The sequence below is a fragment of the Hypanus sabinus genome, unplaced genomic scaffold (genome assembly GCF_030144855.1).
Source record: "Hypanus sabinus isolate sHypSab1 unplaced genomic scaffold, sHypSab1.hap1 scaffold_1280, whole genome shotgun sequence".
NCBI classification, from domain to species: domain Eukaryota; kingdom Metazoa; phylum Chordata; class Chondrichthyes; order Myliobatiformes; family Dasyatidae; genus Hypanus; species Hypanus sabinus.
The window spans coordinates 45,422-116,183 of NW_026779346.1; the positions used below are offsets into that span (position 1 = coordinate 45,422).

The 70,762-nt window shown below is 45.9% G+C and overlaps 2 protein-coding genes across 5 annotated transcripts; one reads left to right on the forward strand and one right to left on the reverse strand.

The window, feature by feature from the left end:
• Positions 1–25,448: 25,448 nt before the first annotated feature.
• On the reverse strand, positions 25,449–33,773 carry LOC132386728 (zinc finger protein 229-like). The gene is made up of 2 exons (XM_059959078.1): positions 33,630–33,773; positions 25,449–28,756 (listed from the first exon to the last, which is right to left on the reverse strand). Exon 2 carries the CDS (start codon positions 28,398–28,400, stop codon positions 27,195–27,197), a length of 1,206 nt encoding a protein of 401 aa, XP_059815061.1. The 5' UTR covers positions 28,401–28,756; positions 33,630–33,773; the 3' UTR covers positions 25,449–27,194.
• Positions 33,774–45,064: 11,291 nt separating this feature from the next.
• On the forward strand, positions 45,065–59,324 carry LOC132386730 (zinc finger protein 239-like). 4 transcript variants are annotated; one of them, XM_059959081.1, is made up of 4 exons: positions 45,065–45,236; positions 45,386–45,499; positions 46,202–46,369; positions 52,247–59,324. In XM_059959081.1, the coding sequence occupies exon 4, from the start codon at positions 52,649–52,651 to the stop codon at positions 53,669–53,671; it is 1,023 nt and encodes a 340-aa protein (XP_059815064.1). In that variant the 5' UTR covers positions 45,065–45,236; positions 45,386–45,499; positions 46,202–46,369; positions 52,247–52,648; the 3' UTR covers positions 53,672–59,324. The 4 variants fall into 4 exon arrangements, with proteins under 4 accessions (XP_059815064.1, XP_059815063.1, XP_059815062.1 ...); XM_059959080.1 differs by having other exon boundaries at positions 45,065–45,499; XM_059959079.1 differs by lacking the exon at positions 45,386–45,499.
• The last annotated feature ends 11,438 nt before the right edge of the window (positions 59,325–70,762 follow it).

Genomic DNA, 70,762 nt, shown 5'->3' on the forward strand with positions numbered 1-70,762 from the left:
AAGAAGCGCTATATACTGAAATATAAACATCATAAAGATATTTAGACACTTTTATGAACACGAATGGGATTGATAACGTATTGTGTTCATCCACATTAGAACTGTAGCGAATCGCTTTTAAATGAATTAATAATTCCCTTCATCTAATTGAATGCATTGACTTGCTGTGGGGGGAGGCGATGTAAGGAGTTGATGGTTCCATTATATAGTCGGTTGCTGAGAACTGTTGTGGATCACCGCCTGCAGTGTTGTTTCGCTTCTGTCAGAAGTCAGTGGCGAGGTGGGAAATCAAAGGAAGGTTTACCAGACAGATATTTGCCCCTGCGAGTTTTTGTATGAGGAATCTGTTGTGATCTTGACTTGTGGTGTGACATAAAACAGGGGCTTGTATACATTACAGTTTTTCTTTAAACAACATTATGCGATTGTATCCGCGGTAATTTGGTATAATGAGTGGGAAACGGCTCCGGTATCTGTAAATGTGAGGGCGGGGAAGCGCACCAGCGGGAGGAAAGTAAACAGACACATTCGTCATATTTTTATCTGATTAATAATTTTATCTATTTCCAGTAAGTGAACACTGATCTGTGGAAATATATTCTTATCTTGCTGTACACTTTAGGGCGTGGTTATCTCCAGACCGTTGCTGCCTTGCCCATTATTATAGAGGCCCCATTGTGGACAAATATTGAAGGTTGCTTTATAAACGGTCCGACTCTGATGTCAGTGCAGCTGCAGCAGATGTGGTACCGTCACACCTGGCGAAAGCGACTGTCCACTGTTCACAAGGAAGAGTATTCCCAACCAGAGTTGACAGAGTCCGTCCTGCTGGTGTCTCTCTCTAATAAACCCATATTGAACTTTGCCCTCAGCTGTCACTGGGCTTTTCAGTCTGAGAATAAACTGGTCCAGAACTAAACAATAAACTAATTCGATCAGACCAACCGAAAGGAAACAGGATCCCTGGAGCAGACTGAATTGGAAAGAGATTCTGGATGTAATCTTTGTCACTGTGCACCGAAGTACAATCGGAAGCCGGTACCGAACGACACAATACAACCATTTGCCTGACTGAGGTTTGGTGTCCTTCAGTTCAAGCACTGGGGAGCGGGGTGTGGAGTTACATCCCGATCAGTGTGAGGTCCGGGTTGCTGAGCGTGATCTCAACTGAACGTTCCGCAGGGTGTACTCACTCACTGTTTGGGCCCAGGGAATTCACTGGGAACGGAATCAAGAGCTCGGCACTTGTTTATTTGTTTCTCTCTGTATGTTTTTTTGTGCTACCTTGCGCAAAGATAGAGTCTATCTTAAGACTATCTGAAATAAAACTTTCTGAAGTACATCTCACGGTCACCTCCTGTACCTAATAGTGTGGCCGCTGAGTGTATGTCCGTGGTCTTCTACAGCTGTAAGCCGCCCAGTTCAGTCTTCGACATGTTACACGTTCAGTGATGCCTCTCTGCACGCTATTGTTGCAGCGTGGTTATTTGAGATACTGTCGTCTTCCTGACATATAGAATCAGTCTGGCCTTTTCCCTTCGATCTCTCTCATTCATAAGGAGTCTTTGCTCACGGACCTGCCGCAGCCTTACTTCTTTTCTGTGCTGTTCTCCGCAAACTGAAACTGTTGTAGGCGACAATCCCAGGAAATCCGCAGTTTCTGCGACATTATAAACTGCGCCGTCTGGCATTAACAACCATTCCACGTTCTAAGTCACTGAGATCACATTTCATCCCCATCCTGATGTTTTTGAGAGACCGAAAGTACCCTGTTCCAAGGACTAGGAGAAGGAGAGACCCGCTGATGAAGCTCTGAGTTTAGTTAATGATTATCAACAGGAGTAGACTGAACATTAACCTGGGTGTGTCCATTACTTACAGAACCCGTAACACAGCCTCACTGGGACAGGGTGGTAACAGAACCTGGAGCCGCGGTACACGGTAAGAAGCTCTGTATACTGAAATATAAACATCATAAAGCCCGTTAACCACTTCTGTGAACACTTAAATGAGACTGAGAACGTATTGGTGGATTGAACAGTAGAACTGTAGGTGAATCGCTTTTGAAAGAAATAATAATTCCCTTCGACTAATTAGATCAACTTCCTGTGCATGCCCGGCGGGAAACTGGTGTAGTTGGAAGTGTTAATGGAAACGTCGCACTTTCAATGCAGTTGCGAATGAACAGCAAAGGCTAGGAAGGAGCTAGCTTCCAGATGTTGGGAACTGTCCCCGGGCTACAGTTTCCAGCAGGAGGCCGGCCTCTCCACACCCGGGGCTTTACTGATCGCTGACTGACGGAACCGAGGATTCGCTTTGTTTATTCCTTCGCTGGCGGGATCGACACTGTTACGAATGCGCCACAACTCTGAGGGGCCGAAGGGTACAAAGTCGCCCCCTCCTTTTTGAGAATCGCAAGATCGCTATTAATTCGGGTCTGGGACACAGGAAATGAAAGAGAATCCTCAAGGTTTTGGAATGTGTCCTGGCCTCAGCGAGACAAAGCCACGGATAACGGCCATTGTCTCTGGGAGACGGAATTGTGTATTGAGTACTGTACTATTCATTGAATCCCTCAGGGAATGACCAGAGTGGGCTGGCTGAGGGATTGCATCATCCCAACCTGATTGACATCTGAGACCCCGTGAGTAAGGATAAAAGAGGGTCTGGGGAACAACCTCTTCAGACGCACCAGGAGAAACGCTAGGAATCCCGTGACAGCGTTTAATAGCGACAGCCGGTGGGGGGTTCGTGTGCGTCCTTTCCCTTGCCTGGGGTTGGCGGCCTCCCCACGGAAGAACGGCTTAGCTAAAGGAGAAGCCACAAGTGAACGGCCACCCCAACGAGACTCTGACGGATCGAAATCATAAAAGGAAGTGGCAAGGTTCTCCAAATCTCTCTCTCTCTCTCTCTCCAACCAAAGGCTGCAGCCTGCGTGAACAGAGTGACTTTTATATTTCCATCGGACAATACATTTATCCCCTAGACAACGATACAGCTATTTCTTATTGATTATTATTGTACCCGCACTTTTAGATTTAGTATTGACGACGTATATTATCTGTAAGTTTGCATTGATATTATTTTTGTGTATTTTTACTAATAAATACTGTTAAAAATCCTATCATCAGACTTCAAAGGACCTCTCTGTCTTTGCTGGTAAGTGACCCAGTTATGAGGTTCGTAACAACACTATCTGTCCATCCTAGGCGTCATTTCGGTCGGTAGCCGCAGGGAGAGGGTGAATTTATGAGAACTACCCACATGGCAGATTATAGCAAGGGGAGGGGGGATTTAAAGAGCTGATGGTTCCATTATATAATCGGTTGTAGAGACCTGTAGTGGATCACCGCCGGCAGTGTTGATGCCCTTCTGTCAGAAGTGTGTGGGTAGGTGAGAGATCTAAAGAAGTTTTAACAGAGAGTTATCTGCATCTTGTGAGTTGTCCTGTGATGAAGCCTTTGTGATCTTGGCTTTTTTCAGTGATTGAGAAGAATTCGACATGACCTAAGTTTACAGGGTGGTCTATACATCGCAGTCTTTTTTTTAAAAAAAAACAAGGTACTTGATTGCATCCGTAGCAGTTTGGTAAAATCAGTGGGGTCTTTGATGAGACATAAAGTATCCCGCGGCGTCTTGACAGGGACGTGAACAAAATAGTCTCTGTTGTGGGAGAACTGAAACTGGCTATCGCCAGTTGTAGACAGTTGAGTTGTTTTTTTTCTCTCTGGGTCTAGTGTCTCATTGGAATGACCTCCTCAATATTCAGGAGAAGCAGATTATTGCAAATAATTCTGTAATCTCTGCAGTGTAATGGTCCTTGAAGGACATGTGAGTGACATGTTACAGGTGAGAGGCAGGATTAAGGCGCTGAGATCCCAAATTGAACTAGGTCGGTCACAGTAAATTCAGCATGTGAATTTTATTAAATCTCGCTTCAACATCCTCTGGCTGACAAAAACACATCCAGTGAATTTAATGTTAAAGGGCTTTTCATCATTCAGTAAACATAGCACCCCCCCATAACCGCCCCCCCCCATCCCCGTGAGGCAACTTTCAGGGATCTGAACGGGAGGAACGCAAATAGACCCATTAGTGATAATTTTATCTGCTTGATCAGGTCACTTATCTCCAGCAAGTGAATGCTCATCTGAAGGTGAAATATATTTTTATCTTCTTGTACTTTTTAGGGCGTGGTTATCTCCAGATTGTAATCTCGACACAGTTGCCGCCTTGCCCATTATTTTACTGGCCCCATTGTTGACAATTGTTGAAATTTGCTTTATAAAAGGGCTGACTCTGAGATCAGTGGAGCTCCAGGCAGTGGAAGCACAGTTAAATCTGGTGAAATTGAAGGACCAGAGTTCAAAAGAAAATATTATTCCAAAAGCATAACTTTTCACCCGACTTCACATTGCCCGTCCTGATGTTGTGTCTTTACAATAATTCCACAACGATCTTTGCCTTTAGCTGTCACTACCGTTTTCAGTCTGAAAATAAATTGATCCCCAAGTATACAATAAATTAATGCCAAGAGAAAGTCTGCAGAAGCTGGAAATCCAAACGACAAACACGAAATGCTGGAGGAACTCAGCAGGCCAAGAAGCATCTACAGAAAGGAGAACAGTCGAAGTTTCGGGCCCAAACCCTTCAGCAGGACTGGAGAAAAGAGAAAAGAAAGATGTTGGGTCACAGCTAGACGGAGAGAGATGGGGGTTGGAGGAAGAAGCAGAAAGTGATAGGTGAAACATGGAGGGGGAAGGTATGACATAAAGTGCTGGGAAATTGATTGGTGAAAGTGATACACGGCCGGAGAAGTGGGAATCTGATAGGAGAGGACAGAATGCCAGGGAAAAAGAAAAGTGCACCGGAGAGAGGCAATAGGCAGGTAAATAGTTAAGGCCAGAGAGGGAAAGGGGAATGGGGAATGATGAAGTGGGGGGAGCTATTTCCTGAAGTTTGAGAAAAAAAATGATCATGCTATCAGGTGAGAGGCTACCCAGACGTAATATAAGGTGTTGCTCCTCCAGTCTGAATGTCACCTCACCACAACAGTGGAGGAGACCAGGGATTGACATGTCGGAATATGCATGGGAAGTGGAATTTAAATGGCTGGCCACTGGGAGCTTCTGCTTTTTCCGGCAGACAAAGTGCAGGTGTTCCGCAAAGTGGTGCTGCCGAAGGGTCTCGGCCCAAAATGTCGACTGTCCTGTTTTCCATAGATGCTGCCTGGCCCGCTGAGTTCCTCCAGCATTCTGAGCGTGTTGCAATGAATTAGTGTGTTGACACCAACTGAACGGAGCCGGGATGCGGGTCGCGGTTGCTCCCTGGCGCAGATCGAGTTGTGGACAGATACTGGAGGTAATCTGTGTCACCGTGCATTGAGGTACAATAGGAAGCCTGGACCGAACAGAACAATGGAATCATTTGCTTGAATCAGCTTTTGTGTCATATACTTAATGCGCTCTGGAGCAGGGTGTGGAATTACATGCTGAATGATGTGAAGCCCAGGTTTATATGTGTGTTATCAACTGAATATTGCTCACTGTGTGCTCACTTACTGTTTGCACCCACTAAGTTCAGGGACTCGGATTCGCTGGAACAGAAAGAGAAGCTCAGCACCAAGTACACACAGAGACCGTACTGGGTGGGGAACGTTGTGGTGTTTCAATATGTCCCTCGTCAGGAGAGGATTTCCATGTTTATCCTGTTCGATATCTTCTTCAAAACTGTGTGGCATTACGGACGTGGATGCTTTTTACTGTGTGTGTGTGTGTTTTAAGGAAAACAGACATGCACATGGCAGTGATATTTACAATGCAGAGATTACAGAATTAATGGTAATAATCTGCTTCTGCTGAATATTGAGGAGGCCATTCCAGAGACGGGAGGAGAGAGAGGGGGAGAAGGGGGAAGGGGGGAAGGAGAAATGGGGAGAGTGGGGCAGAGGGGAGAGAGGGGGAGAAGGGGGAGAGATGGGGAGAGGCGGGGAGATGGGGAGAGAGGAGGGGAGATGGGGAGAGAGAAGGGGAGGGGGGAAAGAGCGTAGAGTGGGAGAGAGGGGGGAGAGTGGAGGAGAGTTGGGGAGAGAGTGGGGTGTGAGAAAGGGGGTGAGGGCGGAGAGAGGGGGTGAGAAGGGTGGACGGAGAAGAGGAGGGAGACTGTCTTCAACTGCTTTCAGTTCCTGCCAGAACAGGAACTATTCTGTCTACGTCCCTGTCAAGACGCCGCAGGATACTTTATTTCTCATCAAATACCCCACTGATTTTACCAAACTACTACGGATATAATCAAACACATTGTTATTTTAAAAAGACTGCAACGTATACACCACCCTATAAACTTAGGTCATGTCGAATTCTTCTCAATCACTGAAAAAAGCCAAGATCACAGAGGTTTCCTCACAGGACAACTCACACGGTGCAGATGTCTCTGTTAAACCTTCTTTTGATCCACACACTTCTGAAAGAAGGGAATCAAGACCGCAGGCAGTGATCCACAACAGGTCCCACCAACCGACTAGACAATGGAACCACCACCTCTTTACACTCCTCCCCGCCGACTCTTCCCCCGCTATAAACTGCCGTGTGAGTAGTTCTAATAATTTCTTGTTCTTTAGCACAGGATACGTTCTGTCTCAAACAAACATCGCAATGGAGGGGACATGCGATCTCAATGATTTTGAGAGTGGAATGTTTGTTCACGCCGGACGGTACAGTTTTATAGACGATAGGTGTAGGAGTAGGTCGTTCGGCCCTTCGAGCCATCACTGCCATTCAATGTGATCATGGCTGATCATCCGCAATCAGTACCCCGTTCCTGCCCTCTCCCCATATCCCTTGACTTCGCTGTCTTTAAAATCTCTATCCAATTCTTAGTTGAAAGCATCCAGAGAACTGGCCTCCACTGCTTTCTGAGGCAGATCATTCCGTAGATCCACAAGTCTCTGGGTGAAAAAGATTTTCCTCAACTCTGTTCTAAATGGCCTACCGCCCTACCCCTTATTCTTAATCTGTGGCCTCTGATTTGGACTTCCCCAACATCGGGAACATTTTTCCTGCCTCCAGCGTGTCCAATCCCTTCATAATCTTATATGTTTCAATCAGATCCCCTCTCAGCCTCCTAAATTCCAGTGTTCCAGTGAAAACACTGTCATTCAAGCGTGAACAAAGTTTAACTCTTTGTCGTACAGAGAAGAGTGATAGAACCAATGACGCGATGTAAAATCCATTAGCTGGGGTCTCGAAGGTCGACTGTTCTTTTCTCCATAGACGCTGCCTGGCCTGCAGAGTTCCTTCAGCATTTTGTTTGTCTTGCTCAGATTTCCAGCATCTGCTGATATACCTTGTTTCAGAGAGATCGGTGACGGGTGACTGCTCCGTTGGATATTTCATATGTCACTACCGGGGTGAAAAATGCTTTCTGCTCACATTCACTAGAAATCAGCCAGGAGAGTAATTCTGGTTGACGGCAAATACGTCGTTTCTCTTAATCCATTTGGACAGCAATTGCCTCGTTAACATTAACGTGTCAGAACTCCCTTCTCCCACTAAATTCACTCCCGGTTTTGACCAAATCCGAGCCTCGCTCTAAATCCTGAATAGCTGTGCAGAATCATAGACAACACTTACCTCTGATGCTGTAACCGGCCGGCGTTCAGTGTGGTCCCAGCAAATCACAGTCCGACTTCCCCGGTGACCAACAATGGTCCTGAACCGGTGTGCTCACTCTGTACGGAGAGTTGGGTCTGAGCTGCTGCTCCCGAGGCACTCGGCTGTGATGCGTCCGCCGCTCATTACAGATGGACAGGGCCGGATGAGCCGGGGTAGAGCGGGACTGCCGCAGTCCGGGTCACACTAACTCTCACCGGCTCAGGACGGGTCTGACAGCGGGAGGAGGCGGAAGTGGGGTCAATGTCGCAACCCTGAAGAGGAAAACAAACAGGCTGCGTTAACCTTTCTGTCCGGGTTTCCGTGTGGATCTCTCCTTTTTCTTTCATCGCAACCAGTGGGAAGGTCTGAACTCCGCCCTCTGTGTAAGAAAGTCTGCCTGACATGGATAGAGTTTCAGCTCAAACCTCCCTCGCCTGTTCAGGTACAGGGGGCTGCATTTCTGCTGAAGTTAAAGCAAACACGTTCGACTATATATTTCTACGAACTGGAAAAAAAAACTGGTAGAGATGTTTGCATTTCCATCTGGACAACTATTGTCACAAGAACTCTCCTCGCCCACGGTTTCATTCCACACCGCGCTGGAAATACTTGCCGAATTTAATTCTCTTAAAAGTCATTTATTCCAAATGGCCAGAGGTTTTACCGAGGGAGGGAGTGACGCACTCACTGAAAATCGTCACATACGTTAAAATAGTCGACAGGAAGGACGCACTGATTGAAATGAGCATCGGGGAGGGGGGGGGGAGCTGTTTGCCGATTAAAAATGGGAGCCTCACTCCCCTCTGTCCCCTGACCTAACTCTCACTAGCCTCATCCCTCAACCCCATCTACCCTGTCTATACCCCTCATGATTTTGTAGACTTCCATAAAATCTCCCCCAAATCGTCCGCGTTCCAAGGAACAAAGTCGTAACATATCCAATCTTCCCTTATAACTCAGGTCCCCCAATCGCAGCAACATCCTTGTAAATTTTCCTTGTATTCTGTCAACCTTATTTACATCTTTCCTGTGGGTAGGTGACATAAACTGCAAACATACTCCAAATTAGGCCTCATAACTGTCTTATGCTATGCAGTCACCTGTACTGAATACTTTAATTTATGAAGGCGAATGTGCCATAGATTTCTTTACTAACTTATCTAGGTGTGCTGCCACTTTTAGTGAGTTATGGATCCGTATTCCCGGATGCCTTTGTCCTACCGCACCCCTCAGTGCCGAACCCTTCATTGTGTAAGACCCACCCTGGTTGATCCTACTGAAGCGTAACAGCTCACAAGCCTGCATTAAACTCCATCTGCCATTGTCAGACATTTTTACTCCTGGCGCAGATCTCGCTGTCAGCTCTGTTAGTTTTCCTCGCTGTCAAATACACCCCGAACCTTGGTTTCATCTGCCAATTTGCTGATCCGGATAATCTAATTATCATCGAGATCATTGATAAAGTTGACAAACAACAACGGATATCAGCACCGATCCCTCTGGAAATCCACAAGTCACGGGTCTCCAGTCAGAGAGGCAACCATCTGCTATCACTATCTGCCTTCCTCCTCTATGCTAATGTCTACTCCCATTTAATAAATCAACTTGAATGCCAAGAGAATGAAATTTATAGGTCAACACCCTATGCGGGACCTTGTCAAATGCCTTGCTAAAGTCCATGTAGACAATATCAAGAGCCTTGCCTTCATCAACTTTCCTGGTAACATTCCTTGTAACCTCTTTGAAAAACTCAATAGATTGTCTAGAACACACAAAGTCATGTTGGATGTCCCTAATCAGTCTGATGACAGATGCTGCCCGACCTGCTGAGTTCATCCAGCTTGGTTGTACGTTTTGTTTTCTTTACCAGGGCCTCAATACCACGGAGCAGAGCTGTCGTTCGCCATACTTCCTTTGAATCTGATGGCATTGTGATCACCAGATGCAAACAGTTTCCCTACACAGACTTCTATTACCTCTGTCCTGTCTCAGTCCCCAATGGGAGATCAAGTATCACACTTGAGTCTTTGGGACCTCAATGTACTGATTAATGAAACTTCTGTTAGACATTTGTCAACTACATGAGTACATCTACAGTATGAGAGTTCCAGTCTGTATGTGGAGGGTTAAAATCATATTATAACAAATTATGGTTCTTGCAATATTCTCTGACGTCTACTAATTTGATCCTCTAAATCCCACAGACTCTTGGGTGGTCTATAAGATAGACCCATTAACATGTTCAAACAAATTTTATTTCTTCGATCTACCCATAAAACCTCACTAGATGAGTTCTCCCATCTGCCCTTTCTGCACACTGCCGTGACAGTTTCCCTGAGTGAAACCACCCCTACCCCTTTAATCCCTCACGCTCTGTCCTGTCCAAAACAACAGAACCCCAGAATATTGATCTGCCAGTTCTCTGCAAGCCAGGCTTATTGATGGTGACAATATCATAATGTCATGTGTTAATCCATGACCTAAGCTCATCTGCCTTTCCTTCAATAAAATACATCGTGGGAATTTTTTGGTGTTTCCGCCAATTTCAGGAGAGTGAGGAAATGGTGGGTGCTGTCGTCACACAGATTTACAAGGGATTTCAGCCACCCCAGAGAAACAGGAGTTGTATTCTGTGAATGCTTCAGAGATGGGGTCATTTTTGCTGCAGTTGGAAGTTTGAACATCCCTTAGAAGGCTAACAATTATACCAGTGCCCAGGAAGAGCAACTTCATGTCCCTGTGTGTCAGCATCTCTGAGGATCTCCAGGGCCCAGCATACCGATGCAGTTACAAAGAATGCACGGCAGCTATTACAAAACAGTGGCATCAATCATTAGGGATCTGCTTCACCAAGGAGATGCCCTCTTCTCGTTGGTATCAGCAGGAAGGTGGTACAGGAGATTGAGGGCACACACTCAACTACTCAGGAACCGCTTCCTTCCCTCTGCCATCCCATTTCGGAATTGACATGGAACCCACGAACGTACTTCACTGAATTTATTTTTGCAATACTTATTTAATTTAACTTTTAGTAACAGATACTTATTGTAACGCGGTTCTGTTTTCTATTATTAGAAGCCGTGTTGGCTAAATAACTTTTCCCACGCTTGCTTTCGAATCGTAACCCCTGATTCGGGAACTGTTTTTAACCTTGACATAAACAGTGGAGAATCTCAACCGTGCAGACAGGATAATGCAAGAACACAAATACCACGACCGACAGAGGAGACTTGAAATAGAGCGAATAACTTCTTGCAAAACACACTAAATGCCGGAGGAAATCAGCAGGCCAGGCAACATCTCGGAAAGGAGTCATATCGAAGGATTTTGGCCCAAAACGTCGTCCGTTCACTCTTTTCATAGATGCTGTCTGGCCTGCTGAGTTTCTCCAACATTTCGTGTGTGTTGCTCCGGAATCTGTAAATTTTCGCTTGTTTGCAAGTAACTTCTTGATCACTAATCCAAAACGCAGGTAACGTGTCGGTTGGAAATAAAGATCGGAAATAAATATCAGAAGCTGAATTATTCTCACCTTAAGAATGTTCAGTTTCCGTGTGGGTAGATTCTAACTTTACAGCAGACAGTCAGGCGAGGGTCATTTAGTAGCTTCGGGGGAGGAGGGGAAGGGGGGGTGCTAATCTGTGAAAACTCACAGCACGATTCTCTGTGGTGTCCACAGGGCGAATTCCAACACACAGACATCCCTCAGAGCGGGGAACGGCTTCTCTGCTGAAACCATACAAACCAGTTCGACTTTCCGCACTCACCTTCAACTGTGAACAAAGCTAATTTAACACTGCGTTTAAATATTTCTGTTACAGGGGGAAAATAAATAAAAACACCGATGATATAGAAAAGAAAGTTCACCAGTGTCTGCAATCTGAATTTCGACTTGTTTGAATTCCGATCGGACTTTAAGAGTTTTTACATATCTATTAAAAATACACAATTTAATTAAATAAATATATCTGCAGCATTGTCCACTGCGACGATCCGAACGGCAACATCTTAGAGTAGTTCTGTATTCCGAATAGTTTTTCGTGTGTATGTGAGTGAGTGAGTGAGTGAGTAAGAGGGGTGAGAGGGAGGAGAGGGACAGAGACTATTTCCCTGCCCCGTGGGGACATTGCGCATATCATTGTCGGTGCGAAAGGCTTTTCGGCAGCGACGAGAACAACTGGAGAAGGTTTGCAATTGAAGGTAATCGTTTCTTTTAATCCATTTGGTCAATAATTAATTCGTTAATTTGAAGATTTCAGATTCCCCTTCTCCCACTGAATTCCCTCCCGGTCCCGACAGAAGCCGAATCCCGTTGAAAACGTTCCCTGATTCTGGAGAATCGGAGACAACACTTACTGTGATGTTGAAACCGGACCGAGTTCAGTGCGGTCCCGGGTGAACGGTGCTCACCGTGCACGCAGATTTCAGTCTGAGCCGCTACACCCGAGATCATTTGGTTATACAGTGTCAGTCGCTCATTACAAAAACACTTGCTCTCCTCCCACCCACCCCTGCCCGTTGTGCTCTCCTCCCAATCCCACCCCCGTCTTCTTTTCCTCCCGCTCTCTCATCCCCACCTACCCCTCGTTCTCTCCTCCCCCTCCCGCTCTCTCCTCATCCCATGCTCTCTCCTCCCCGCTAGACGCTCCTTCCTCTTTCGCTACTCTCCCTTTCCTTCTTTCCCTACACCCTACCCCGCTCTCTCGCGCCTTCACCCCTCGTCTTCTCTTTCCTCTCCAGGTACGGACTGTCTATCCCCTTCGCACCCCTCTTCTCTTTCCCCACTTTATATACGCCCCTCCGGGTGAGGGGGGGGGGTGTGAGAGGGAGGGGAAGAGTAGGGAGTGGGACGGCAGGGGTAAATAGTAGAGCAACTTTTGCAGGACGATGCTGCGTAGCAGAGGGAGATGGAGGTAGGGAGGGTGGTGTTGAGGGAAAGGAAGTGTTGAGAGAGGGGGATGAGTTGAGAGAGGGGGTGTGTGCTGAGACAGGGGAGTGCGGAGAGAGGGGATGCGCAGGGAAGGGGGTGTGCGCGGGTAGAGAGGGTGGAGGGAGGGGTGGGGTGTTGAGGGAGAGGGTGTGTGCTGAGAGAGGCGGTGTGCTTAGGGAAGGAGGTGCTAAGACGGGGTGGAGGGAGAGGTGGGGAGTTGAGGGAGGGGGTGTGTGCTGAGAGGAGTTGTGCGTGGGGAGGGAGGTGCTGAGAGGGGGGTGTTGAGAAAGGGTGGATGGAGAGGGTGTGTTGAGAGAGGGGGATATGTTGAGAGAGGGGGTGCTTGGGGAGGGAGGTGCTGAGAGGGGTGTGTAGAGAAAGTGTGGAGGGAGGGGTTGTGTTGAGAGAGGGGTGTGCTTGGGGAAAGGGGTGCTGAGGGGTGGTGTGTGCTGAGAGAGGGGGTGCTTGGGGAGAGGGGTGTTGAGAAGGGGGTGTTGAGATTTATTCCCAGGGTGAGGATTTTCACTTCAGGACATCACAGATGTTCTTCTTCAAAGAATGTCGTTTCCCGTCCTTTTCCACTGATGCTGCTCTCACCCGAATCTCCTCCATTTCCTTCTGCCTTAACAGTGATGGTCTTCCTCTTGTCATAAACTACCACCCAGTCAGGTTCTGCATCAACACAACATTCTCCACAACTTCAGTCATCTCAAAAAAGGATCCTAACACTAACGCTAACTCACCTACACTTCCACAGTGATCCGTCCCCACTAATCTGCCTCCTGGCACTTATCTCTGTAGGCGGCCAGAATGCTACACCTACCAGTCCTTCCAAGAGAGGCAACACTTCACCTGCAGATATGTTGGACTGAAAGATTGTAAATGTCACTCCGCTCTTTAAGATGCGAGGACCGTAAAAAAAAAGGAAATTATAGGCCAGTTATCCTTATGTTAGTGGTTGGGGAGCAGTTGGAGTCTATTATTAAGAATGAGGTTTCGGGGTACTTGGAGACTAATGATAAAATAAGTCAAAGTCATCATGGTTTTTGTGGAGAGAAATCTTGCCCGATAAGCCTACTAGAGTTCTTTGAGGAAGTAACCAGCAGGGTGGTCAAAGGGAAGACAGTGGATATACTTTGCTTACATTTTCAGAAGACATTTGGTAAGGTGCCACACATGAGGCTGCTTAAAAAGCTAAAATCCTGTGGCATTACTGGAATAGGGGAATGGTTGACAGGCAGAAGGCTGTCAGTGGGAATAAAAGGAGGCTTTTCTCGTTGGCTGCCGGTGACTAGTGGTGATCCTCAGGGGTCAGTATTGGGACCACAGTTCTTCACATTATTTATCAGTGATTTAGATAATGGAATGTGGATGGCTTTGTGGCAAAGTTTGTGGATGATACGAAGATAGGTGGAGCAATAGGTAGTGCGGATGAAGCAACGACTCAGACAAATTGAACGAATGGACAAAAAGTGTCAAAGGGAATACAGTGTTGGGAAAAGTATGATAACACATTCTGGTAGAAGGAACAATAGTGCAGACTATCATCTAAATGGGGAGAAGGTTCAAACATCACAAGTGCAGAAAGGATCATGAGTACTCGTGCAAGGTTAATTTCCTTGGACGTTAATTTAAAGGTTGAGTCTGTAGTGAAGAAGGCAAATGCAATGCTGTTCTTTATTTCAAAGGGAATAGAATATAAAAGCAAGGAGAAAATTCTGAGTACACTAATCTGAGTACAAAATTCTGAGATACTAATCGGGCCATATTTTCAGTATTGTCAACAGATTTGTGTCCAATATCTCGGAAACGATGTGTTGTCATCGTTGAGTGACCGCAGGAGGTTCATGAGGATGATTCCAGCAATGAAGAGGTTCACATATGAGGAGCATGTGGCAGCTTTGGGCCTGTACTGACTGGAATTACAGGAATGCTGGGGGATCTCATTGAAACCTACCGAATGTTGAAAGGACCGGCGAGTTTAGATGTGGAGAGAATGGTGGGCGTATCCAAACCTAGAGGACACAGCCTCAAAATTGAGGGGTAACTGTTTAGAAAAGATGAAAAAATGATTTTTTTCTTTAGACAGAGAGTAGTGAATCTGTGGAATGCTCTGCCACAGACTGTAGTGGAGGCCAAGTCTGTGGGAATATTTAAGGCAGAGGTTGATAGTCTCCTGATCGGTCAGGGCATCAAAGGTTATGGCTAGAAGGCAGATGTATGGGGTTGAGTGAGTGGGATCAGGGGTCAGCTATGATGGAGTGGCGGAGCTGAATTGATAGGCTAAATTCTGCTCCAAGTCATATGGTCTGGTGAATGTTACAACCTGATTTTTTTATAAGAATCATGAAATAATTTTTTTAGAGACAACTGTAGATAATGTGAGTCTGAAAGAAAAAGTTGTACAATTCCGGAAACTCACAGCAAGCAGGTAATTGATAACGTTGCAGTTTCGAGACCATTGGTACTGTTCTTTATATCAGTTTTCAGATTCACTGACCTTCCCTGCAGCAGAAATAGCTTAGCAGAATACTAATGTGAATGCTTTCACATCGGAATGATATTGAAATGTTAAACCGATTGGATTTCATTTTCGCAGAGTGACCACTCACTGGAATGTGGAATGTGCAAGGCCAGACAGCTGCTTACACCAGACCCTGGTGAAACTCCTGGTGTGGAATACAGAGACCAAAAACTGTAATCTCACCCTGGATTTGCTCAGTGATTTGTGATTAGCCACGTCTAACAACCTTTGCACTGTGGATGAATAAACAGTTAGTCTAATTATTCCGTCCAGTCACAGCACCTCTCTCACTCATCCATACCTCCTCACTGTCGTTCTCTTTCATTGAAACAAAGAAAGTCAACAGCACAACACAGGCCCTTCGGCCCACAAAGCTGAGTCCAACATGTCTTTACTTTGGAAATCACCTAGGTTTACACATAACCCCCTATTTCACTCAGCTCCATGTACCTATCTAGGAGCCTCTTAAAGGAACCTGTCATATCCACCTCCACCACCGTCACCAACAGCCCATTCCACGCACTCGCCACTCTCTGTACCTACTCCTGTCATCTCCTCTGCAGCTACTTCCAAGCACTTTAAAACTGTGCCCTCTCGTGTTAGCCATTTCCGCCCTGGGGAAAAAAGCCTCTGACAATCCGCAGGATCAATGCCTCTCATCATCTTGTACACCTCTATCAGACCACCTCTCATCCTCCGACGCTCCAAGGAGAAAAGGCCGAGTTCACTCGAACTGTTTTCAAAACGCATGCTCCCCAATCCAGGCAAAATCCTTGTAAATCTCCTCTCACCTTTTCTATGGTTTCCACATCCTTCCTGTAGTGAGCCGATGCTTTCTTCTACATCTCTTTCCTCCAATCCCTGCACTTACCTCATTCTGTTCCGCACACATCACCCTCACTCATCCTTTTCCAACAACCCTCGTGCTCACTCCACACTTGAAACCACTTCTCCTGAAACCCGTTTCCCTCAGCCCTCCCTCATTGATTACATTCTCATCTCCATTTTGCCCCTCACTTTTAACCTTACATCAACAAAATTAAAGGGGTATTTAGCATGTTTCCTTTAACAGGGAATCATACACGTTTCATACACTGTGTAATGTCTTTGTATTAAAGAATTTCACATTTGTGAATGTCATGGAGTGATTTTTCTTAAAAGCATCGTGGAAAAAATACTTTTAAAACAACTGCAGATATGTGAGTTTGAAGTAAAAATAGTCAAATTCTGCAATTTCACAGCAACTAGGGCAGCAACTGTAATTGGTTACGTAGCTGGTTCAAGCCCATCCTATAAGATAAATTACATATTCATTGGTTTATTGCTCTTCCCTGCAGAAGAAATAGTTAATAGTTAAACTATTAACTATTAACAGTTTAGCATCTTTGCATGTACAGAAATAGACAATAGACAATAGACAATAGGTGCAGAAGTAGACTATTCGGCCCATTGAGCTTGCACCCCCATTCCGAGATCATGGCCGATCAACTACTATCAATACCCGGTTCCTGCCTTGTCCCCATATCCCTTGACTCCCCTGTCCATAAGATACCTATCTAGCTCCTTCTTGAAAGCATCCAGAGAATTGGCCTCCACTACCTTCCGAGGCAGTGCATTCCAGACTCCCACAACTCTCTGGGAGAAGAAGTTTTTCCTCTCAATCTCCTTAATTCCAGCATATACAAACCCAGTCTCTCTAACCGCTCTGCGTAAGACAGTCCGGACATCCCAGGAATTAACCTTGTGAATATACGCTGCACTTCCTCGACAGCCAGGAGGATGTCCTTCCTTAACCCTGGAGAACAAAACTCTGCACAATACTCCAAGTGTGGTCTCACCAGGGCCCTGTACAAATGCAAAGGGATTTCCTTGCTCTTGTACTCAATTCCCTTTGTAATAAAGGCCAACATTCCATTAGCCTTCTTCACTGCCTGCTGCACTTGCTCATTTACCTTCAGTGACTGATGAACAAGGACTCCTAGATTTCTTTGTATTTCTCCCTTACCTAACTCTACACCGTTCAGATAATAATCTGCCTTCCTGTTCTTACTCCCAAAGTGGATAACCTCACACTTATTCACATTAAACGTCATCTGCCAAGTATCTGCCCACTCACCCAGCCTATCCAAGTCACCCTGAATTCTCCTAACATCCTCATCACATGTCACACTGCCACCCAGCTTAGTATCATCAGCAAACTTGCTGATGTTATTCTCATTGCATTTATCTAAATCGTTGATATAATTCGTAAACAGCTGTGGTCCCAATACCGAGCCCTGTGGCACCCCACTAGCCATTCCTAGAAACACCCATTCACCACTACCTTTTGCTTTCTATCTGCCAACCAGTTTTCTATTCATGTCAATATCTGATCCCCAAAGCCATGAGCTCTGATTTTACCCACCAATCTCCTATGTGGGACCTTATCAAATGCCTTCTGAAAATCGAGGTACACTACATCCACTGGATCTCCCTTGTTCAACATCCCGGTTACATCCTCGAAAAACTCCAACAGATTAGTCAAGCATGATTTGCCCTTGGTAAATCCATGCTGGCTCGGCCCAATCCTATCACTGCTATCTAGATATGCCACTATTTCATCTTTAATAATGTACCCTAGCATCTTCCCCATTACTGATGTTAGGCTGACAGGACGATAGTTCTCTGCTTTCTCCCTCCTTCCTTTCTTAAAAAGTGGGATAACATTAGCCATTCTCCAATCCTCAGGAACTGATCCTGAATCTAAGGAATATTTTAAAATGATTACCAATGCATCTGCAATTTCCAGAGCAACCTCCTTTAGTTCCCTAGGATGCAGACCATCTGGGCCTGGGGATTTGTCAGCCTTCAGTCCCATCAGTCTACTCATCACCGTCTCCTTCCTAATGTCAATCTGTTTAATTTCCTCTGTTACCCTATGTCCTTGGCCCATCCAAACATCTGGGAGATTGCTTGTGTCTTCCCTAGTGAAGATAGATCTAAAGTACTTATTAAATTCTTCTGCCATTTCTCGGTTTCCCATAACAATTTCACCCAATTCATTCTTCAAGGGCCCAACATTGTTCTTAACTATCTTCTTTCTCTTCACATACCTAAAAAAGCATTTGCAAATTATTTTATATTCCGGGCTAGCTTGCGTTTGTGCCTCATTTTTTCTCCCCGTATTGCCTTTTTCGTTAAGTTCTGTTGTTCCGTAAAAATTTTCCAATCATCTGTCTTCCCACTCATCTTAGCTCTGTCATACTTCTCCTTTTTTAATGCTATGCAATCTCTGACTTCCTTTGTCAACCACTGTGGCCCCTTTCCCCCCTTTGAATCCTTCCTTCTCCGGGGGATGAACTGATTTTGCACCTTGTGCATTATTCCCAAGAATACCTGCCATTGCTCTTCCACTGTCTTTTCTGCTAGGATATCTGTCCATTTAACTTTGGCCAGCTCCTCCCTCATGGCTCCATAGTCTCCGTTGTTCAACTGCAACACTGACACCTCCGATCTGCCCTTAACCTTCTCAAATTGCAGATAAAAACTTATCATATTATGGTCACTACCTCCTAATGGCTCCTTTACTTCAAGATCGCTTTTCAAATCCTGTTCATTACATAACACTAAATCCAGAGTAGCCTTGTCCTTGGTTGGCTCTCATACAAGCTGTTCCAAGAATGCATCCCGTAGGCACTCTACAAACTCACTATCCTGGGGTCCAGCACCAACCTGATTCTCCCAGTTCACCTGCATGTTGAAATCCCCCATAACTACTGCGACATTGCCTTTGCCAGATGTCAATGTTAACTCCCTATTCAACTTGCATCCAATATCCATGCTACTGTTTGGGGGCCTGTAGACACCACCCATTAGTGTCTTTTTGCCCTTACTGTTCCTCAGTTCTATGTACACATACTCTACTTCTCCTGATCCTATGCCCCCCCCTTGCAAAGGACTGAATCTCTTTCCTCACCAACAGGGCCACCCCTCCCCCTCCCCCCACATTTCTGTCCCTACGATAGCACATATACCCTTGTACATTCATTTCATTGTACATTATACCCTTGTACATTAAATAGTTGAATAGAATTCTAAAGTGACTTTGTTTGCGTGACTGAGAGTGAAACTTCGAACCAGTTGGATTTGTTTTCAGCAGAAAGTCCGCTCCCTGTTCTGAGGAATGTGCTGTTTAAACACAGACCCTGAGCTCCGAGTCTCACAGCAAAGCAACCCATACATTCCAACTCAATCATTGATATTGCCTCTCCCCTCTTCATTTCCAGTTCCAATAAAAGGTCCCGGCCCGAAACGTTCCCTTTGTATTCAGTTCCATACATACTGCCCGGACCTGCTGAGTTACTCCGATTTGTAACAGCGGAAGCGTGGTGGGCCCATAATCCAGGGGTCGATGGATCGAAACCATCCTCTGCCATATTCTCTGCTGGCGCATCCTTTTGTTTCCGAAGACCCACGCTCTGTCCGTCAGTGAAAGCAGGACCTCCCAGTGGCCACACATTTTAATTCCACGTCCCATTCCCATTCTGATATGTCTGACCGTGGCCTCCTCTACTTCAAGATGAAGCCACACTCAGGTTGGAGGAACAACATCTGATATTACAACCTGACGGTATGAATATTGATTACTCTTTTTATTGAATCTGAATATTGATTACTATTGATTAACTTCAGTTAATGCCCCTCCTCTCCGTCTTTCCCCATACCTTATCTATCTATCATTTATTTATTTAAGACACCGCGCACGTGAGGGCAGATCCCGCTGTGGAGAGCACGTCAGGCGGGAGGGGGAGTCTGTGTGAGGTCACCTGTAGGGGTGTAGCCTTAATGGGCGTTCCTTATGATTTCAGAGGGACAACAACATTATTCACGGGTTTCATCACTGAATCCAGCGTTGTGAGATGTAAAGGCCCCTGTTATGTGTCCGGCTGTGCCGTGTTGTTGGTGGAGTGGGCAGCGTGGTGTTTGTCTCGATTCCGGTCTCAACACCAGAATTGCCGGCGGGGTCCACACACAGTGTATTAGTCAACAGAAAACCTCTCGTCCCTGCAGTCTTTGTCTCCTGGTAAACTCAACACCCTGACAGTGTGGACCATAGATACCCTCTCCTCTCAGAGTCAGGGAATCACTCAGACAGCTGATCGCTGAGAGGAATTATATTTATTGGCCATTAAAGCTCGCCCAGATTCGTTTGGACGGATTTGATGTGGATTTCGGGGTGTCACAGTGAAAGGGCCGGACGGCCGAACTCTCTCCGTTGTCCAAACATCCTTCCAGGTGAGGCGAAACTTCACCTGTGAATCTTCCGGGGTCGCCCGTTGTGTCCGCTGCTCCCGATGCGGCCGCCTCGACACTCGTGACACCGGCTCCTCCGCAGTTGTGCGGGGTAGGGGTGTTTTTTTTTATCGGGGGGGAGTCGATGTTATTGTTCCATTTTCTCCAGAGGGGTGTGTTTGGGGTTTGATGATCAGGATGAAGATCTTTTTTATGCGGGGGGGGGGGGGGGTAGTTTGATTCTTCTCCCTGAGCGACTTTCATGCTCTTTTTTTGTTTCGTGGTTCTCTGGAGAAGAAGAAAAAAAAACTCAAGAGTTGTTTATGGATACCTGCTTTTATAATAAATTAAACTTTGAACTATCCGCTCAGAGCGGGACTTCCGGTGTCCAAACATTTCAATTCCGATTCCCATTCTCGTTCCGACGTGTCAGCCCATCTTTTGCCAAGACGAGTCCACCCTGAGTGTCCAGGATCAGCAACTTATACTCCGTCTGGGCACCCCCCCCCCCCCCCCGCAACCTGATAGCATAAATATAGATTTCTCCTTCCGGTGAATAAATTTCATTCACACCCCTCCCTCCCACTCCCTCTCTGACTTCTCACGTCCTCTCTCCTGCTTATCACTTCTCTCTGGATCCACTGCTCCATCCCTTTCTCCGATTCTCCACTCTCCTCTCCTATTAGACTCTATTTTCTTCTGCTCTTGAGCTTTCCCACCTACCTGGCTTCACCTATCACCTTCCAGCGAGACATTTCCTCGCCCGCCCCGATTTTATTCAGATATTTCTCCCATCCCATCTCAGTCCTGAAGGAGGGTTCAACTGGAAACGTCGACTGCTGATTCTTTCCGGTAGATGCTGCCCGGCCAGCTGAGTTCCTCCAGCATTTTGTTTGTGTTGCTCTGAATTTCCAGCATCTGCAGACTTTGTCGTGTTTGTGATTTACCTCTCCGTTGTCCCTCCCGCCTCCGTCCACTGGTCCCTCTGTAGGGACCTCCGGCCACGACTGGTGCAGCACAGAACCTCCTGCTAAACGCAGGCGCAGTGCCGACTGGAGCTGTCGCCGGCCGTTATTCTGTTCAGGAGTCCGTGAAGAAGGGTCTGATCTCGGGTTTGCGGAAACCAGGGGCCAGCTGCCGTGGAAGCACAACTTTGTGTGCCGAAGGGCCTGTATTGTGCTGTAGGTTTTCTATGTTTCAATGAAAAGTGCCGGGAACGAGCTCTGCCGGACGGCTGGAGGCTCCGGGCTCTCCGGACCCGCAGCCCCAGTTTTAACTTTGCGTCCGAGGCCAGGCTGTGGGATCAGTTAGTTGTGGTTCCCAGGCTGGGAGGGATTTAGTGTGAAGGGGATCTGTCTATGTGTGTGTGGGTAGAGGTTGTGGGTGGACTTGGGCGTGGGGTGAGTGCAGGGAAGGTGTAGGATCATAGTCGGGGAGGGTGGGTTTGCTGTTGTGAGAAAGTGGGATGATCGGACGTTCCGTGACCCGGGTCAAATAAAGTTGTAAACAGGGGAGGATCTGCTCCGTTGTATCGGACGCTCGCGTGTCCTTTCAGGAAGCAGCCATTCTCTCTTCGAATGAATTACTGTTTAATCTTGCTGCTAACATTGTGTTTGTTACAAAGCCCCAGTGTCTGGAAGAGCTGTCAGCGTCATTGGCTGTTGGTGCAGATTGGGATGGCGGTGGGGTGTCAGTGACCTCTGTATCAGAGGACAACACGGGTTTCTACATCCTCCTGTGAGATATAAATGTCCTCACAGTGGATTCGGATCAGCTGGCTTATCTGGAGTTTGCAAAGGGAAAGGCAGTAGGGAAAGGGAGTAGGGAAAGGCCTGAGAAGAGAGAGTTTTAATCAGCAAATCATCGTCCGGGGTGATGGGGTGCAGGAGCTGTCTGATAGATCGTTTTACAGTAATTATATTTTTATATAATCTCACAGATGGTGTCTGAGGAAGAGGCTTGTTGATGGAGGATACCCGGGGGTGAGCAGGTCAGACACGGTATCAGGAGAGTGACAGAGATGTGATTTCCTGTGTCACGGGTATAGACAGTCATCTCAAGTGAGGAGTTTGTGTGGAGATGCAGCTTCCCTGGAGGTGGAGGAAAGAGGACACACCAACATGTGGAACCAGCTGTGGGAAGACATGGTTTGTCAGGTCTGATGACGAGCTGAATGTACCATAACCTTCAGACTGAATCAGTAAACCATTTTGAGGGTAATTGAAATGTCAGGAGCAGGGGATATGTGATCCCATGTCTCCATCAGACCCTCAGTGAGATGGTTCCAGTTATAACATGCAGGGATGAAAGCAGAGTGTTTGGGGTCTGATTTAATTACTGATTCTGACACAGTGAGAGATTTAGCTTTGCTGTAAGGCAGCAACATTAACGGAAGAAACTTCATCAATTGCCAGTTGTTCAGCAAAAGTGATCAACTTGTATGTTACCTTGACAGAAACTGATACTCACAGTAGTGACAAAGGAGTTCAGTCTGGTTTATTTCAGGATGGAGAGGGGTGTGGAGTTTTGAAATCAATGCCTTGCAGTGGTACAATCATTAATCTGACATGTCCGGAGTGGTGGATCACAGAGCACGGAAACAGGCCTTTGGCCAGCCATACCTGTTCTGACCATCCACTCACTGTCTCCACTGGTCCCATTTATCAGCACTTGGTTCACAGCCGACTGTATCTCGGCAGTTTCAATGCTCATCCTCTTCGTAAATGTTGTGAAGGGAACAGCCTCAACCACCACCTCGGGCAGTGTGTTCCAGATTTCAGCTACCCTCTGAGTGGGAAATCTCTTCCTCAGATCCCTCTAAAGCTCTTCATCCTCTGCTTAAATCCATGCCCTCTTTATCTGTGACACCTCCGCCCCAGGATCGTGGCTGATGTGGGCATCAGTGAGGCCTTTGATAAGGTTCACATGGTAAGTTGCTGTGGAAAGTCAGATCACACGGGATCCAGGGAGAGCTGGCTCACTGGATGCACAGTTGTCTTGATGGTAGGAAGCAGAGAGTGATGGTGGGAGGCTGTTTATTGGACTCGAGGCCCGGGCCTAGTGAGGTTCCTCAGGGTTACACCACATTGCTCTCATTATTCATTGATATTTGAATATATTTGCATTTGCACAGTTTGTTGAATTCTATGCTCTAGTTGAACTTTCATTGATCCTTTTACTATTCTATAGATTTGCTAAATGTTCCTGTAGGAAAAACAATCTCAGGGTTGTATGTGGTGACATATGTGTGCTCTGATAACAATATTTACTTTGAACGCCAAGCACTGCTACTTGTCATCTAGATCAATAACGTGCAGGGTATGGATAGCAGGTTTGCAGTAAGTTCAAACAATTACTTTTTCTGAAAGATATTAAGTATAAACTCTCCACTCTGTTTCCCTCTCTGCACTCGACCACCACCTTCCCTTACTGTCTTCCCTCTGTGCCCCGTCCTCCCTCTCACCCTGACATTGGACATACGTTCAGGGTGAAAGTAAATTATTTTCGGGGAACCTGAAGGGGTATTCTTCACTCGGAGGTTGGTGAGAGTGTGGAATGAGCTGCCAGTGGAAGTGGAGGATGTGGGTTCGATTTAGACACTGAAAAGGAATTTGGGTGAGGACGTGGATGGGAGGTGTATGGAGGCTCTGGAGCAGGTAGCTGGAACCAGGCAGTAACAACAAAAACAGGTCAGCATGGACTAGTAGGCCTGTTTCAGTACTGCTGCTCTGTGACCTGAATAATATTCTCATTTGTAGTTTCCACAGTCAGTACTTTGCTACTTATGAGTGAACCCAGAAATTTACTCAAACAAGAACTGAAAGACTGTTGGTTGGCTACAAAAAGTGTTTACAAGCTGTGATACTTGCCAAAGGGGGTTTTACTCAGTAACGAACATGCAGGGTGCCCAAACTTTTGCTTTGGGCCCTTTTCCTTTTTTGTTATTTTGAAATTGTAAAAGATGGAAATAAAAATGTAATCTTGCTTAAAATATATTTAAAAAGTGTCATCTTTAACTTTATGCCTTTTGTAATCAAGTCATCTTTTACTCGCTTATCTAATCACAGTAAAATAAATTTTGAACAGGGGTGCCCAAATTTTGCATGCCACAGTATATATCCTGTGCCTTCCAAAAATTCCAGACATTGCTGATCTGTTTTCATCCCAGCCCATGTTTTTTTTAGATCAATTTTGAACAATTTTTCTCTCGTGCCCCTCTAATTCTCTTTATTCCACCTGACTTTAGCTTCTCCTTCTCTAATGTCAGGGTGAATTAGATCAGATTAAGATCACTAAAGGTTCTTTGGACTTAAGTGACCTAATTAATTCTGGTTTATTACAACACCCAATCCAGAATAGCTGATCCCCAAGTGAACTCAATCACGAGCTGCTCTAAAAAAGCATCTTGTAGGCATTCCAGGAATTCCTCCTCTTGAGACCAACACCATCCTAATTTTCCTAATTACCTGCATGACAATCCCCCATGACTACTGTAACATTGCCCTCTTGGCACGCATTTTCTATCTCCCATTGTAATTTGAGGACCACATACTTACGACTGTTTGGGGGTCTCTGTACAATTGTCATCAGGGATTTTTTTTTACATTTGCTGTTCCTTAATTCTACCCACAGATTTTACACCTTCCTACCCTACGCCACTTCTTTCTAATGATTTAATTTAATATTTTACCAACAGAGCCACACAACCCCACTACCAGCTTGTTCTTGGCTTCTTCTTTCAAGAAACATATAAGTATCTGGGAAACAAGAGGACCTGCAGTTGCAAGAAATCTAGAGAACTACACACAAAGTGCTGGAGAAGCTCAGCATGTCAGGCAGCATCTATGGATGGGAATCAACATTTCGGGCCAAGATCCTTCACCAGGACACTTGATACCCACATATCTGGAATATCAACAAGCAAAGAAAATAGAAAGTACTGCAAAATAGGGAAAACCTTTGACAAAATTCAGTTCAAGACTTTTAAAAAAAAACTACCAAATTGAGCTCAATAATTAACAAATACAACACAGGCAATAAACACTTTCATCAATACTGACATTGACTTTTTTTTTATAAAAATATCTTGGTCCCATTTCAATTAGTAAAATTTAGAAAGATAAACAATAAGAAAGCTTTAGAAAAGACTATTTACACTCAAACCCACTTAGATTAACACTACCTTGGACAGATGGAGGAAGGGAAATAACACACATGAAATAAAAAAATATCACAGAACAGTCAGATAAAACTTCAAGGTATATATGTTTTCATCAAAAATGAACTGGATTCAGCACTCCATGTGTGTATATGCAATTGTGATAAGAAATACAGACCGGAAATCTTAAATGAGAGGCCAACTCAGAAAAATTAATCATCACTATGGAAGGAAACATTAATCAGTTGAACGAGTATGATCCTCCATGGGAGACATCCCAACAATCTGAGCAGATGAAATGATGACAAAATTATACATTAATCAATACATTATTTCAGATAGGACAATCCATAACAACGATCCAGATATAATTTTACAAGATAAACAAGCAGGAACAACTCCCTTAATAGATAAAGCATTTCCGAACACACACAGTTCCTCAAACAGTGGAGCACTTCAACACAGGTATTGTTCGTGTTATCAGTCAGACAAACAAAAGATTTTCTCTGTCAATCAGCTTCAAAATGTTTCAACTCTGACATTGCCACACCCCACTTCTGATTTCCTTCTCCTCGACTTCTTCACTCTGCAGAAAACTCAAGGGAAACCTCTTCACCACAGAGTGGTGTCTGTTTGGAATCCGTCACCACTGGAATATGGATCCAGTGGTGGATCTCACCACCCAGGGAGAGCGAGAGATGAACAACAGGAGAAGATTTAAAAGAACTGTTGTGGAACTGGATCACTGGCAGGGTCCAGCTGGCTTGAGTTGACTCTCTACTGTACACTAGGTGTGTTATAAATTCAGTAAGTACCAGAGACAGAGTTTAAAATATAATTGATTTATTTGTCTCAGATCCAGAATATTAAACTCCAGTCCCATTAAAGGTGAATGTGCAGCAGAAGAAACTCCTCCCATGCCCAGTGACCAGGGTGCAGAACTGGGTGTGGTGAGCCGCAGCAATAATTGCAGAGTTCAGCACCGACAGTCAGTCTCGAAGTTGCATTCAGCAATGGTGATGGACAAATATCCAGCATGCAGCTCATTGAAACTTTCTCCCCAGTGTGAACCCAGTAGTGTATCACAAGTCTTACATGCTGTAAGGTTTCACTGCTAATGTAAGGACCTCTCAGTAAAGTTTCCCAGCTGAGGTAATGGTTTCTCAGTAGCAGCAATGTTTAGGCTACGACTATGGGGCTATCCAATGACAGAAATGTTCTTTCTTGTGAGTCTGGAAGAGAGATTTTCATGGTCTTTTGCCAGGGAGAGATGAGAAAATGCAAATGGAGAGAATGGGTCCTTTTTCTTTTTCTTAAATTTGCTTTCTTTACTAACCCACTGGTCAAAGTATGAATTACAAAGCTCAATTGTTTAATCACATGTTGTTTACTGTTATTTCAGGGTTCTGATTTGTAGCAGGGGACACATCACACAGCATCCATCCAAATGATATTTCTTAAGTTTAGCCAGGCTGGGGTCTATCACCCGTTATATTAAGCTACTAGCCAAATCAAGAGTTACATAAGGTTAGTTCACTAAGTGAATCGATTCCCATATTCACAGCAGGTGAAGGGAATATCCCCAGTGTCAACAGTGATATACATTGGTTGATTTAGCTGAGAGAATTTTTTCCCAAAGTCTGAGCATGAAATTGGCCTCTACCCAGTGTGAACTCGCTGGTGTCTCTGTAGTTGATATGTCCGAGTGAATCCCTTCCCACAGTCTGAGCAGGTGAACGGCCTCTCCCCAGTGTGAACTCTATGATGTACCTTCAGTTGAGATGACGAAGTGAATCCCTTCCCACAGTCTGAGCAGGTGAATGGCCTCTCCCCAGTGTGAACTCTCTGATGTACCTTCAGATGAGATGACATAGTGAATCCCTTCCCACAGTCTGTGCAGGAGAAAGGCCTCTCCCCGGTGTGAAATCGCTGATGTATCTTCAGTTGAGATGATGAAATGAAACCCTTCCCACAGACTGAGCAGGTGAACAGCCCTTTCCCTGTATGGGCTGACTGGTGTGACAGCAGGTGAGATGACCAATTGAATCCCTTCCCACAGTCTGAGCAGGTGAACCGCCACTTGCCAGTGTGAACTGACTGGTGTCTCTGCAGGAAAGATGATTCAGTGAATCCCTTTCCACAGACTGAGCAAGTGAATGGCCACTCCCCAGTATGAACTAACTGGTGTCTCAGTAGGTGAGGTGACAAAGTGAATCCCTTCCCACAGACTGAACAGGTGAACGGCCTCTCCCCAGTATGAACTCGCTGATGTACCTTCAGTTGAGATGAGCAAGTGAATCCCTTCCCACAGTCTGAGCAGGAGAACGGCCGCTCCCCAGTGTGAACTCGCTGATGTAACTTCAGTAGAGATGACTGAGTGAATCCCTTCCCACAGTCCGAGCAGGTGAATGGCCTCTCTCCAGTGTGAACTCGCTGATGTACCTTCAGTTTATATGACCGAGTGAACCCCCTCCCACAGTCCGAGCAGGTGAACAGCCGCTCCCCACTATGAACTCGCTGGTGAGCCATTAGGGTGGATGATTGAGTAAATCCTTTCCCACACTCTGAGCAAGTGAACGCCCTTTCCCCAGTGTGAACTGACTGGTGTACCAGTAGGTAGGATGACTGAGTGAATCCCTTCCCACAATCTGAGCAGGTGAATGGCCTCTCTCCAGTGTGAACTCTCTGATGTATCTTCAGTTTAGATGGCGAAATGAATCCCTTCCCACAGTCTGAGCAGATGAACGGCCTCTCCCCAGTGTGAACTCGCTGGTGAGCCATTACGTCAGATGACCGAGTGAATCCCTTCCCAGAGTCTGAGCAGGTGAACGGCCACTCCCTGGTGTGAACTCGCTGGTGAGCCATTAGGTCAGATGACCGAGTGAATCCTTTCCCACAAGTTCAGCAGATGACCAGCCTCTGCCCAGTGTGAACTTGCTGAAGTACCTTCAGTTGAAATGACCGAGTGAATCCATTCCCACTGTCTGAGCAGGTGAACGGCCATGTAAAACGATGGGTGTGCCAGTCAGTTAGATGACAGAGTGAATCCCTCCATACAGTCTGAGCAGGAAGGACAATCGAGTGAATCCCTCCCCACAGTCTGAGCAGGAAGGATGATCGAGTGAATCCCTTGCTGCACTTCTTAAATATCTGGACAAAGACAGCAAAACTGGTGTGTTGTGTTTGAGATTCCCGTAGACAAATTCCTTGACATTTTTAACCTGTAAAAAAGATTTACAAAATCCATCAATGGGGTAGGACAACATTTCAGATGAGATCACTTGAGTTGTCAAGGTGTGATCTGACATCACACTGTTACAGTAAAGTTCATCCCAAGTTGGAGAGAGAAATCATCTTCTAACTGGGCAGATTGCTGGTATCTGAAATGACCATCAAACTCTCAGATGCTCCTCCTGTCTCTATAAGAATGGGGCATTTCTGCCATCTTCAATCTGTGACCTGGCTCAGTTTGACTCTCGCCATTGGTATTACTCCCTGTTCCAACTGAGCTGCATGGGTTGCTGGCCCCACAGTAACTGAAGCACTCTCACACAAATATTCGGCAGTGCATTTCACGCACCCACCACTCTCTGTGTAAAATCTTACTCCAAAATCCCCTCGGTATCTACATCCATGCAGCTTAAAATGATGCCCCCTCATGTTAGCCATTTCTTCCCTGGGAAATTTCAACTATAGAACCATGGAACATTACAGCACAGAAACAGGTCTTTTTGCAGAACCATTTTTCTACCTAGTCCCACTGACCTGCACCTGGGCCATATCTCTCCAAACCCATCTCATCCATATACCTGTCCAAGTTTTTCTTAAATGTCAAAAGTGAGTCCGCATTCACTACTTCATCTGGCAGCTCATTCCACACTCCCACCATTCTCTGAGTGAAGAAGCACCCCCTAATGTTCCCTTTAAACTTTTCCCCCTTCACCCTTAACCCATGACTGTTTTTTTTCTCCCCTGGCCTCAGTGGAAAAAGCCTGCTTGCATTCACTCTATCTATACCCATCATAATTTTATACACCTCTATCAAATCACCCCTCGTTCTCCTACATTCCAGGGAACAAAGTCCTAACCCATTCAACCTTTCTCTGTAACTCACTTTCTCAAGTCCCAGCAACATCCTTGTAAACCTTCTCTGCACTCTTTCAACCTTATTAATATCCTTCCTGTAATTAGGTGACCAAAACTGCACAGAATACTCCAAATTCAGTCTTACCAATGTCTAATACCCCTTCACCATTACATTCCAACTGTTATACTCTATACTTAGATTTATAAAGGCCGATGTAACAAACATCTGGCTATCCACACAATCAACATCCCTCATCATTTCATAAACCTAAAAAAGGCTCTAAACATAAACAAGGAAATTAGACATTGCTTTGAGGATTTGTTATAAGTCTACAAAATTATGAGGGTATAGATCGGGTAAATGCAAGCAGCTTTTTTCACTGAGGTTGGGTAGGATGACAACCAGAGGTCATGGGTAAGTGGGGATGGTGAAAGTTTAACAGGAACATTTGGGAAAGCTCTTTACTGAAATGGTCGTGAGAGTGTGGAAAGAGATGCCAGCACAAGTGGTGAATATGAACTCGATTTCTCAATTAAGGGAAGTTTGATAGGTACCTGTATGGTAGGGGTATGGAGGGCGATGTTCCCAGTGCAGGTCGTTGCATTAGACAGCTTAATTTTTTTTTGGCATTGACCAGATGGGCCAAATAGCTTGTTTCTGTACTGAACTTCTCCATGTTTCTGTAACAGAGGAGCTGGCCAAACGTGTTTGGGAGGGAAAAGTTAGGAGTGACAACGTAGCAGCAATGGCTGGAGTTTCTGGGAGCAATTTGGGAGCTGAGTGACAGATATATCCCAAAGAAATGGAAGCATTGGAAAGGCAGGAGGACACAACTATGGCTGAAATGAGAAGCCAAAACCAACATAAAAGACAAAGACAGGACAAACAAAAGAACAAAAAAACTATTGGGAAGCTTCTAGGAACCAACAGAAGACGACTAAACAAAAAGTCAGATAAGCTCAGGGCTTGGAATGATGATTAATGAGTCAGTCATTAATGAGTCTTGGTAGCGCCCAGCAGTCTGAGACACTTAGAGGAACAAAATATCCGAGGTCTCAATATCTCTTGAAACCCAAGTTTCACTGTACCAGTTACCTTACCACTTTTATTCTGGCAGGCACATACAAACTCTACTCCCTCACTTCTGAAGAACTCACACTTACAAGTACTCCTTTGCTAGAAAAACCGCCAGTCCCAATCCACACTTATTAGATCTTTCTGATACCATCAAAATTGTCTTTTCTCCAATTTAGAAACTCAAACCATGGTCCAGCCCTCTCTTTTTCCATATTTACTTGGAACCTTATATCATTACGATCGCTAGATACAAAGTGTTCCCATACACAAACTTCTGTCACTAATGCAAGATCATTTCCTAACAGCTTACCGCACACCTCTATGTCGGGAATACGACGTCCTGATTAAGAGCACATTTGACAAACTCTACTCCATTTAGTCCTTTTACAGTATGGGAATTCCACTCAATATATAAAAAGTTAAAATCGCTTACTATATCAATCTTTGTTTCTAAGCATAGTCTGCGATCTCTACAAAGTTTTTTTTTTCTAAATCTCTCAGAGTGTTGGGAGCAACCAAGTCCCAATAATGGCTACAATATCAAATTCCCTGTCATGAGCTCATCGGGCTTTCCTACAATGCTTCTTGCATTGTGATATATACAGCTCAGCACGTTCATCATACCATGCTTAACCTTTTGTCTGCTGACTCTATCTGAGGTCTGAACAACATCTTTCTGGTGTCAAGAAAGCAACCTCTCCCTCAATGTCACAAAAACAAGGGAACTGGTTGTGGACTACAGAAGGAATGGAGACAGGCTAACCCCTTTTAACATCAATGGATGTGGGGTTGAGAGAGTGAACAGCTTTAAGTTCCTCAGCATAAACATCACCAAGGATCTCATGTGGTCTGTACATACCGGCTGTGTGGTACGTGGCCGTGTGCCTCTTTCACCTCAGACGGTTGAAGAAGTTTGGGATGGGGCCCCAAATCCTAAGAACTTTCTACAGGGGCACAATTGAGAGCATTCTGACTGGCTGCATCACTGCCTGATATGGGAACTGTACTTCCCTCAATCGTAGGGCTCTGCAGAGAGTGGTGCGGACAGCCCGGCATATCTGTAGTTGTGAGCTTCCCATTGTTCAGGACATTTACAGAGACAGGTGCGTAAAAAGTCCCAAAGGATCATTGTGGACCCATGTCACTCCAACAACAAACTGTTCCAGCTGCGACCTTCCAGGAAATGGTACAGCAGCATAAAAGCTGGACCAACAGGCTCCTGGACGGCTTCTTCCACCAGGGCAACAGACTGATTAATTTATGCTGATACAATTGTGTTTCTGTTATAATGACTGTCCTAAGTATAAACTATTTATTGTAAATTACAGATTGCACATTTAGATGAAGAAGTAATATGAAGATTTCTACTCCTCATGTATATGAATGGTATAAGTCAATTCATTTCACCCGCTTCACCATCTGTTCTGGCATTCTGACTCCAATTCCCCCCTGCAAATTTAGTTTCACCAAACACCCTCCACTCCACACACTAGCAATAGCAAGCCTTACCACTAGGATATTAGATCTCTGCTAGTTTTAATTTCCGAACATTTGACTTTCCTCTGCCAGGTAACCCGTCCCCCCAACAGTTTGTAAAGTGGTCCACCTGTTGTTGTATGAGATTACCCCAAGAGTACTCTGTGATGGATATTTAACCTCATTCCCCTTCCTTACTCTCACCCAGTTTAATGTGTCCTGCACCTTGGGTGTAACTCACCTCTCTTGATGTTATAACTATCACCCCCTCCAACTCCTAGATGATCCAGAATTCATCCATTTCCAGCTTCAGCTCCTTAAAATGCAGGGTTACAGGCTGCAGCTGTATGCACATCTTGTATGTGAGGGTATCAGGGGCACTGGAGGTCTCCCCGCCTTCCCACCAATGTACCGTCTAATTTGTAATGACCGGTGTGCCGAAACACCTTGTGCTGTGCAATATTTACCCACTGACAACATGCACACTGAATTTTAAATAGGGAGGTATTTCTTTTAACAGCTAGCAAATCACTGTCGATAAGAACTTTGATCTCCTCTGGGTTTGATCGAGTTCATCTGCACTCTCACACAAACTATGTAACAGGCCTGTTGTGGGTTATGAAGGATTTTCTCACTAGAACTTTTGCAAACCGTCCATATGTGATTTGCTTGCTAAATGATACTTTCAAAGGTCAGATTTCCAAATATCACTCCCCACTTGCAAATTCTCCAGCAAATTTTGCATCACCACAATAATGTAACACCAGTTTCTGTATTGTATATAAATATTTCCCCTGAACCCTCTCCCAAGTGACTGACGGTGGTGAACTCAGTGAATGAAATCCCAATGAATATGAAGGGAAGGGCAGTAGTCTGCCTCATTGGAGTCTGGCACATTTGTGATGTGAAAGCTACTTGTTGCCCAGGGCAAAGGTGTTTGATATCATTACGTACCCAGAGAGAACGGGACAAAACATGTTCTCACCGGTAGAAAAGTGCAGAACTAGAGGAGGTAGCTCAAGCAACTGACACAAAATACTGGAGGAGCTCAGCAGGCCAGGCAGCATCTATTGAAAAAAGTCCTAATGCTGAGTTCCTCCGGCATTTTGTGTGTGTTGCTTGGATTTCCAGCATCTGCACATTTTCTCTTGTTTGTGATCGGAGATAGAACAAAGGTGATTTTCTCAACTGCTGATGTAAAAGATTTTGTTCCCTTTCTCCGAGTTCCTAATCCTTGCATTTTAGATAGCTGGAGCTCAGCTCTGTCTGAGAGATCCATCGGTTCCCATTCCCTTAGCGGCCGGAAGCTCCCCGGGGCCCGTGTACGGATCGCGGGGCTGAGAGAGAGGGAAGAGAGCAGGACTGTCCCAGGATTGCGGACTATGATGTCCAGAGTTCACAGCAAATGTCCCTCAGTCGGTGTTTAAGATAGCAGCCCGAAAAATCATTCTTACCTTTACCGATCCTCCGGAGGTCCTTTGTGTACGGCGCGCATGCGTGCTATTCGGTGACGTCATCGACCTTGATGCCTGCACTTTTGATCGTTGCTTCAGAAACAGCGAAATTTTAAACTCAGGGCTTTATGGGTAATCGCGGTGCCATTAAACTTTCCTGCTAGCACCGGTTTCATGTCCACACCTCAGGGTTTTTTTTTCTGTGTAGAGAACTCAGCAGCTGTTTTAACGTGGAAAGCGGCTCCCAAAAACAATATACTCAATATCAACAGGCATTCTATTTATCTAATGCCTCTCGTATAACCCTGTTACAGAGGCAGATATAAAACACAAGAGATTCCGCAGTTGCTAGAAACACACACACACACACACACACACACACACACACACACACACACACACACACACACACACAATGCTGGCGGAACTGTGCAGTTCAGGTAGCAACTAAGCAGAGGAGTACACAGTCTAGGCATGCTGAAGGGTCTCGGCCTAAACGTAGTCTATTTATTCCTCTCTACATTTGCTGCCTGATCTGTTGATTTCCTCCAGTATTTTGCAGAAATTAACCAGTTTTTTTTTCAATCAAGCAGTTTCCAAATGTGTCTGATCTTTCATTCGTAGCCACATCCTACAGGTTCAGTTTCTCTTCTTCCTCCTCCTCGTAAACTCCAGGCCCCATCTCTTTCTGGAGCCCCAAATCCCTGACTGGCAACTTGGTTTCTGACTCTGCTCCATTCACTCGCTAGTCTGCTGTCAGACTTCAGATGTTCATTAACAACCCAGCAGTTCGAAGCGAAGACCTTTGAAATTAGTGAGAATGACTGAAAACATTGAAAAGAGCGGGGAAGAAGGAGTTTAACCAACTTCGTCCGGAGCCCTGAACAACGTCACAACCACAGTGAGCTCATCGTCTTGTTCAGCCCGGGCAAAAATCATGCAGGGAATTCATGCAGGTGTATAAGATGATGAGAGGCATTGGTCGTGTGGATAGTCAAAGGCTTTTTCCCAGGGCTGAAACGGCTAACACGAGGGGGAATAGGTTTAAGCTGCTTGGAAGTAGGTACAGAGGAGATGTCAGAGCTAAGATTTTTAAACAACAGTGGTGATTGTGTATGGAATGCACTGCCAGCGACGGTGGTAGAGGCGGATAAAATAGGATCTTTTAAGAGACTCTTAGATAGGTACATGGGGCTTAGGAAAACAGAGGGCTATGCGGTAGGGTAATTCTAAGCAGTTTAGAGACTAATTTACGTGGTCGGCACAACATTGTGGGCCAAAAGGTCTGTAATGTGTTGTAGATTTCTGTGATTCTATGGAATTCAAGGGGAATTTCCTATCCCACGGAGTGGTGACTAGTTGCAACCTGTCATCTCAGGGAGAGCGAGAGGGGAACGGCAGGGATAGATTTTCATAAACTGATACGGAACAGAAACATGGGCTGAAACCAGATGGGCCGAGTGCCCTCTCTAGTGTACATAGTGAGTGTAGTGGAGACTGTAAGTACCTGACACACGGGATTTGATAAAACTGATTTATCTTTCACAGATCCACAATATTAAACATCAGTCTAGTTTAAGGCTAACATCAGCAGAACGGACTCCTCCAATGCTCAGTGACCAGGGTTCAGTCCTGGCTACGATGAGCAGCTGCCTTCAGTCACCGTGATGGTTAAACATTTAACACGGAGCTGATTTGAACTTCCTCCCTGATGTGAAGTTGCTGGTGTTGCAGCAGCTGGGATGATTGAGTAAAACTCTTTGCTCACTCCGGACAGAAATGTGGCCTCTATTTATTGTGAACTCACCGGAGCATCACAAGGTGGGTTAACTGAATGAGTCTCTTCGCACACACGGAGCAGGTGAACGGCCGCTTCCCAGAGCGAAGCTGTTGGTGTATCTGCGATGTGCCACTGAATCCCTTCCAAAATGAGAGCCAGTGAATGACGTCACACTGCTAAACGTCATGGCGATGTATCCAATCAGATCACGGAGATGGACACGTGCTCGCGCTCTCCTTGCAGCGAGTGGGGCGCTGTCTTCTCCAGCATCTCCGTCTCCACTTTCAAGGACCGGTGGCACTCAAGCGCTGGCGACCTGATAGATACAGCGGAGCTAACGTGAAGTTGTGTTTGATATTCCTATCGACAAATCCTTTGAATTCTTTACACTGTTAAAAGTTTACAAAGAATGTCAGTGGATGAAAGACAACATTTCTTTTTTCAAAATGATCCTGAGGCGAGCGGGGTAATTTAGAGAAGGTTTATAGTCTCTGTTATATAACGCAGCCATGACTTTTCTTTCATACTTAAAACGTTCATTTAATGCCCCGGGCAAATAATCTTCGACCAGCCTTATCTTATCTTCTTCATCATACCTAACCGACGATATTGGCGAATTATGGTAACCTTTGTTTGAAAGCCATGAAAAGCAATTACCACAGGTCGAGGTTTCTGTTGAGAAGAGGAGTTAAACACCGGGGCTCGGTGTACCCGGTCTATTCCAGGCGGAGTCTCCAAAACGTCAGAAAACAAACGAGCGAACAGCTTTGGAAAACATTCTGAAGGTCGATTGCCTTCGACCAACTCAGGAAGACCCACAATTCGTATATTGTTCCTTCTTGATCTGCAGTGGCGGGTTCCAATCTGCTAATTAAATTTGTTGACTACACTGCATTGATCGGCCGAATCCCAAATAACGAGGCATCCGACAGAGAAGAAGTCATCACCCCGACATAGTGGTGTCAAGAAAACAACCTCTCTCTCATTGTGACAAAAACACAGGAGCTGGTTGTGGATTACAGGAGGAATGGAGACAGGGATCAAATTCAACATTTCCCAGTCTGTTATTGACACAAAATACACATTTTAATATTGATCATGACACAATGTATTTTATATAACGTTATACATTTAGGTATTATAATTAGTAAAAAAAAAATAAAGATCTCTACAAAGCGAATACATTTCCTTTAATGGTCTCCAGGAAACAACAATTTTCCTGATGGAATCCACTTACTTTTTCTTTAATCGGTCGTATTCATGCTGTGAAAATGATTTTACCTAGATTTTTATATGTTTTCCAAAATATACCTATCTTTTTAACTAAAAAAAAAATCGATCAAATTGACTCACTTATTTCTTCCTTTATTTGGAACAATAAATTAATTAGTATCATTTACAAAAGTTTGAAAAAGATGATGGACTTGCACTTCCTAATTTAAGACTATTATTGGGCTGTGAATATTAGACAATTCTGTTTTTGGTTATATTGTCTTGATAAGAACTAAAATCAATTGTGGGTTGATTTGGAATTAAAAGCAGTTAAACAATTTCATTTAACTTCAATATTAGGAGCTCCATTACTTTTACAGCTCTTTAAAATTTCAAATTTAAATCTTTACCCGGTTATTAAACAATCCCTACGGATTTGGGTTCAGTTTCGTGTTTTAAAAAAATTTAAACAGTTTAAGATGACTAGTTTTTTACATCGAAACTTCTCATTTATACCTGCAACAACTGACCCCATTTTTCTCCTATGGAAAATTAAAGGGATCCTTTCTTTTACAGATTTATTTTGTGATGGCCGATTGATGATCTTTGAAGAGTTAATTAACAAATTTTCTCTCGCTCATACACATGTTTTTCAATATGTTCAGTTTTGACATTTTTTACAACATTATTTACCTAAGATTCCATGTTTACAAGAATCTGATTTGTTGGATACCACTTTGAAATTGAATCTCTTTGTGAAAGGTTCCATTGGCAGAATGTATCATTTATTTTTGATACCAAACGAGAACCTATCACTAAAGATTAAACAAGATTGGGAGAGAAAACTTAATATGACCTTTGTTAATGAAGATTGGCTTCGAGTTTTTAAAAATGTAAATTCCTCTTCTGAATGTGCCAACCATTGTTTAATTCCATTTAAAACTGTTCACCGTTATTATTTAACAAAGGAGAGTCGATCTAAAATATTTCCTAGTATAGACAAATGCTGAGATAGATGTAAAACTGAAGTAGCTACTTTGTCACGTATGTTCTGGTCAAGTTCTTCATTAAAATAGTTTTGGAAATCTTTTATTTCTACAAGTTCTAAAGCTCTGAAAATTAATTTACAACCTAATAGATTGACTGTTCTATTTGGAATAGCTCCACATCATATTCAGTGTATTTCATCTTCAGATCAACATGTAATTGCATTTGTTACTCTACTGACAAGAAGGGCTATTTTATTACGGAAATGTAGCGGTGTGCTACACGCAGCGCTAATATTACGACACGGAGTCGGTAACTGCAGTCGAAGGAAAAAACTTTATTCGAAATCTTCAGCCTCACTTTTAAGCCTCCCTCAACCTGCCCCCCATGGCGCAGAGGCTCCAGAGCTCTGTGCTCGCAAACCCCCGTAGGCTATCTAATTGTGAATCGGTTCGGATGCGCCAGGAAATGGGTCGCCACATAACCCCCCCTCCCCCCCGCAGAACCGGCGATACACCCCCCAATGTCCACAGTCTGGGCCAGAACCTGCTTGGGAAGTCGGCCTCTGCGCAGAGGTGCCGGAAACTCGGCCGGTTGCGCCAGGTTCACATGGGCCGGTTTGAGGCGGTCCACCGTGAAAACCTCCTCTTTCCCCCCAACGTCCAGCACGAACGTGGACCCGTTGTTCCGGAGCACCATAAACGGCCCCTCGTATGGCCGCTGCAGCAGTGGCCGATGCCCGCCCCTTCGTACAAACACAAACGTACAGTTCTGTAGGTCTTTGGGTACGCAGGTCGGGTGCCGCCCGTGCTGTGAAGTGGGTATGGGGGCCAGGTTACCGAGCTTCTCGCGTAGTCTGCCCAGGACTGCTGCGGGATCTTCCTCTTGCCTCCTTGGGGCTGGTAGGAACTCCCCGGGGGCGACCAGGGGCGCGCCGTATACCAACTCGGCCGACGAGGCGTGCAGGTCGTCCTTGGGCGCTGTGCGGATGCCGAGTAGGACCCAGGGAAGCTCGTCCGCCCAGTTGGCTCCTCGCAGGCGTGCCATGAGGGCCGACTTCAGGTGACGGTGGAAACGCTCCACTAGTCCGTTCGACTGTGGGTGGTAGGCAGTGGTGTGGTGCAGCTGAGTCCCCAAAAGCCTGGCCATAGCTGACCACAGGCTGGAGGTGAACTGGGCGCCTCTGTCGGAGGTAATGTGGGCCGGTACACCAAAGCGAGATATCCAGGTGGTGATCAGGGCACGGGCGCAAGATTCGGAGGTGGTGTCGGTGAGCGGGACCGTCTCTGGCCATCTTGTGAACCGGTCCACGATAGTCAGGAGGTGCCGCGCTCCGCGCGACACTGGCAGGGGGCCCACGATATCCAAATGAATGTGGTCGAAACGCCGGTGGGCGGGATGGAACTGCTGCGGTGGGGCTTTGGTGTGCCGCTGCACCTTGGCCGTCTGGCAGTGCATGCACGTTTTGGCCCATTCACTGACCTGTTTGCGGAGTCCGTGCCAAACGAACCTGCTGGAAACCATCCGGACAGTTGTCCGGATGAAGGGATGCGCCAAGTTATGAATGGAGTCGAAAACGCGGCGCCGCCAGGCTGTCGGAATGACGGGACGGGGCTGGCCGGTGGCGACGTCACAGAGTAGGGTCCTCTCACCCGGGCCTACGGGGAGGTCCTGGAGCTGCAATCCGGAGACTGCGGTTCTGTAACTCGGAATCTCCTCATCCGCCTGCTGCGCCTCTGCCAGTGCCTCAGTCTACCCCTTGGGAAAGGGCATGAACGGTAGGGCGAGAGAGAGCATCCGCCACGACATTGTCCTTACCCGAGACGTGCCGGACATCCGTCGTGTATTCAGAGATGTAGGACAGGTGGCGTTGCTGGCGGGACGACCTGGGGTCGGACGCTTTCGTAAACGCAAAGGTAAGCGGTTTGTGGTCCGTGAACGCGGTGAAGGGCCGACCTTCTAGGAAGTACCTGAAATGCCGGATTGCCAGGTAGAGCGCCAACAGTTCCCGGTCGAAAGCACTATATTTGAGCTCGGGTGGTCGCAGGTGTTTGCTGAAAAACGCCAGGGGTTGCCAGCGACCTGCGATGAGTTGCTCCAGCACCCCACCGACTGCCCTGTTTGATGCGTCCACTGTGAGGGCGGTAGGGGCGTCCATTCTGGGATGTACTAGCATTGCGGCGTTCGCCAAAGCTTCCTTCGTTTGAACGAAAGCGGCGGCGGACTCCTCGTCCCAGGTAATGTCCTTGCTCGGACCCGACATCAGGGCGAACAGGGGGCGCATGATCCGGGCAGCTGAAGGGAGGAAGCGGCGGTAGAAATTCACCATACCTACGAATTCCTGAAGGCCTTTGATCGTGGTGGGTCGGGGAAAGAGGCGGACCGCATCTACCTTAGCGGGCAGAGGGGTTGCCCCGTCTTTAGTAATCCTGTGGCCCAGGAAGTCAATGGTATTGAGTCCGAACTGGCATTTGGCGGTGTTGATTGTAAGACCGTACTCACTCAGTCGGGCGCAGAGTTGACGGAGGTGGGACAGATGCTCCTGACGACTGCTGCTGGCTATGAGGATGTCATCCAAATAAATGAACGCGAAGTCCAGGTCCCGTCCCACCGCGACCATTAACCGCTGGAACGTCTGTGCGGCATTCTTCAGGCCGAACGGCATGCGGAGGAACTCGAAAAGGCCAAACGGGGTGATGAAAGCCGTTTTGGGGACGTCGTCAGGATGCATCGGGATTTGATGGTACCCTCGGACGAGGTCTACCTTGGAGAAGATCCGTGCGCCGTGCAGGTTTGCTGCAAAGTCCTGAATGTGCGGCACATGGTAGCGGTCCGGTGTGGTAGCCTCGTTCAGCCTTCGGTAGTCGCCGCACGGTCTCCAGCCCCCCGTCGCTTTGGGCACCATGTGCAGGGGGGAGGCCCATGGGCTGTCGGACCGCCGGATGATCCCCATTCCTCCATCCTCTGGAACTCCTCCTTCGCCAGTCGGAGCTTGTCCGGGAGAAGCCGCCGAGCGCGGGCGTGGAGGGGTGGTCCCTGGGTCGGGATGTGGTGCTGTACGCCGTGTCTGGGCATGGCCGCTGTGAACTGCGGTGCCAGAACCGATGGGAACTCCGCCAGGACCCTGGTGAAGTCGTCGGACAGCGTGATGGAGCCGAGGTGAGGGGCTGGCAACTGGGCTGCACCCAGGGAGAACGTCTGAAAGGTCTCGGCGTGTACCAGTCTCTTCCTGGGCAGGTCGACCAGTAGGCTGTGAGCCCGCAAAAAATCCGCACCCAGAAGCGGTTGGGCTACGGCGGCCAGTGTGAAGTCCCACGTCAACTGGCTGGAGCCGAACTGTAGCTGCACCTGACGGGTGCCATAGGTCCTTTGTCGGAGGTAAAACGCTGATCTCAGCCCCAGTATCGACCAAAAACCGGCGTCCCGACCTTCTATCCCACTCATACAGGAGGCTATCCCGATGGCCAGCCGCCGTAGCCATCAGCGGCGGCTGGCCCTGGCGTTTCCCGGGAACTTGCAGGGCGGGCGACAACGGCGGGCTTCTGCGCCCCACCGCTGGTGGTAGAAGCACCAGTGTTCATTGGGCCGGGGGTTGGCGGGCTCTGCGGCCGGGCCTGGACTGGTTTGCTGCCGGGAGTGTGGCTGGGTGATCTGTGCGATGGACGCCCCGCTCACCTTTTTGGCGTTCCACAGCAAGTCCGCCCGGGCTGCCACCTTCCGGGGGTCATTGAAATCCCCGTCGGACAGCAGCAGGCGTATGTCCTCGGGCAGCTGCTCCAGGAATGCCTGCTCAAACATGAGGCAGGGTGTGTGTCCGCTGGCGAGAGACAACATCTCATTCATTAAAGCCGATGGAGGTCTGTCGCCCAAGCCATCCAGGTGCAGTAAACGGGCAGCCCGCTCGCGCCGTGACAGTCCGAAGTCCTGAGGAGCAGGGCTTTGAATTCCGTGTACTTGCCGTCTGCCGGGGGCGACTGTACGAACTCCGCGACCTGGGCCGCTGTGTCCTAGTCGAGGGAGCTCACCACGTAGTAGTAGCGGGTATCTTCTGAGGTGATCTGGCGAACGTAGAATTGGTCTTCGGCTTGCTGGAACCATAGGTTCGGCCGCTGTGTCCAGAAACCCGGCCGTTTCAACGAAACTGCATGAACAGAGGCGGCGTCGGTCATTTCTGGTCCAAAAATCGTTTGGACCGTCGGGGTCACCAATTGTAGCGGTGTGCTACACGCAGCGCTAAAATTACGACACGGAGTCGGTAACTGCAGTCGAAGGAAAAAACTTTATTCGAAATCTTCAGCCTCACTTTTAAGCCTCCCTCAACCTGCCCCCCATGGCGCAGAGGCTCCAAAGCTCTGTGCTCGCAAACCCCCGTAGGCTATCTAATTGTGAGTCGGTTCGGATGTGCCAGGAAATGGGTCGCCACAGAAAGATATTTCTTCCCCTACATTAATTGAATCGTTTTCTCAAGGAATGTTATGTCTTAGTTTGGAAGAAATACAAGTAGAACTTTTGATCCTCGATTCGATTTTGAGAGAAGATGGGGTTCTTTTGCCAAATATTATCATTTAATTTGAATTATGCTATATGGTTTCCGTCCAATTTTATTTTTTTTATAAGTGTGAAATGACGGTTGATTATTCTTTTTTTAAAAATTTAGGTAATGGTCAAACTTATTGCTCCGGAGGGTTCATTCCTAATGGACTTTTCCCCTTTTTTTCTGGTTACTGGGTTTTTTTCCGCGTTAGATGGGACACTCTTTTCTCTTATTTTTCTATATATTTTTTTCCCATTTTTATATTATACGATCAGTTTTTTTTTCAGCTTTATTAACTGTGTACATACTAATCTATTGACGTTTTGCATCATTATATAGTTGTAGAAGATTATGCATCAGTAAAAAATATTCTAAAAATGAAAAATGAAACTGGCAAAACAATCACTAGACATATGGTGCAGAGTCACGTCGAGTTACATCGTGAGGTCGAGTCCATTTTATCATTCATTTAGCTTGTAACTGTAGACAGGAAACCGTCCTTGAGCCGGGCGTGTCGCGCTTTAAGGCTTTTGTATCTCTTCCCCGATGGGAGAGCGGGTTTGCAGCAAAAATGTCCAGGTAATGAGGTTATTTGAGTACATGGCCTGCTTTTCCGAGGGAGGGGAATGTAGGAAGTCCTTGGAGTGGAGGCTTGTTTCTCTGATGTTCTCTGAAGTTCGCTGCAGTCATGGGCAGAGCAGTAGCCATACGAAGGCGTGAAGTATCGACAAGAAGCTCAGAGACCTCGGCCTTCACCCTGCCTTGTGTAGCTGGATCCTGGACTTCCTGTCAGATCGCCGGCAGGTGGTAAGAGTGGGCTCCCTCACCTCTGTCTCTCTGACCCTCAGCACACTTACCCCACAGGGGTGTCTCTTTGCCCCCTACTTTACTCTCTGTATTCCCATGACGTGTCGCCACCCACAGTTCCAATCTGCTAATTAAATTTGTTGACTACACTGCATTGATCGGCCGAATCCCAAATAACGAGGCAGCCTACAGAGAAGAAGTCATCACCCCGACACAGTGGTGTCAAGAAAACAACCTCTCCCTCATTGTGACAAAAACACAGGAGCTGGTTGTGGATTATAGGAGGAATGGAGACAGGGACCAAATTCAACATTTCCAAGACTGTTATTGACACAAAATGTCATGACACAATGTATTTTATATATTGTTAATAATATAAAACATATTTAGAGATTGTTACTGACAGAGCATCGTATAAGTTGTGTTCTGTGTGTTATGTGAATGTACTTGCCTGTGATGCTGCCACAAGTCAGTGTTTCTCTGTACCTGTACCTTCCCGTACTTGTGCACTTGGCAATAAATTCAACAGGACCTGAGAAATCTCAGTGAGATTTGATTCGTGATGATCATCTTGGCAGCTCGGTAGGTCGAATGTATGAGACAGTACACTGTTGAATGCAAATCCCTGAACAGTGTCGATGATCAGAGGGATCTTAGATTCCAAGTTCATCGCTCCCTGAAAGAGACTGCGCAGATTGATCGGGTGGTTAAGAAGGCAAATGGCGTGGTTGTCTTTATTAGTTGAAACATTGAGTTCAAAAGTCGGGAAGTTGTGTTGCGGCTGTTACGAGCCTGCGGTCGTACTGTGACTGTTTCTTTAAGAGCGCCGGCGTGAGGAGGCGGGACTATGACGTCAGTCACAGGCTGACAGCGCTGACTGTGAACTGAACCATAAGAGAGAGAGAGAGAGCGATCTGCAGACAGGCAGTCGGGAGAGAGAGAGAGAGAGAGAGAGAGAGAGAGAGAGAGAGAGAGAGAGAGAGAGAGAGAGAGAGAGAGAGAGAGAGAGAGAGAGAGAGAGAGAACCACAACGAATGTGTGTGGCTGTCACTTCGTATAATCCATAGGAGTGGAGTTTGGAATATCTTGTGTTAACCCTTGCCTGGGTATGTTGTGTGGTAACCCCTGGAAGACGGTATTCCTGTGACAGGTCACTTTCGCTGATAACTCGTATGTGGACGGATTCAACGGATAAGAACTTCGTCGACGGTTATTTTGAAGTAACCGCCTTTTCTCTACATTTCACTCTGGATCACAAATATCTCTCTCCCATCATTTATTCCGTGGATTTCTGAACTTTCCTTCTTTACCATTTCAAGACTCTAAGCTTTGTTTCCTCAGGCTCGATAGTCTGGGGAATTATATTTACACATATATCCAATTAACACTGTTAACTTTCGTTAACTTACTATGTTATAAGTAGAGACCAATAAAGAGAGTGCTTTTAACATCAAAAACAGACTCCAGTGTGAACTCTATTGCTGCTGGTTCGTTTCTAAAACGTTACAGTTCGTAACACAGTTTTATAAAATTAGTTAGACCACATCTGGAGTGTTTCATACAGTTCTGGTCGCCCCCATTCTCGGAAGGATGTCGGGGCTTTGGAGAGGGCGGGGAAGAGGTTTAGCAGGATCTTGCCTGGATGAGAGAGCGAGAGCTATAACGAGAGGTTGGACGAACACAAAGTACACTGCTGATGCTGTGGTCAAATCAACACGTACATCCACGCTGGACGAACTCAGGAGAGACGAAGGGTCTCGGCCCGATACGTTGACTGCTCGTTTCGACGGATGCTGCCCGACCTGGTTGGACAAACTTGTGTTGTTTTCTCCAGAGCGGCGCAGGCTGGGGTGAGACTGGATGGACGTTTATAAGATTACGAGAGGAATAGATAGAGTGGACAGACGATATATTTTTCCTGGGGGTTGAAATGTCTAACACATTTAAGGTGAGAGTAGATGTGAGCGGCAAGTTTGCTTCTTTCCACAGAGTAGTGGGTAACAGGATCTCTGTCTGGGGTGGGAGACCAAAACCGGTCACGTGATGCAGTTCTCTCCCCCCCCCCCCCCCACCCCATTAAACCGCAGGAGGGCAACATCGCGCAGCCGTTTCTGAGGCCCCGCCCTCCTGATGACGTACCACACCGCGCATGCTCACTGTCTCCGGGTGTTTTCCTTAACGCTCGGTGCTGAAGTCTGCCGGATCCAGAAAGGCTTCTCATCTCGTATATCGCGGAGCCGGGGATCTGGATTACTGTGTCCGGGCTGAAGATATAACTTTCCTATTGGTGAGTATTGAGACCGATCCCGAGCAGGGAGGTCCGATGTTGGCCGTGAGCCCCGAACTGGCGGCCAGTTACTCATTTATTTTCCAGTTATCTGGGCTCGTCAAAAATATGTCGACTTCACTTAATCTGCTTTGAACGATTCAAACCAGGAGCCCAGGCTGTCTATTTCCGCAGAATTGAAATGGGAGACCAACCAACAGGTCACGTGAGGCTGCGTGCCGCAGATCCGCCCCGCCCTCCGCTTTGTGACGGAGGATCACGTGGTGTGTTGATAACAAGGTTGACATGAATAATATCAGGAACGATCGGCTTCATGTATGAGGAGCATTTGATGTCTCCGGACCTGTGCTCGATGGAGTTCAGAGGGACGGTGGGGGGTTGTGAGGGCGATGTATGATTAAGTAAACATTCCGAATGCTAAAAAGCCTGGATACAGTGTACATGGAGAGGATGTTTCCATTAGACGGAGAGTCTGTAATCTGACAGCACCGTCTCAGAATAAAAATGCCTCCTGTTAAAATTCAGCTGAGAAAAATCTTTTGGCCAAAAGGTGTCTGAAGTGTGGAATTTGTTGCCGCAGAGTTTGGTAGAGGCTACCGTTTGGGTATATTTATGAGGGAGATTAATACATTAAAGATTGTTAAGTAGCTACAGGGTTACAGGAGGAAGGCAAGAATATGGTGTTGAAATAAAAATCAACCATAGTTGAATGATGGGGCAGATCAGAAGGATTGAATCATCTGAATCTGTTCCTTCTGCCTGACCATGACTGAATGATGGCTCCTTCTGATTCCATATCGTTTTGTGACGTGTGTGGGACAATAAAAGATTGCTCACTGAGATCATTACTGTATATTTGCCTTCAATATTTAAATTTCAGTGAGTTTTGTTCTTAATAACATGAATCTGAAATTTTTGGTTCTCTTTTTTGTTGTTAATATGCTTCATTATCTTTCAATTTAAAGTTAGACCTGCAGTGAGAGATTTATTGGAAGAAAAACCCCAACTGGAGGAAAACCACGACTGATGACGAGGGAGCAGCAACAAGTGAACCAACCCGAGGACTGAGAGCATCAATCAGAGAGAACCCAACTGACTCGGACATTCCAGTGATTCAGTCAGGAGAAATTTTGGTGAGTCTTACTTCCTGTTCTTTAGACATTTCATACCTGTACAGTGGAAGGTAGCAAATAGCTGGAGTGAGGCTGAACATGTCCAGAAGCACCAGTTATGCCTCCGTCAGACCCAGTTGCAATCACTCCAGGTCTGGTAATGTGCATCCAGCAACCCTTTGAAACCACTCCCATTATGTGGAAGTCGAATCTGGATAAAGTCACTGAGAGACTGTATAAGTACAAACTCTTTATTCCAAGCATCGGGCTTACTCAGTTAGTCGCTCAAACAGGAACAGTTGATGACTGTTCCCGCCCAATCCACTAACTGACTAACAATTCCCCTTACACCACTGATATATCCGTCCAGATACCCTCCACACAAGACATGTTGGAGCCAAAGTTATTTACTACATGACAAGCTGGAGCCCCTAAAGACAGATTACAAAACAGTCATAATGGCTTACACACACAGAACAGACTGAAGCTGTCCTATCTCTAGATGTGAATGTGCAAGGAGATAAGCATCCTGAAACCCTAGCTAGCTACCCTCAAGAAGAAATATGGCTCAGCATGGCTTAGCACATCTGTTGATTATCAGCAGTTTCTTTCAGAAAAACAGGCTGCTATTTTTTAACAAAGTGTTAACCCTTTTATGCATTTTATCTTTCCCTCCTTTTGATCATTACATGATCAACAAAGCAGTAATTTTTTGCAGGGAAAGCAAATGAGTACAACATTGACTTATCAGTGGGAAAAAAAAACAGTGTACAACAGTATTTATAACAATGATATGGACAACTATTAGGTCATAATGCAATATCCTGTTACATGTATTACTGAACATACCTTCAAAGACCACCACTTCGATCCTTCAGTGAACCGATGTAAATCATGCCCTGCTTTCTATCTAGTAGCTATCAATCACCTTGGCAGTGTGCTTGGAGAGGGATGTAATGTTAGTAGATTCATCAGGGATATAGGTGCAGCATTCTGTATCAATAATAGCACAGGTGCCCCCTTTCTCAGCTGGGATAAAGTCTACAATTTTGTAGGACTGTTTGCCAGATTGCAATCATTTCAGTAGATATTTCTGTTACTTGGGACTGTGTTTCTGTCAGGGCCCCTGCAGTGTTGTGGCCAGCTCCTCAAGTGCTGTAGGTAAATTGATTGTCTCTCGTGAATTCCTGGCTACTCCATAGGCGAGAAAAGCGATCATCCAAAAGCACTCAATCTGTTATTCCTCTCTGCTGCTGGGCACCTGCAACTAAGACCAGGATTCATGTTTCCCAGTGTAGGAAATTCCATTTGATGGGAACTTGAGATACCATCCCTCAAAACACTGACAGCCACTGTCATCTCTGACTGGACCGCAGTTCCTCACTTCACTTCCCCGGGTGTTATTTGAGAAATCCCAGGCTTAGAGTTCCTCACTCTGGTTGAGCGGAATTACTGACATTGGAACCATAGTTTTACCATGCTGTGAAATTGCAGCACAAACGCAGCAGGCCCCTAGTTCTGCCTGTATGGCATAGGTGTGACAGAGAGACAGAAAGGTGTTAACATGGGGGCCCACGGATATCGTTTGAGCAATAAGGCAAAACACAAAGACCACTATCAACGAATACATTTTCCTTCAGTCTGAGAGAGCCCTTCTACTCAGTTCCTTCTGTAACACATTTTCAGTCTGTTCAATGTGTCCATCGAGATTGCCCCTTCGGTTTCACAGCCGTGGGAGTGGTCAGTAGCACCTGATATGGTCCTGTCCACTGAGGTCAGAGTTTTCCTCAATCACAGTTCTTGATTAGGACAAAATTCCCAGGTTCTATGGTGGGATAGTCACTCCTCTCTGTGGGGTAGTTCTCTTCCTTGTAAGCCTGTCATACCTGTGAATGTAATTCTTGGAAAATTTTGGTTAGTTGGCATACATATTTCCCAATCTCTTCCCTTCAGATATGCATATCCAATTTTGCTGGTAGACTTTCTGGGAGCAATGGTACACAAGGCCTTAGTTCCCAGGGTGTCTTCATGGGCCATCTGGAAATGATTTAAGCTGGTGATCAACCCTGTTTTCCCCTGTGGAGTAACCCTCATGTGGAATCAGGCTAATGGTAGGACCTTCAACCAAGTGAGTCCAGTCTCCGCTGTTAGTCTGGCCAGTTTACTCTTCAGAGTGCCATTGGCTCTTTCCACTCTGCCAGCGGCCCGTGGGTGGTGTACACCGTGGAATTGTTGCTTGATATCTAGTTCGTTTGGTACCCCTTCATATACTTTCACCACAAAGTGTGGGCCATTGTGAGAGCTCAGCATCTCTGGCAGGCCATACTTGGGAATTATTTCCCATAATAATAACTTCACAACAGACATAGTAGTATTATTGGTAGTTGGAATAGCTTCAATGCATCTACTAAACACATCTATAATATCTAAGCAGTATCTATAGCAATGTACTCTAGGCAATTCAATAAAATCAACTTGTAGACACCTGGCAAGGGACTCGTACCCAGTGTGCAGGGTACAGGTTACCAACCATTCCCCCCTTTCCCGGGTGTGTCAAATCATGTATATGATCGACCAATATTGGTAAAAACTGTGTAGGAACACAAACCTGTCCCGCTGGAGTAATCCAAATAGCTAGGTTGGGTTCTTTCTAGCACCCCATCTGGGACCACAATTTGCGCTGCTGCTCAGAGATGTCCCCATGAAAAGTATGTACCTCCCACATGTCTGGCAAACCTGTTCTGCTTATGACACAGAGGGTTGCCTGATGGGAACCCGAGGAGACTACAACTACTAGGATTGTGCCACACTTTTCGCTGTCTCATCCGCTAAAGCATTGCATTTAGTGACTCAGTCAACATGTGGGTGTGGGCCGCTCATTAAATAACAGCCAAAGCTTGAGGTAGCTGTAGAGCGGTGAGTAAGTTGTTTACAAAGGTGACATTACTAATGGGGTGGCCAGAGGAAGACAGGAATCCCCATGTTCCCAGAGAGCCCCGTAGTCATGTACAATTCCAAATGCATAACGGGAGTCTGTGTAAACGTTCCCACTTTAGTCTGTTGCTGGGATACAGGCACGAGTCAGAGCAAACAGTTCAGCCTTCTGGGCAGAGACAGCTGCTTCAAAAGAGGCCTTCTCAATTACTTCACTGTCCGTCACTATTGTATAGTCAGAATATCGTTTTCCTGCTGGATCCACAAAAGAGCTTCCATCCTCAAGGAACGTTACCTCAGGCTAGAGGGGGTTTTGAGGAAGGGATGGGAGAGTCTGTCCTTCTTTCACGGTGATCCAGACAGGGGGCAGTTGGTGCAGTCAAATTCATTGCCTGAAATTGAGCAGAGATTGTGTGCAATGTCTTGGGTTCAGTCAATTTTAAAAGAGAGTCTTACCAGATGTCCCGTCTTCACCTCAATGTCCTTCCAGTATCGGAGTTGGCCCACGGCCAAGTCTTGCCAGTCTCCCTTGCTGCTGGAGGCTTGTTTCCTCAGGGTGAAGGCAAGGAACTCTGGGCTCTTTGACTTGAACCCAGGGCAAACCCTAACGATGGTACGGGGAGCCACCAGTCCTGTCTGCCACCAAAGGAAATCCGGAACTTCGGCCAGTAATGTGCTGCCCTCTTTTCCTTAATCCTGTCCAATCACCATGACTGGGAACTTCTCTCGCTCGAGGGGTGCATAATATTGGCTTTCCTCAATGAGCACCCCCTAGTGTCATAGCACAGAATCACATGAGGGTCGGCCGCTGACGGAAGGGGTTCAAACGCGGTGGAGTCCAGATTAAGTGCCCACTACTGGGGATTCGGAAACTGGGGAAGCTGTCGTTTGGTCACTGGTCCCAGGGTGATGCCCTTATCTGTGTCTCCACTCCTCCTGTCCTCCACAATCAGCTCCTTTGTTTTTGTGATAATGAGGGAGAGTTTGTTTTCTTGACACCAGTCAGATATTGTTCAGACCTCAGACAGAGTCAGCAATCAAATGGTTGAGCATGGTGCGATGAATGTGCTGAGCTGTGTATAGCACAATGCAAGAAGCATTGTAGGAAAGCCAGATGAGCTCAGGACAGGGAATTATGATATTGTGGCCATTATAGGGGCTTGGTTGCACCCAACAGTCTGAGGGATTTAGAGGAACAAATTTGCAGAGCGGTCACAGACCATGCCAAGAAACAAAGGTTGAGATTGTAAGCGATTTTAACTTTCCATATATTGACTGGGACTCCCATACTGTAAAAGGACTAGATGGGGTAAAGTTTGTCAAATGTGCCCTTAATTGGTACGTAAAATTCCCGATGTAGAAGTGTGCAATAAGCTGTTAGGCAATGACCAGGGCTGGTGACAGAAATTAGTGTTCATAATGCCATGAAATTCAAAATAAAGATGAAAAAAGAGAGGTCTGGACCATGGGTTGAGATTCTAAATTGGAGAGAGGTCAATTTTGATGGTATCAGAAAGGATCTGACAAGTGTGGATTGGGACATGCTGTTTTCTGACAAAGGAGTACTTTGTAAGTGGGAGGCCTTCAGAAGTGAAATTTTGAGGGTGTAGAGACTTTATGTGCCTAACAATGTAACAGTTGAAACGTAACTGGTGCAGGGAATCTTGGCTTTCTGGCTATATTGAAGCCCCGGATATTTCGTTCCTTTAAATGCCTCAGACTTTTGGGTGCTACCAAGACTCATTAATCATCATCCATGCCCTGAGCTCATCTGAACATTTTCATTGTCTTCTGTTGGTTTCTCGCTTCCCAATAGCTTTTGCTCTTTTGTTTCCCTCTCTTTGGCTTTTATGTTGGCTTTAGCTTCTCAATTCAACTATGGTTATGTACTCCTGGTTTCCAATGTTTTCACTTCCTTGGGATATGTCGATCACTCAGCTCCTGAATTGCTCCCAGAAATTCCAGCCATTGCTGCTCCGTTGTCACTCCAACCTTTTCCCTTCCAAACAAGTTTGTCCAGCTTCTCTGTCATAGAATAATGGAGACGTTCAAAATAGAAACAGGCCATTTGGCCCATCTAGTCAATGCCAAAAAAACATTTAAGCAGTCTATTGCAACTAACTGCACTGAGACCATCGCCCTCCATACACCTACCATCCAGGCTTCCATCAAAACCTCTTTGAAATGGCGAAACCGAGCTCGTATTCACCACTTGTGCTGACATGTCATTGCACACTCTCACGACCATTTCAGTAAAGAGCTTTTCCATATGTTCCCATTAAGTTTTCACCTTCCCCACTTACCCATGACCTCTGGTTGCCATCCCACCCAACCTCAGTGGAAAAAGCTGCTTGCATTTACCCTATCTACACCCTCATAATCTTGTATACTTCTGACAATTTCCCAAAGCTATGTACAATGTCCTTGTTTATGTTTAGAGCCTTTTTTTACGTGTATAGGATGATGAGGGGCATTGATCATGTGGATAGGCAGAGGTTTATTCCCAGGGCTGAAATGGCTAACACGAAGGGGCATAGTTTTATGGTGCTTAGAAATAGATACCGAGAGGATGTCAGGGGTAAGATTTTTACCCAGAGAGTGGTGGGTGCGTGGAATGCACTGCAGGCTATTTGTGTGAGAGTATTTCAGTTACAGTGGGGCCAGGAGCCCGTGCTGCTCAGTGGGAAGAGGGAGCAATACCAATGGCGAGAGTCAAACTGAGCCAGGTCACAGATTGGAGATGGGAGAGATGCCCCATTCTTAAAGAGACAGGAAGAGCATCAGAGAGTTCGATGGTCATTCCAGGTACCAGCACTGTGCCCAGTTAGAAGATGATTTCTCTCTCCAACTTGGGTTGAACTTCACTGTAAGAGTGTGTTGCCAGATCACACCGTGACAACTCAAGTGAACTCATATGAAAAGTTGCCCCACACACATTGATGGATTTTGTAAATCTTTTTACAGGCTAAAAACAAGGAATTTATCTACGGGAATTTCGAACACAACATGCCAATTTTGCTGTCTCTGTCCAGATATTTAAGAAGTGGAGCAAGGGATTCACTCGATCATCCTTCCTGCTCAGGCTGTGGGGAGGGATTCACTTGGTCATCTGACCGACTGGCAAAGCGGAAATTTTACACGGGGAGAGGCCGTTCATTTGCTCAGACTGTGAGAATGGATTCAGTGGGTCTTCTCAACTGAATGTACATCAGCAAATTCACACTGGACAAGGCCATTCACCTGTTCTGTGAGTGAGAAGGGATTCAGTCGTCTTCCCACCTGTGGACACACCAGTCAGTTCACACTGGGCAGAGGCTGGTCATCTGCTGAATTTGTGGGGAAGGATTCACTCGGTCATCTGACTTCATGGCTCACCAGCGAGTTCACACTGAGGGGAGGCCGTTCACCTGCTCGGAATGTGGGAAGGGATTCACCTACTCATCCCAACTGAAGATACATCAGCGAATTCACACTGGAGAGAGGCCATTCACCTGCTCAGACTGTGGGAAGGGATTCACACAATTAGCTGGCCTACAAGCACACCAGTCTGTTCACACTGGGGAGAGGCCGTTCACCTGCTCAGACTGTGGGAAGGGATTCACTTCGTCATCTCAACTGAAGGTACATCAGCGAGTTCACACTGGGGAGAGGCCGTTCAACTGCTCAGACTGTGGAAAGGGATTCACACAGTTAGCTAACCTACAAGCACACCAGTCAGTTCACACTGGGGAGAGGCCGTTCTCTTGCTCAGACTGTGGGAAGGGATTCAATTCATCATCTAAACTGAAAGTACATCAGCGAGTTCACACTGGGGAGAGGCCATTCACCTGCTCAGACTGTGGGAAGGGATTCACACAGTTAGCTAACCTACAAGCACACCAGTCAGTTCACACTGGAGAGTGGCCGTTCAACTGCTTAGAATGTGGGAAGGGGTTCATTCGGTCATCTCAACTGAAGGTACATCTGTCAGTTCACTCTGGAGAAAGGCCATTCACCTGCTCAAACTGTGGGAAGGGATTCACTTTGTCATCTCAACTGAAGGTACATCAGCGTGTTCACACTGGGGAGAGGCCGTTCACCTGCTCAGACTGTGGGAAGGGATTCACACAGTTATCTGGCCTGCAAGCACACCAGTCAGTTCACACTGGCGAGAGGCCGTTCAACTGCTCAGACTGTGGTAAGGGATTCACACAGTTATCTAGCCTGCAAGCACACCATTCAGTTCACACTGGTGAGAGGCCATTCACCTGCTCAGTCTGTGGGAAGGGATTCACTCTATCATCTTGCCTACTGACACACCAGTCAGTTCACACTGGAGAGTGGCCATTCACCTGCTCAGACTGTGGGAAGGGATTCACTCGGTCATCTCAACTGAAGGTACATCAGTGAGTTCACATTGGGGAGAGGCCATTCACCTGCTTGGACTGTGGGAAGGGATTCACTTCGTCATCTCAACTGAAAGTACATCAGCGAGTTCACACTGGGGAGAGGCCGTTCACTTGCTCAGACTGTGGGAAGGGATTCATTCAGTTAGCTACTCTACAAGCACACCATTTAGTTCACACTGGGGAGAGGCCATTCAACTGCTCAGACTGTGGGAAGGGATTCACTCGGTCATCTCAATTGAAGGTACATCAGCGAGTACACACTGGGGAGAGGCCATTCACCTGCTCAGACTGTGGGAAGGGATTCACACAGTTAGCTGGCCTACAAGCACACCAGTCAGTTCACACTGGGGAGAGGCCGTTCACCTGCATATTCTGTGGGAAGGGATTCACTCAATCATCTCAATTGAAGGTACATGAGCGAATTCACACAGGTGAGAGGCCATTCACCTGCTCAGACTGTGGGAAGGGATTCACTCGGTCATCTCGCCTACTGACACACCAGTCAGTTCACACTGGAGAGAGGCCGTTAACCTCCTGTTAATGTGGGAATGTATTCACTCAGTCATCTAACCTTATGTAACTCTCACTCCGGCTAGCAGCTTAATATAGGGGGTGATAGCCCCCTTGCTCGGCCAAATATGTGTGGATGCTGCGCCGCGTCCCCTGTTACATATCAATACCCCAAAATAACAAACAGTACACAAGATGTGATTCATAATTCTTACTTTGACTAAAGGGTTAGTAAAGTAAAAAAAAGGGCCCACTCTCCCCATTTGTGGCTTCTCATCTCTCCACAACAAAAGCCCATGAAATTCTCTCATTCAGACTCACAAGAAAGAACATTTCTGTCATTGGATAGCCCAGCACTACAAAACCCTGTTATCTCTAGTTGTATCCTAAACATTGCTGCTGCAGAGAAACCACTACCTCAGCAGTGAAACATTACAGAGAGGTCATTACATTAGCAGTGAAACCTTACAGTGTGTTACACTTACAACACACTACCGGATTCACACAGGGGAGAAAGTTTCAATAAGCTTCATGCTGGATATTTGTCCATCACCATTGCTGAATGCTATTTTGAGAGTGATTGTAAGTGTTGAACTCTGCAATTATTGCTGCTGCTCACCACACCCAGTTCTGCACCCTGGTCACTGGGCCTGGGAGGAGTTTCTTCTGCTGCATATTCACCTTTAATGGGACTAGATCTGTGACAAATGAATCAGTTCTATCTTAAGCACTGTCTCTGTTACTTAGTGAATTTATAACACACCTAGTGTACAGTAGAGAGTCAACTCAGGCTGGCTAAACCCTGCCAGTGATTCTGTTCCACAACAGATCTTTCAAATCCTCCCCTGTTGTTCACCTCTCACTCTCCCTGGGATGAGGTCCAAATAGTCATCACTCTGTGGGTGAATATGTTTCCCTTGAATTTCTTGCAGACTGAAGAAGTCGAGCTGACTGCAGTTCTGTCTGAGATGTTCTTTGCCCCTCTAATCTCTGGGCTGAGGAAGAATGACATCGGGAGTTAACCTCCTTAATCACGACTCATGTCCACATTATGGGTCACTTTCCCCACTTCTAAAATGTTGTTAGCGAACACCACTGTCCTCTAAAGACTGAAAGCAGAGTGGGAAGTCATCAATTGGATTTTCAATGAAGCTGGGTCAGAAACCAGAGGGAGGTCTGCACAGAGCAGAATTTGGGGCCCTGGACGATGTTCGGGGTGAGAACGTATGATGAGGAGAGGGGATTCAGCAACAGGGCATGTCAACGAATGACATTTGGAAGCAGATTGACAGAGAAAATAATTAGGTTATCTGACTGATGACACAAACACTACCTGTGGTGAGGTGTTCCACTGGCTGAGGAACATGTGTGTTAGGAATGGTTTTATCTATTGGGGGAGTTGTTCCTGCTTGTTTATCCTGTAATATTATAACCAGATGGATTGACCTATCTGAAATAATGTATTGATGATCATATAATTTGCAAGATTTTGGCTCTAAAACTGGATCAGGCTTGAATTATGGTGTTTTCATGAGGTGATGGAGGGCATTCATGAGTTTGTATTTTAAAGCAAGATTTTGGTGAAAGATATTTGCCACTTGATTGTACCTGCGTAAGTAATCAGATTGAGTTAAACTGCTGCAGGATCCTAGAATGTGTTGGACTGTGTCTGGTTTCTCTTGGCCTTTTCTGCACTTACTGCTTCGTTTGTTTGTATTTCATGAAGTTTCGATTTGTTTTACTTTTGTTACCCACCTCGTCCTGTATTTCCGCAAGGAACTCCTCTGTTTCTGGGAAGAAGTCTCCAACTCTCAGTCAGGTGCTCGATGCTTCCTTGTCACCATCTCGTCTGCTCAGATCATTGGGATGTCTCCCATGGAGGGTCATACACATTTCACTGGTTAATGTTTTCATCCAGAGTGATGATTTATTTTTCTGAGCCAGCTTGTCATTTAAGTTTTATGGTCTGTATTTCTTATCATAATTGCATATACACACATGGAGTCAGTTCAGTTCCTCCGCCATATCCTTATCTCCATTTACAATTTCTCCAACATCATTTTCTTTCAGTCCTATATCTACCTCACCTGTTTTTTTACTCCTTATATACTTGAAAAAGATTTTAGTATCCTTTTTGATATTATTTGCTATCTTTCTTTCATAGTTCTTCTTTTCTCTATTAATGACCTTACTTTTCTTTCGTAAGTTTTTAAAAAAAACTTCCCAATCCTCTGTCTTCACACTAAGTTTTGCTTCCTTGTATGCCCTCTGCTTTGCTTTTACTTTGGCTTTGACTTCTCTTGTCAGCCACGGTTACATACTTTATCCATTCGAAAACTTAGTTTTCTTTGGAATATATCTGTCTTGCACTTTCCTCACTTCTCGCATAAACTCCAGCCACTGCTGCTCTGCCGTCCTCCCTGCTAGTGTCCCTTTCCAGTCAACCTTGGCCAGTTCCTCTCTCATGCTACTGTAATTTCCTTTACTCCACTGAAATACTGACACATCTGATTTTGGCTTCTCTTTCTCAAATTTCACAGTGTACTCAATCATGTTGTCATCACTAAGGGTTCCTTCACTTCCATCTCTCTAATTACCTCTGTTTCATCACACAATACCCAATCCAGTACAGCCGATCCCCTAGTGGGCTCAACAACAAGCTGTTCTAAAAAGCCATCTCATAGACATTCTAGAAATTCTCTCTCTTGAGATCCAGTGCAGAACTGATTTTCCCAATCCACTCTTCCAGTAGCGATCTGATTTTCCCAATGATTTTCCTTGCTTTTGACCCCCTGTCAAAAGTTCTGCTAATGTGAATAGATCAGCGAGTAAAAGACAACCTGATTTCCAAAAGGCATAAAGTTAGAGATGACACATTTCTTTAATATTTAAGCAAGATTACATTTTTATTTCAATCTATTACAGTTTCAAAATAACAAAAAAAGGAAAAGGGCCAGAAGCAAATGTTTGGGCGCCCTACATTTTCAGTAGCACCCCCTTTGGCAAGTATCACAGCTTGCAGACACTTTTTTTAGCCAGCCAAGAGTCTTTCAATTCTTGTTTGGGCAAATTTCTGGGTTCGGACATTAGTAGCAATGTACTAACTGTGGAAATTACAAACCACAATATTATTAGAATCACAGAGCCAAGCAGCAATGAAACAGGCCTATCAGCCCTTCTAGTCAATGCTGACCTGTTTTTGTTGTTACTGCCCATTTCCAGCTACCTGCATCAGAGCCTCCATACACCTCCCACCCACGTCCTCACCCAAATCCCTCTTTAGTGTCTAAATCAAACCCACATCCTCCACTTCCACTGGCAGCTCATTCCACACTCTCACCAACCTCTTCACCAAAGTGAAGAATTCCCCTTCAGATTCCCTGAAAATAATTCACTTTCACACGGAACTTATGTGAAATGTCAGGATGAGAGAGTGGACGGGGCAGAGAGGGAAGACAGTAAAGGGAGGGGTGGTTGAATGTGGAGAGGGAAACAGAGCGGAGTGTTTATACTTAATATTTTTTGAGAAAAATTAATCGTTTTAACTTGCTGCAAACCTACTCTCCATATCCTGTATATTCTTAACCAGATTACTGATCCAGATGACAAGTAGCAATGGTTGATGTTCAAAGTAAATTTTATTATCAGAGTACATAACTTTTATATAGTCAGATACCACATAAAACCATGAGATATCTTTTCCTACAAGAATACTTAGCAAATCTTTAGAATAGTAACATGATCGATGAAAGATCAAGTAGAGCACAGAATTCAACCAACTATGCAAATCCAAATATAATTAAATATCAATGAATAATGAGAGCAATGGGGTGTAACCCTGAGGAACCTCATTGGGCTCGGGCCTCGAGTCCAATAAACAGCCTCCCACCATCACTCTCTGCTTCCTACCATCAAGACAACTGTGCATCCAGTTAACCAGCTCTCCCTGGACCCCGTGTGATCTAACTTTCGACAGCAACTTACCATGCTGAACCGTATGAAAGAACTCACTGATGCCCATATCGGCCACGATCCTGGGACAGAGATGTCACCGATCAGAGGGCATGGATTTAAGCAGAGGATGAAGTGGTTCAGAGGGATCTGAGGAGGAGATTTCTCACTCAGAGGGTAGCTGAAATCTGGAACTCACTGCCCGAGGTGGTGGTGGAGGCAGGTCCCTTCACAACATTTACGAAGAGGATGAGCATTGAAACTGCCGAGATACAGTCGGCTGTGAACCAAGTGCTGATAAATGGGACCAGTGTAGACAGTGAGTGGATGGTCAGAACAGGTATGGCCGACCAAAGGCCTGTTTCCGTGCTGTTTGATCCACCACTCCGGACATGCTCAATTAACGATGGTGGCACCGCAAGGCATTGATTGCAAAACTCCACACCCCTCTCCAACCTAAAATAATCCATACTGAACCCCTTTGTCACCATTGGAAGTATCTGTTTCTGTCAAGGTAGCATTGAGATTGGTCACTTTTGCTGAATAACTGGCAATTGATGAAGTTCCTGTGTCTTCCATTAATGTTGCTGCCTTACAGCAAAACTAACCCTCTCACAGTGTCACAATCAGTGATTAAATCCCGCATCAAACACTGTGCTTTCAACCCTGCACTTGATCCATCTCACTGAGGTTCTGTAGACACAAACCCTGCTCTCTGCATATGTGATCACATCTCCCCTGCTTCTGACATTTCAAATACCCTCGGAATGGTTTTCTGATTCAGTCTGAAGGTTATGGTACATTCAGCTCATCGTCAGACCTGACAAACCATGTCTTCCCACAGCTGGTTCCACCTGTTGGTGTGTCCTCTTTCCTCCACCTCCAGGGAAGCTGCATCTCCACACAAGCTCCTCACTTGAGACGACTGTCTATACCCGTGACAAAGGAAATAACATCTCTGTCACTCTATTCCAGCTGCTACCACCATAAAAGCATAAAAGCCAGGACCAACAGGCTCTGGGACAGCTTCTTTCACCAGGCCATCAGACTGATGAACTGACGCTGACTTGAATGTACTCTATATTACATTGTCTGTTTTAATTATTATAAACTCTTATAAATTACTATGATTGCACTTTGCACATTTAGATGGAGACATACTCCTCATGAATGTATGAAATAAAGTCAATTCAATTCAATTCTTGATTCTGTGCCTGACCTGCTCGCCTCTGGGTATCCTCCGTCAACAAGATTCTTCCTCAGTCACCTTCTGTGAGTTCACACAAACAAAAAATAAATAAATAAAACGATCTATTAGACAGCTCCTGTACCCCTTTACCCCTGAACATGTTCTTCTGTTAAAACTCTGTCCTGAGCCCCTTACTGATTCCCTTTCCCTTTCAGACTCCCGATATGCCAGCATATCAGAATTCACTGTAAGGACATTTATACCTCACAGGAGGATGTAGAAACCCGTGTCACTGACACACCCTCCCCCTTCCCAATCTGCACTCGCAGCCCATGACGGAGACAGCTGTCCTGGACTCTGGGGCTCTGTAACACACAATCTTGTAACTCATAATCTTGTGAACAGCAAGCTTAGACAGTCATTAATATGAAGAGAGAGTTGTTTCCTGAAAGGACACGCGAGCTAAGCTGTCTGATCCAGTTCACCAGATCATCCCTCGTTTACAACTTAGTTTGTCTTGGTACCCTCCTCCCTCTATCACGGAATGTCCAATCATCCCACTTTCTCGCAACAGAACCCAACACGCTTACAACCCCACTCCCACGCTCCACTGATAACCTCTACCCACACACACGGACAGATCCCCTTCACCCCTTGGAGAACCACAAGGAATTGATCCCACAGCCCGGGCTCGGTCGCAAAGTTAAAACCGGGGCTGAGGAGTGCCTGGAGCCCACAGCCACCCGACAGAGCTTGGGCCAGGCCCTTTCTCACTGCTACCGGCCCCCGATTTACACAAACCCGACATCGGCCCCGGCTCACCGCCGCTCGGAGTTGCGAGGCTTAGTGTCGGCAGCGCGCCTGCGCGTCTCCCTCTGCTCAAGACACTGGCCGGTGGTCCCCACAGCGCCACCACTGGCCGGAGCCGGAGGGACAGTGCAGAGAGCTCGGCCGTTCGGCTGTTTCACGGGGACACGCCGAACTCCCCATCAACTCCATCCAGCTGGAATGTAATGACCAACAAATATAATTCCTGTCAGCGATTAGCCGTCTGAGTGATTCGATGACTTTTAGAGGAAGGGGTATCCATGGTCCACATTGTCAGGCTGTCAGTTTACCAGGATACAAAGACGCTGCCTGAGGAACTTAGTGGGTCGGGCAGCATCTGTGGAGGGAAATGGACCGTCAACATTTCGGGCCGAGACCCTCCCTCTGGACTGAGAGTAGACGGGAAATAGTCAGAGAAAAGAGGAGAGGGGTGGGGATGAGGCAAGAGCCGGGGAGTGAGAGATGGATCCAGGTGAGGGGGGAGGTGGGATGGTGGAAATAGTGACAAGGGTGGGAAGTAAGTGGTTGGACCAACACGGTGCTGCAGAAGATGGAAATTAATTCCACAGAGGATGAACAGAGAGGTTAGAGAGTATTTGTTATAAAGCGTGCAATGAAGCTGCACCAGACTAATCCCTGGAGTGGTGGGGTCATCATATGAAGAACGATCAAATGTGATAACCCTTTCATTTAGAGAAGCGAGGACTGAAAGGTGAACACATTGAAATGCACAACATCATTACCGGTTGAACCAGGGATCCCAGTCTCTGAAACAGGGATGGACTGTCCGGGACTGAGATGAGGGGAAATGTCTCCACTCTGAGGGTGGTGAATGTTTGTAAATCCGCACCACAGAGGGTGGTGAAGACTCAGTGATCGTCCTCACATAAAACAGAGAAAAGCAGATGTGTGGAGACCGAGGGGAATCGAGGAAAAGAGGATCGGGCAGAAGTTTGTGGCTAAGAAGGAGAGCAGCCGCCATTTTGTTGATGGTTAGAAGGGCTGAATGGCCTCCTGCTGCTGTTTCTCACTTAATGATTCAGTGTTCCTGATCAGTGAGGCCGGAGGAATGTGAATAGAAATTAGTGTTTACTGACATAGACTGATTTAAATGAAACCTGCACACTTCCGGTTTGGGTCTGAGTTCAGTTTCTGACTGGGATGGGAATCGAAACTCTAACTCTGAGCGCTCTGTGACTTGGGGCTGGAGGGAACGGGACCGGGGAAGATATGGTGGGAAAAACTAAATACGTATCTGGTTTAAATTTGGAAATAATATAGGGAAATAATAAAATAATGTGGAAAATGCGGCGGTGGGAAGGGCAGGGTGTGAAGGGCGAGGAACAGTCAACGGGTGACTTGAGAGACCCTCCACTCGTCACGTGATCCCGTTTTACCGCAGATCGGAAGCATCTTCAGGTTTGTTTCCGAGGCCCCGCCCACCGCCTGATGACGCAATTAGCACATTGCGCATGCTCACATTCCCGGGCTTGGCAGTGCTGTTTTTTCGTTCTTTGTGAAACCGGGTCGGTGGTGAGATCGGGATGGGGAGTAGGTTCTCGCCCCCTTGGACGGGGAGCCGGAGACGGATTATTCTCTGCGGGGCAACACCAACAATTTTCCTTCGGTGAGTATTGAAGCGAGTTCCGATCGGGGAGTTCTGACGTTGGGTAGTGAGTTAACTTTCCTGAACTCAAACAAAGAAAATCTGCAGTTGCTGGAAATGCGAGCAACGCGCACAAAATGCTGGAGGAACTCAGCAGGCCGGACAGCATCTAGGAGAAGAGTACAGTCGACATAACCGGCCGAAACCCTTCGGCAGGACTGGAGAATAAAAGGTGGGGGTGGGGAAGGGAGAGAGAAACAGAAGGTGATCGGTGAAACCTGAAGGGGGAGGGGATGAACTTTCCCGGACTGGCGGCCTCGCCTCGCTTCCTTCACAGAATCTGCCGGGGTCGGTTCGGTGTGAAGGTCTCACAAGGTCTCTGAGATGAGCCGCCGCTCAGCCCCTGTTGTTCTGGTCCTATTAGCAGGATGACGTAAACATATTTCTATACTGTTACTGACAGAGAATCGTATAATTTGTGTTCCGTGTGTTATCTGAATATACTTGTCTGTGATGCTGCTACAAGTCAGTGTTTCTCTGTACCTGTACCTTCCCCTGCTTGTGCACTTGGCAATAAATTCAACAGGTCCTGAGAAATCTCAGTGAGATTTGATTAGTGATGATCATCTTCGCAGCTCGGTCGGTGGAATGTAAAGAGACAGTACACTGTTAAATGCAAGACCCTGAATAGTGTTGATGATCAGAGGGATCTTGGAGTCCGAGATCATCGCTCCCTGAAAGCGACCGCACAGATTGATCTGCACAGATTAAGAAGGCAAATGGTGTGGTTCTCTTTATCATTGTGTTCAAAAGTCTGGAAGTTGTGTTGCAGCTTTATAAGATTAATTAGGCCACATCTGGAGTGTTTCATACATTTGTGGTCGCTCTCGTTCTCTGAAGCATGTCGGGGCTTTGGAGAGGGCGCAGAAGAGGTTTACCAGGACACTGCCTGGAATAGAGGGCCTGAGCTATAACGAGAGGTTGGACAAACTTGAGTTGTTTTCTCTGGAGACGTGCCGGCTGGTGTGAGACTGAATAGACGTTTATAAGATTACCAAAGGATTAGAAGCAGTGTCTCAGAAAGGCAGCGTCCATTATTAACGAACTCCAGCACCCAGGGCTGCCCTTTTCTCAAAGTTACCATCAAAGAGAGAGAGAGGTACAGAAGCCTGAAGGCACACACTGAGTGATACAGGAACAGTTTCTTCCCCTCTGCCATCTGATAGCCAAATGGGCATTGAACCCTTGAACACGACCTCAATATAAATATATAATATTTCTGCTTTTTGCATGATTTTTAATTTATTCATAGAACAATAGAAACCCTACAGAACAGTACAGGCCCTTTGGCCCACAAAGTCGTGCTGACATATCCCTACCTTAGAAATTACTATAGTTACCCATTGCCCTCTATTTTTCTAAGTTAGTTTTTCTCCAGTGCCGCCAGGTTCCTATCCAAAAATCTCCGAAAAGACCCTATTATGCCCACTTCCATAAACATTGCCGGCAGCCCATTACACCACTCCCCACCAATCTCTGGCAAAAAAAAAAACTCACCCCTGATATCTCCTCTGTACGTACTCCCCAGCAACTTAAACCTGTGCCCTCTTGTGGTAACCAATTCAGCGCTGGGAAAAGGCCTCTGACTATCCACATGATCAATTCCTCTCATAAACTTATATACTTCTATCAGGTCACCTCTCATCCTCTGTCGCTCCAAGGAGAAAAGGCCGAGTTCACTCAACCTATTCTCATAAGGTATGCTCCCCAATCCAGGCAACATCCTTGTAACGTGCCTCTGCACCCTTTCTAAGGTTTCCACATTCTTCCTGTAGTGAGGTGACCAGAATTGAGCACAGTGGAGTGTGACCAGGGTCCTATATAGCTGCAACAAAACCTCTTGGCTCCTAAACTCAATCCCACGATTAATGCACCGTTTGTCGTCTTAACCACAGAGTCAACCTGCATAGTAGGTTTGAGTGTCCTCTGGACTCAGACCCCAAGATCCCGCTGATCCTCCACACTGTGAAGAGGCTTACCATTAATGCTATATTCTGCCATCATGTTTGACCTAATAAATTGAACAACATCAAACTTATCCAGATTGAAATCCATTTGCAACTTCTCAGCCCAGTTTTGCATCCTTTCGGTATCCTACTGTGACCTCTGACAGCCCTCCACACTATCCACAACACCCCCAACATTTGTGTCATCAGCAAATTTACTAACGCATCGCTTCACTTCCTCATCCAAGTCATTTATAACAATCACGATGAGCAATGGTCCCAGATATACATATACTGTAATTCTTATTATTTTATTTTGTGTTTTCTTTTTCTTCTATGTTATGTCTTGCATTGAAATGCTGCTGCAAAGTTAACAAAGTTTACACCACACGCCAGTGATAATAAACCTGATTATGAATCTGTGTGGACAGATAATATCTTTTTCCTGGGGGTTGAAATGTCTAATACATTTAAGGTGAGAGGAGATCTGAGCGGCAAGTTTGTCTCTTTCCACAGAAGTGGTGGGTAGCTGGACTCTCTGCCTGGGGGGGGGGGACCCCACCAGTCACGTGATCCTGTTTGCCTCTCCCATTTATCCACAGATGTAACTAACTCTTCGCGCATGCTCACTGTCTCCGGTTGGGTGGTGTTTTCCTTTCTGCTCAGTGCTGAAGCGGATCGTCTGCGGGATTGGGAAAGGGTCCTCCCCTCCTAGGTCAGGAAGCCCGGGATCAGATCACAGTCTGCGGGCCGAAGATATCGTTTTCCCATCAGTGAGTATTGAGACCGATCCCGAGTGGGGAGATCCAATGTTAGCCATGAGTGCTGAACTGAGGGCCAATTACTCATTTATTTTCCAATTATCTGGGCTCTTCAAAAATATGTAGATGTCACTTAATCTGCATTGAACGATCCAAACCAGGAGCCCAGGCAGTTTATTTCCACAGAGTTGAAATGGGAGACCCACCAACAGGTCACATGAGGCTGTTTAACACAGATCTACCCCGCCCTCTGGTTTGTGACTCAAGATCATGTGGTGTGCGGTCAGAGTCCCCGGATGTGAGGTGATGCTTCCTCCATGTTGTGTTGGGGAATCTGATGTTGGCCACTGAGTCCCGTTAACTTCCCCCAACTTGTCTCACTTCCTGAGCCTCCTTGCATTTGTCTTTGAGCTTTTTGGCTGGTGGGTGAGGAAGGAGAATGCCCCAGCTTGTGGGGATCTTTGATTTCACTACCTGCTTTCCTGAGGGACTGGGAAGTCTAGTGTGAGAATGGTTTCTGTGAAGTGCTGATCTGGACCAAAGGTCTCTGCTGTTCCTCGCAGTCACGGGCAGAGCAGTTACCATGAAAAGCATGAAGTGTCTGAATGGGAAACTTTCTATGGTGTGTTGATAACAATTTGGTGAGGGTTCAAAGTATATATGGCAAAGTTCTTGTTGTTTGTTCTAACTTTGTCATTTTAAGATCCTTTATACAGTAGTGTGTACTATTAATTCAGTATCTGTGTATTGCTGGAGAACCATAATTGATCGTCCTTGATTTCTTCTCCACCTCATTCTATCTGCTCATTCCCTGCCCATCTTGTTCAACCTCTGTCCAGTCTCTCTCCCACCAACATCAGTGACATGCATCAACCATCTGGGTCAACCTTGGTCCACCCTGTATCACACCTCTTCAATGATATATATCGGCAATCATTCTTGTCTTCATTGTGAGGTATTCTTTTACACCTTCGGCCTCGCTGAGTTATTTCCAGAATCAGTTCTTGTCAGCTGGAAAACCAGAGGTTCATCAGGTACCAGTTCTGTTGTGCATTGGTGTGGGAGTGCTATTTTGTGAACTGTGACTGCCTGACACACTTCATCATATTACAGTCAGCAAAGAGTACTGGGAGGGTTTTGTTTGGCTCTAGTCCTGTGATCAGTGTTCCAGCCATATGGAACTGTCGGTGTTTTGGATTTGACTTTGGTTAGTGCTTCTACAGAAGGGGCTGGATGGATGTCCTTCTTCGAGCAGCTGGACATTGGTTGTGGGGAAATCCTGGATTAAACTACCCAGTGTGAGATGTGGGAACAAAGTGTGAGACTCTCAGGGTCGGTGAGTGGCAGATTAAGCTGTGTGAGCCTGTGATGTTGGGTCCTGAGATATCAGTTTTTGATCCAGGTAAAGTGGACCCAGGGATCGAGCTGCTTGGGCTTGTGAGGTGTTGAGTGAGTATTTCTGGTCTGGGATCAGATGTTTGTTTCTGGAATTCCTTTGGAAGCAATGACTGCCAGTCTGAGGAGAGGATGTTCCCATTCCATCCTCACAGGGAGAGGCTGTGAGTAAATGGGCTGTTCCGTGTTTACAACAGTAGAGATAGACCCTGAGTTTGGTGTTCAAACTGTTCTTCGAAATCCCCCCCTCACTGTCTTCTGTCTGTCACTCGGTGGAAATCAGGCAGAATCCCAAGTTGCTGGAGATCTGCAATAAAAACTGAAAATGCTTGAAGTCATTCTGACAAAACATTATTACCCTGAATTGTAAAGTTTGTTCCTCTCCCAAAGCTGTTCCTTACCTGCTGAGAATTTCTGATAATTCTAGTTTCTTTTTATTACATTTACCTTGGAATGGTTTATATTTCCTGAAATTAACCTGGAAATGGAAATGGCACATTCTGTGCTAGTAGAAAAATAAAGAAATCTCAACTTACCCTGTAAATTATCCTGGTATCAATTTATCTCTTATTCCTGGAAATGTGTTCAGTACAATTGCTGCTAACATGGTTTACAAAAATAATCTCAGGAATAATCGATGTTATGTATGAGGAGCATTTGATGGTTCTGAACCTGTGCTCAATGGAGTTCAGAGGGACGGTGGGGGTGGTGGGGGGATGTATGGTTAAGCAAACCTTCCGAATGCTGAAAAGCCTGGATACAGTGGACATGGAGAGGATGTTTCCATTAGACGCAGAGTCTGTGATCTGACAGCACTGTCTCAGAATGAAGATGCTTCCCTTTAAAACTGAGATGAGAAGAATTTTTTGGCTAAGAGATGTCTGATCTGTGGAATTTGTTGCCGCAGAGGTTGGTTGAGGCTGCCATTTTGTATATTTATGACACAAATTAATATATTCATGATTGGTGAGTAGCTCAGGATTACGGGAGGAAGGCAGGAACATGGTGTTGGAATAAAAATCAGCCATGGTAAATGGTAGGGCGGACTAGATGGATCAAATCACATAATTCTGTTCCTGACTGAATGATGGCTCCTTCTTATCCCATATCATTTTGTGATGTGTGAGGGACAATAAAAGATTGTTCACTGAGATCATTATATCTGCATTCATCATTTAAATTTCAGTGAGTTTTTTTCTTAGTAACATTGAGCAGAAATGTTTGGTTCTCCTTTTTAATGTTAACATACTTCATTATCTCTCTGGTTAAAGTTAGACATGCGGTGAGAAGTTTATTTGAAGAAAAACCCCCACTGGAAGCAAACCACAGCTGAAGACTAGGGAACAGCAACAAGTGAATTGGCCCGAGGACTGAGAACAGCAACTGGAGAGAACAACTTTTCATCAAGAGACTCAGATTTCCCAGTGATTCAGTCAGGAGAAAGTTTGGTGAGTCTCATTTACTCATAAACACGTCCTTTGGACATTACGTACCTGTACAAGGGAAGGTAGGAAATAGCTGGAGTGAGACTGAATGTCCCCAGAAGAACCAGTTATGCTTCTGTCAGACCCAGTTGCAATCAGTCCCGGTCTGGTAATGTGCTTCCAGCAGCCCAGCCCTTTAAAACCACTCCCATTCAGTGGAAGTCGAATCCGGATAAAGTACAAACTCTTTGTTCCAAGCACCCGGGGCGTACTCAGTTAGTCACTCAGACAGGAACAGACTGTGAAAGCTCCCACCCTATCCACCAATTCCCCTTACACATTAGATGTATCTGTCCAGATACTCCCCCACACAAGACCGGATGGAGCCAAAGTTATTTACTGTGACAGCCCCTAAAGACAAATTACAAAATAGTCATAATGGCTCACACACACAGAACAGACTGACGCTGTCCTATCTCTACACATGAGTGCACAAGGAGATAAGCATCCTGAAACCATAGCTCGCTACCCTCAAAAAGAAATATGGCTCAGCATGGCTTAGTACATCTGTTGATCATCAGCAGTTTCTTTCAGAAAAACAGGCTGTTATAGTTTAACGAAGTGTTAACCCTTTTACATACTTTATCATTCCCTTCTTTAGATCATTACATGATCAACAAAGCAGTAACTTTTTTACAGAGAAAGCAACTGAGTACAGCTTTGACTTCTCAGTGGGGAAAAACAACATACATCAGTAATTATAACAATGATATGTACAACTTTTAGGACACAGGATTAGGACTTTGCCCCACATATTACCTTACAGGCCTTTGAAGATCACCATTTCAACCCTTTGGTGAACCCGTGTAAATCCTGCCCTACTTTCTTGATGCTGTCACTCCTTTGCAGTGTGCTCGGAGAGGGATGTAACGTTAGTAGACTCATCAGGGATGCAGGTGCAGCATTCTGTGTCAATAATAGCACAGGTTCCCCCTTTCTCAACTGGGATAAAATCTAAAGTCGTACGATTCTGTACGACTGTTTGCCAGATTGCAATCATTTCAATGGATGTTTCTGTTACTTGGGCCTGTGTTTCTGTCACAGGGCCCCTGCAGCCTTGTGGCCAGCTCCTGAAGTTCTTATAGCCAAATTGATTATCCCTCATGAATTTCTGGCTACTCCATAGGAGAGAAAAACTATCATCAAAAATCGCTCAGTCTCAGTTATTCCTCTCGGCTCCTGGGCTCCTGCAGATATGGCCAGGATTCATGTTTCCCAGCATAGGAAGTTCCGTTTGGTGGGGCCCTGAGACACCATCCCTCAAAACACTGACAGCCACGGTCATCACAGACTGGACCACAGTTCCTCACTCTCTTCCCCGGGTGTTATTTGAAAAAGCCCAGGCAGATAGTTCCTCACTCTAGTTGAGCAGGATTACTGACATTTGAATCATACTTTTATCATACCGAGGAATTTCAGCACAAACCCAGCAGGCCCCTGGTTCTACCTGCTTGGCATAGGTGTGACAGAGAGACAGAAAGGTGTTAACATGGGGGCCCCTGGGCGCTGGGGTGAGCCCTCTTAAAGACATAAACACGAGCAGCACTGTTACGTACCCAATTGGTTTAAATGAACCAGCAGCTATAGACCACACCTGGAGTCTGGTTTTGATGTTAAAACCACTCTCTTTATTCGTATCTACTTATAATATAACAAATTAAGCAAAATAATCAAAAGTTAAAAAGTGTTATGAGTACACATACGTGTAAATATAACTCCCAAACCTTTGAGCTCAGGGAATACCAAGCTTAAAGTCTTGAGATGGTGAACTATGAAAGTTCAGTTCAGCCATGGAATAAATGACAGGTTAACAGTCGCTGTAGGTTCTATCCGTCGTCGTTCTAAATCTACATACAAATTATCACCAGAAGCAGCTTATCACAGACGTACTGTCTTCAGAAGGAACTACCACACAAGCAAGGGTTGACACACAGGTAGATTCCACAAGGTACTCCCAATCCAGATCCAATACACAAAGTATTACCGACAGTGATTTCCACAGAATATCCCTTCTCACAAGTGGTTACCACATAACACACCCGAATCCGGCTAAGGGTTAACAAAAGTGGTAGCCGCGAGATACTCCAACAACATCCCCATATGGATTATACGAATTATCACCAACAGTGATTGGTCACAAGGGTACCTCTTCAAGTGAATTACCACGCCCAGGCAAGGGTTAGCACAAGTGGTCTTCACAGGATACTCCCAAACCAACAGATCCACTCCTATGGATCAAAGTGACAATCACACATTCAGTACACGCTGGATCAATAGTCAACACACCTTGTGGGCATAGGAGAGTCCAAACAGTGGCCTTTGGCCACTAGGCCCTTTGTTTCGAACCTTCCATCTTCTTTCTTTCTCTCTGGCTGACTGTGTTTGTGACTGTCCTTGCTTAAATAAAACAAACTGTGAGCTATATAAACACAAGCTGCGAACAAGTGTAAACATGCTGCATAGTCAAATAGTTCTGCCCCCCTCTCTCTCTTAGTAAGAATCAAACAGGAGAATATTAGTTTCCTTCGGGGTTGATCGGGATTCGAAAGTTGGGTCCCAAAAATATGTCGAAGCTCGTCACATTCGATTTCGGTCATTGTCAGGCCAATCCATATTATTTGTATTAATAATGTTGGCTAACTTAGTTGGTAAGCATTGGAGCAGTAAGTCATTAATAATGGGTATTTGTCCCCCCAGTTTAAAGGCTTGGTCTCCTGTGAAACTGCCGTAGCAGGCCACAAGTCACATCCAGCCATTCACGCTCCACTTTTAGCGGCTCCCAACCTTTGGAATTCCTTCTGCAGTACATACCTCTATCCCATTCCATTATTCCTCCAACTTGCTGATAATATACTGTTCCACTTTAAACGTATGTCACATCCGGAGCTTTTTCCAGTTAGCCGAGGATTTCCTTCCACGCCGCTGTGCGGTGTTGGGAAATCATGTACAAGGCAAGTTACAGCAGTAGTTTGCCATTGCCTTCTGCTGGGTGAGTTGTTTTGTTTAAGAGATCACCAGCTCTAACCCAGCACGGATGAAAGTGTGCAAGGGAGTCAGCTGGATTCGAACTCGAGACCTCTCGCCTCAAAGTCCAATTCTGAAGCCAGTAGGCCATCAGTGGCATAGCTGGCAAACTTCCATTTTACATCTGCCTTTTCCTTCCATTTCCTTTTCAACGATTTCCACTTCTTTCCTCAGTTCTTTTTCCATATCAGATTTACTGCTTGTTCTCATGAGGTAATAACCCAGGCTCCCCCCCCCCCCCCCCATCCGAGGCCACATTTTGTTCCCCAATTTCTTACTCAGTGCTGCACTGAACATTTGAAAATCATTTTCCTTGTCCAGAAAACTCTCACACAAAA

Excerpts from the sequence above, each read along its gene's own strand:
- LOC132386730 (XM_059959080.1), top strand. The coding sequence starts at position 52,649 with ATGGCTCACCAGCGAGTTCACACTGAGGGGAGGCCGTTCACCTGCTCG.
- LOC132386728 (XM_059959078.1), bottom strand. The coding sequence starts at position 28,400 with ATGGCTCACCAGCGAGTTCACACCAGGGAGTGGCCGTTCACCTGCTCA.